We start from the raw sequence: 50,833 nt of genomic DNA, 5'->3' as shown, positions 1-50,833 counted from the left end.
CTGAGAACAGAGGGCCCCGTGGGGATCCTAAGAGCATCATTATCTTAGTCAGTGTTCTGTTGCTGTGAAGAGACACCATGCTCACAGCACCTTTTATAAAGGAAAGCATTTAATTGGGGCTCGATTACAGTTTCAGAGGTTTAATCCATTATCATCATGGCAGGAAGCGCAGTGGCAGACATGGTGCTGGAGAGGTGGCTGAGAGTTCTACATCTGGATCTGCAGGCAGCAGGAAGAGAAAGACCAGGCCAGCATGGCCTTTGGAAACCTCAAAGCATATCCCCCGGACACACACTTCCTCCAACAAGGCCGGAACTCCTAATCCTTTTAATCCTTTCAAATAGTGCCATGCCCTGGCAACTAAGCGGTCAAATATATGAGCCTTTGGGGGGGCCAATTTTATTCAACTACTCCATCTGCGGGTCTCCATCCAAAGGTACTAATGTACATTATTTCCTCTCTCCCTCTATCCTCCCCTCTTTTCTTTTCTGAAAGGGTCTATAGCCCAGGTGGTCTCTAAGGCCTCAAGTACCTAAGATGGTCTACCTGCCTTTACCTCCTGTGCATTGGGATTACAAACATTCAGCGTTGTGCCCAGTGCTGAGGATCAAACCTAGACCTTCATGCTTGTTAGGCAGCCATTCTGTGAGCTGAGCTACATCCTCAGCCCTGTACTTTAAAACTATCATCTCCTCCTCCTCCTCCTCCTCCTCCTCCTCCTCCTCCTCCTCCTCCTCCTCTTCCTCCTCTTCTTCTTGAGACAGGGCCTTAATACGAGTCCGGCTGGTCTCTGACTCAGAGATCTGCCTGCCTCTGCCTCCCGAGCAGCACAATACAAGGTGCGCCACCAAGTCCTCTCCTAAATCTGTTGCTTCTTTGCTGCTGTGGCACTGACCTTCTCAGCTGGATTCCTGCCGTCCCCGAGCTGTGTAAGCTCAGTCTGCTGGATGCTGCTGTTAGCCGTCCTCAGTGCTGGCCCTGTCGTGACTCTGAACACACTGTGTTATCGTCTGCTTGCCTCCGTTCTCTGCACAGACACTTTCAGGTGCTTCGCTTACTCAGTGTGAGTTAAGCGTCCATTGCTAGGTAGCTCCCGTCCCCCACAACTCTCCAAGTTACCTTTACAGATAGCAAGCTGACGGCATCGAGCCGCTAGTTGGCTTCTAGTGGGTCTGTCACCTCCTTTACATCTTGATGCTGCTTTTCTGTCGTCATCTCCTGTTCCATTTCACCCACAGCCCTAAGTCATAGTGCTATTCCCACACTGAATCTGTTGGGAGGTGGCTGGGTATCTTTTTGGTCACTCTCAAGGGAACACGGCCTAGCAAAGGTTCATCCGCTACAGTTAAGTCCCTATGGTCACTTCAGGATGCCCTTCCTCACCTGGCTCACTGCCAGGGGTAAGGACAGGAACTCATTTCCCTCCCTTAGTACAACCGCAGAGTTCTGACTCCTGCAAGTTCTCTCTCAGTTTCCTGGTGTTCACTGGGTTTGTGGGAGGGAGATCTCATCACACTAGTTTGGGGTTTGACTTTCTAAGCCCTTGGGTCTATTTAAAATGTGGGGGAGGAAGTGCAGGAGACTTATGGGCATGTTAGCATCTGCTGAGATCTGGGGTAGGGCTTTAACCACGGAGACAACAAGAGAAGACCCTAGACATCCTGTTCTGCTTGCATGCCGAGTCTCACTTTATCACAGGCACCCTGGGAAATTCCAGGATTTCAGACGTGTTTTCTCAAGCCTCCTCCTCAATTACCACTCTGAACCAGTGACCTTGGAAAGCAGGGAAAGGGAGGGAGGAGTGAGAGGAAGGATGAGAACGTAGAAAAAGATGATCAATGAAATGGATAATGTCCAAGCACATCAATAAAAGTGAGGCCCCAGCACGAGCCTGTCATATGTATCCATTGGACATATGTGTCAAAACCAGGGCAGTCCTGTGCAGCAGGGCAGGACAGACAGAACTCTCTCCATCATGTGCAGTCCTGTGCAGCAGGGCAGGACAGACAGATCTCTCTCCATCCTGTGCAGTCCTGTGCAGCAGGGCAGGACAGAGAGAGCTCAGAGCTCTCTCTCTCTCGATTTGCATCATTTGCTTTCTTTGCTGCCTAAGGTTGCTAGGGGAACAGTTTCCTCTGTGACCTGCAAAGTTTACATTATCCTAAGTTGCATGTTCACCAGTCTCCAGCCACAGTCACTATCACCCCTCATTCTCTACCTCACTGGAACAAGCAAACATGCATCTTTCCTTTGTTGGCAGCTGTGGCTGCTGCAGGGTCAAACTGGAGTCTATCAGACCAGTGCATCCAGATACGAAGTAGTAGGCAGGCTTGCCATTATTACTATCACTATTCAGTCTTTGGGATTTAGGAGTGGCCTCGAAGGGTTTTCACATCTGGGAAAGGAAAGAAGAGGAGGGACAATGTGTTACTCTGCGTTAAACAATTCAGAGCAACCAAACCAATGGCACAGTGGGTCAGAGGGCTGTTGTTGTCTATGCAAAATCACAGCTAGGGAGAGAGAAGCTGAGCTGTATGCTGTATTTGACTATAAAAGATGGGATAAACATTGAAGTCTTTTCCCTACTCCTACACCTCCTGACACTTAGCAGCGGATCTGAGGCGGTTGTTTCTCTAGACCCTCAGCCACTCCCCAGAAGGCACCAGCTGCTTGCCTCAAATCCTGTGTTGATGTCATTCACGTAGGGTTAGCATCAGATCCACAGGTTGAGGGTTCCAACCCACAAGACTTCCCGCTTGAGACTCCCTTCGCAAGTCCCAGACTGACCTGTGTGTGTCTCATGACTGTAAGCCAGACTTCCCACAACTTCCTTCTTACAGCTGATTAAGTCCTGGGGCAGCTTGCATTGCTCAGAGACTCATCTGTGTCACCAGCTTGTTATACAGGCTACAAATGGGGAACAGATAGAGGAGGTGCACAGGGCGCGATGTACGGGCAGAGTTCCTTGATTTCTCCCGTCTGTGAAGCTGTGGACTGAAGTTTCCACTTATCGATAGAGAACCGTGCTTCCAACCACAGCCCTCCCCAGCACACCCCGGGCTATGTTGCTCAATGTTAGTAGATGAAAGTAACTCTGTACTTACTGGGCTTTCTTCAAATAGGTATTCTAGCCGAACGACATTTATTAAACTTTAAGTTGGCAGGGCATTCCATGCCTGTGAATCCAGCCTTCTGGAGGCGGAGACAAGAAGATTGCCATAATTTTGAGGCTAACCTGGGCTACAGAGTAAATGTAAGATCAGCCTGGTCTACATAATGAGTTCCAGGCAAGCCTAGGCTATCTACTCTGAAAACCCCTCTGCCCACCCCACAACAGGCTGTTTAAATAAAACCTTCAAGTTCATGTTGGTACAACTGGCAAGTGGAAGGAAGTGACAGTGACCGAGAGGCTGAAACCGATAAGGGGATTGTTGAACATGGTCTCGAGAAAAACGATCTCCAACAGAAGGACCTCTGCCAGTGACATCTCAGCGGAGGAGAGAGCATCTGAGGTTAAAGTGGGCTTTCTGGGTCCCCCAGCCTTGAATGCTGGAGACTTAGGCAGGTGGCACTTTTGCTTCGGGAAATGGTGCCGGATGGGCTGTTAGAACTAAGGAAGGCCTGCTCTGATGCCTTTAGGAGTCCGTCCGCTCTGCTGCCAGGCATGCCCTCTGGGCCTCGCGTCACTAGGACTAACAGAAGGTAGGGGATGCCGCCTGACTCGAGGGCTGCTGGGAGCCGGTGGACCACCCACAATAGTAGCCACATTTAGAGGATAAAAATGCGGTCTCATCCTTTCAGATTAAAAACTTTCTCGGAGCCGGGCAGTGGTGGCGCACGCCTTTAATCCCAGCACTCGGGAGGCAGAGGCAGGCGGATCTCTGGGAGTTCGAGGCCAGCCTGGTCTACAGAGCTAGTTCCAGGACAGGCACCAAAGCTACAGAGAAACGCTGTCTCGAAAAACCAAAAAATAAAATATAAAATAAAAAATAAAAATAAAATAAAAACTTTCTCGGCTACTTTGTGTGGACTTGGGAGAGTTATTTAGCCTGGTTCTGCCTTGATTTCCACATGCAGAGCAGAGATAGTAGCATCGCTGGTCCTGTGGATTGTATGCTTCGCCTACACACCTGTGTGACATGTGGCAAGTTCTCAGAGGAAGAGTGACAGCGGGAAACTGCTACCTAAGTGCATCTCTTTAAAAAGTGCGGCTGGCGTCTTCTTCCTGCCTGCCTGTGATAAGATGGGAGAGACAGGGAGAATTCCAGACATACCACTTTAAGCCAGTTTCTTCCATCGCGTGGGAAACTGTTTCACTCAATCCAAGGGACCCACATGTCTTTGTTTCCTGAGGGTGTCTCTTGGTTCTGCACCCCAGAGATAAGCCTGCAAGACTCACAATTTTTAGTTTAAGAACATACATTAGCCATAACATTTTAGCACCAAACTTTCATTCCAAAGCTACAGATGGTTCTCAGCACAGGCAGAGCCTTGGAGTCATTTGTGGCTTCAGCATCTTTCTATTGCGAGAAACCCCACCCTTTCCCCTGACCTTTTATCTGGACAAAAGCAGCCCAGGTCTCCGTCTGGAAAAGCAGGATTATTGCTTTAAAGCTGAAAGTTGTGACTGGGGTGTAGCTCAGTTTCACAGCCCTTGTCTAGTGTAACAGAACCAGGGTTCAATTGTCAACACTACTCTGGCTAAGAACAAAACAAAACACACAAACCCAAACCCAGAACGGGGTCTAAACCTTGTGGTGTGGTACAAAGGGCACGTGGCCTTCTTTCTCCGGCGGCCTTTAGATTGTGAGAAGTGGCTTCACTGCAGTCTTGTTACTAACTTGTCTTAGACCAAGACGGGACTTCCTCTCCTCTTCCTAGTTTAGGAAGCAGACTTAAGACCCTCAGAGCACACAGCCTAGGATGTATTTTTAGCCAGTTCCGCAAGACCCAGGAATGCTGTCCCCGGTATGTGTTCCACTTGCACAATAGCTGAGGGACTCAGAGAGCAGACAGCCCTGAGTGTTATACACAGGAGACACATAATTCCGTGGGTTAAGACATTGATGATCCTCCTGCTTCTGGGAAAGAGGAGGCGGAAGGGTTGGAGCAGAGCCCAGATTCATCTGGTCAGTTCTCGGCTGTTTCCAGATGCTGTGCTCCCTGCGCAGTCTGCCATTGCTCTTGAGGTCGACCGGCAAGAAAGGGGAACTGGGACAGTTGGAGATGGTTCATCTGTGCCTGGCTGCTGTCCTCACTTATTGTGCCTTGTTCTGGTGTGTGCGCGCGCACACACATGCTCACATGTAAGACATACAGGGCATCAGGAGTGGAGACTCCAATGTCCTACCCTCAACTTGAACTAAAGAGGAAGTTGAGGGGAGATTAGGCTCCTGAGTGTTGTAGGATGAATACCTTTGGGGCTGGGCCCCCAAATTTTATGACGTGGTCCGAGCATCCTGGAAACAAGAATGAGGAAGCTCTTAGGTACATTTGTGAGGCTGAAAGGCAATGTCTGAAGGTCAGTGGGGCTGGAGAGATGGCTGAGTGGGGACAGGAGCTTGCCACGCAGCCTGATGACCTGAGTTTGATCCCTGGGTCACAAGATGGAAGGAAAGAATTGACTCTTGCAAGGTGTCATTGCAAACTGCAGGCACATTCATGCACTCCTTTGTACGCACGTGCGCACACACACTGTGTCTAAAAGGTTAGAACCATGTTGATGTTCTAAAAGGCAGGGGTGGGAGTGAGATAGAATATCTCCAGAGGACTTATAAGAAAATGGTGACCATGGGGCCTTCTGTGCACTCTGGGAACTGGAAGTGGGGGATAGCATTCTTCACCCTACATTTTCATACACTGTAAATCTTAGAAAAGTTATTTATTTATTTACTGTGTGTCTGTGTGCGTGCACGTGTGTGCGTGTATGTGTGTGTGTGTGTGTGTGTGTGTGTGTGTGCATGTGTGTGCAGACCAAAGGTCCATGTCTGCTGATTCCCCTTTTAAGACAGGGTCTGTTGCTGAATAAGGGACTCACCAATTGCCTAGGCTGCCCCAGGGACACTTCCAGGGCAGAGCCCGTGTTCTGGGCCTAAACTGTCATGCTCTAAACACCTATTCTCTATCACTTTTTCTCGATGCTCCCTGGCAGGGCTGTAAACACACATGTCAACAGCACTCCCTTCACAGAGCCTGCCTGCTGTCAGGTCCCTGCCCTGTGACAGTGTGCATCCATGACATGACTGCTGACCTGTCAGGAGCACTGCCCTATCCTAGGCTGCAAGGAAACCCCTCCCTGTGGTCTCCACTACCCCTCGGAGTGAGGATGTCCCATGATGGGACAGATTCCATGGCTCCAGGCCCAGCGCTAGCCCTTCCACCGACAGTGTCACTGTGTCACCTCCTTTTCTACTGTTGCTTCTTTACCTGTGCACTCAGGCAGCAGGAGGTCTTTTGAGAGGTTAGAGTTCACGTTCTAACCCCAGGAGGCTGTGGAAGGCAGCACTCTGCAGAGCCACACCTGGTCTCCTCTCACCCTGTCCAGTAGGTGTGCACAGTGGTCGGCTGCACGCCGGGTGAGGCCCCAGGGATCCAAAAGTGAAAGAGTCTTCCAGCCTCCAACGGCTCGGTCTTCCCAGGGCCAAGCTTGTCCACAGAAATTCCATCCCAATGAGAGTTTTGTAACCACAGGGAGATGAAAGGCTGGCCTGCTCATCACTGACATTTCATAATGGGAAATGGGAGAGGCATGGAAAGTCATTTCCTGATTTTGTTTGGGACAGAGGAAGAACAATGTGTTTCAATGCGCCTTGGTTTAAGAAAAAAAAAAGTGTGGGAAGGGTGCTCATTTTCATTGAGAAGAAGAAACTGAAAACTCCAGAGGTTAAGCAAGTAGGAAGAGTTATGTATTTATTTATCTTATAAGTCACGGAGTCAGTTAATGATTGCTAAGTCCCACGTGGGTTGCATGTTTGGTGGGAGGCTGGACTATGTGATTCTTAAGACTCTCCTTCAGACTGGCTCCAAGACTCCAGCTCAGCGATGCCTCCTGGCCTCTGGGAGAGATGCTTCTGGCTGTGGGGACTGCTTTTCTGGCTCAGCCTTGGAAGCTCAGGTAAGCCAAAGGCTGGGGTCTGGGGTGGAATCTTATTTCTTTAACTGCTGCCTTACACAGCACTGACCTTGGAAGGTCCCCTAAAAGTCCTTGATCTCTCCAGGGGCGATTTTAGAAGAAGGGGGAAAACCCTCCCATCATAATGGGAATGGTGGCAAGATCAGTGCTTATTCGGTGACCAGAGCTGAACTTCCCCTGATCCTCTGACTCAGTTTTCTACAGCCCAAATCACAACCTGTGTCACCTTGTACAAGTCAAGGCGACTGTAACAAAATAAACTTTGATTTATTCTCAAATGCATACTTTCGTCCTTCAGCTAGCCACTGCTTCAGGGTGCAGTTAATTAAAAGTTTGCCAAATGAACTTTGGAAAACTTCAAGAACAATTTTGTCATTGAGGTTATTAGGTGTTCTAATTAGACCAACCCAACTCAGGCTTAGGTCAGCCATGTCCCTTGGTGGGCTCATGACAGGTCGTCTCTGCTAACCCCAGACACCCGGCAGAGTGCCTTCCGTCAGATGCCATTTCTATCATATCTTTCCCCTGGTGAGAGTCAGAGCATGCTTCCTACATTCTTGATATAGTAATCACACACACACACACACACACACACTCACACACGTGCACACATGCACACAGATACATACACTCACACATATACATACACATATGCACATGCACGCACGCACACACGCGTGCGTGCACACACACACACACACAGACACACAGAGGGGAGCAGCACTCTCAGAAGGGGCCCCTCCCTCCACCGCCCACCAATTGACTTCTTTTCTGTCCTCTCTTAAGCTGTTTCTCATCTCCCAGCTTCTGAACTTCCACCCGAGCTGTGGAGCTGCTCGGACTTTGGGGCTGTTGCTAGTCTTCCCCTCTTGCAAGGGGTCTTTCCTACTCCCCTGCTCCCTTGCAGCAATCTGCTGCCCTGCACGGCACTCCTTCCCTGCTCCAAGTCCAGCTCATGTGGATCTATTCTGTCCTTGCAGCCTGGGTGCATTTTCAAGGTGCTGCTTGGCTGCGCATTTTTGGGTTTTTTTTTTTCCCCTCTTCATTTGTTTGTTCCCACAAGGGGGGAATGTTTGGGGCTGCAGTCTCTTGCATACACTTAGCTCAGTGAGTGGTACTGCATTGCTACCCAACAGGCACCAAGGCAATGAACAGAGGGAGCAGGCCTGAGTAGGCAGACATTGACTGGATGCGGGCGTTGTGTCTTGGTGGCTGCGAGGCTTTGAGGAAGTGGCTTTTCTTTCTGTCTGTCCTTGGTGACTATTCGTCCCAAACTGGGATGCTGTAAAGGACTGCATGCAGTTTTGTGCAAATCTCACCTCTGACAGTTTCTCCTGTTCAGGTGATTTCATTATTACTGAATAGTTGATGGGAGAAAGGGAAACAGAACTGCTACAAGTCATTTTGGAAAAAAGATGGGAGGCATCTCTGATGCTCCCAGGAGAGCTGTGGGTGCTGCTGTGGGAAGGGGACTCAGCAGGCTCCTTGGCTGCTACACAGCTGCTCCTAGCTCTGTTGAGGGGCAGGAGGCAGTTACTCTGGGGCCAGGCTTTGAAATCTGAGCACAGGTAGATATATTTCCTTTGCAACCTTATCTCTCAGCAAGCCCAGAGTCTCAGACACAGACAGAAGGAGATCAGAGGTCCTAAGCCAGGTTCCTGGTTGGGGTGAAGGCAACAAGGAATCCAATTCTAAGTGTGGGGAGGATTCCAGGTGCCGGTGCAAGGAGGGGGTGGGCAACAGTTGCCAGCAAGATCTCAGGAGTCTTTACCATCTGGCTTGCCTGGGCCTGCTGCCCTTTCTTCACACAGCATGGCTGTTTTGAGACCACCCACAGGAAGAAGAGGGAGAGGAAAGGGGAATTAAAGGAGACAGAGGTCAAGGCAAAGGAGAGGAAGAGCATGAACGAAGGAGATAGCAATGTCCCTATTGACCGCTATGACCCCTTCTGTCACCCACCTTGATGTTTTTCTTGGCTGGGTACTTGCACAATTCTTCATGGCCACCCAGGTCATGGCCTCAAGGGTTTCCTTTCTTTAAATTTCATTAGTTGATTGTATGTGAGTATGAATGTGTTCGTGCTTGTGCACATGCGTGTGCATAGATCACAGTGATCATGAAGTTAGAGGGCAACTTGGACATCAGCAGAAATTATGTGGATTTCAGGGATCCATCGCAGGTATCAGCCTTAAGAGCTGAGCCATCATGGTCCCTGAGCATTTCCTCAAGTCACCCCCAGCCTGAGTCAAACAGCATCCCAGGGGTTCTGCCAGCACCACATTTTCTAGCCACAGGTCCCATGATCCAGCTTCCCACAAGGTTTCAGGTTTATTTCCACTTTCTCACTAAAACTTTGGAGCTTTTGAGAAGAGACGTGCCTTGTCTTTTATCCTTGAGTCCTTCTAGCCTGGAGTTGAGGTTGCTCAGGAGGAAACAGCTGGGTGTGGGCCTCATTTCCATTTGCTGACCTTTATGTAAGGGTCCCTAGGGTGGCCCACATTGCTTACTGCTGACAAAGTGACCCACAGACCAGTTAAGAGCACAGCTGTGTCCTCTGGGGACCAGAAAGCCCAGGGCCTCTTAGTGTTGCACAGGGACAGAGGCAACTGAAGAGAAGCAGCCGGTAACGCCTGTGATACCCACCCCTCAACAGCCAGCTGAAGATGATGCCGTCCCCTGCACATCTGGCAGGAGCCCACCTTCCATTCAGCTATGGTGGGGAGTCTCCACCCTTCTCCCATTTTTTTTTTTTTTTTTTGGTTTTTTTGGTTTTTCGAGACAGGGTTTCTCTGTGGTTTTGGAGTCTGTCCTGGAACTAGCTCTGTAGACCAGGCTGGTCTCGAACTCACAGAGATCCACCTGCCTCTGCCTCCTGAGTGCTGGGATTAAAGGCGTGCGCCACCATCGCCTGGCCCTTCTCCCATTTTGCAGTATCTGCAGAGCAATGTGATGGAGGGAGCTCACTACTTGGAACACGGGAGTCTTCTGCCAGCTCCACACTGGGACAGCCAATATTTAAGTCCACAACTTCCTCCCTATTGCTTACAAATCTGTTACCAGCTGGCATGATGCAAAAATAAAGACAACCAAGTAAAGTGGAAAACCACAATTTCTAAGATTTAAACTGTAATAAAGTATGAAATTATATTCTAATTATAAAAACATACCTCTAAAGTGTGATCCCATGACAAATACTTTATGTGTGAGCAGAAAAAAATAACGACATCTTGAATTTTGCAGGAAAATGGATGGAGCTAGAAAATATTTTGAGTGAGGTAACCCAGACACAGAAAGACAGTTATCACATGGACTCACTCATAGGTGGTTTTTAAACATAAAGCAAAGAAAGCCAGCCTACAAACCACAATCCCAGAGAACTTAGACAACAATGCGGACACTAAGAGAGACTTACATAGATCTAATCTACATAGGAAGTAGAAAGTAGAAAAAGCCAAGATCTCCTGAGTAAATTGGGAGCATGGGAACCTTGGGGGAGGATTGAAGCGGGGAGGGGAGAGGCAGGGAGGGGAGCAGAGATGAATGTAGAGCTCAAAAAAAAAAAAAAACACAAAACTTTATGTGTGTAAATAAAATACTTTTATTTATGTAAAACATTTATTCTGTGCCTGTGTGTGAAATCCTTCCGGTGGATTTAACTCACGGTAGAGCTCTTGCCTAGCATGTGTGAGATCCTTGGTTTAATTTAAGCCAAATTAATTATTCATTCACCTTAACCCAAAAGCAGGATATGGTGGTCTTGGGACCATGACCTTTTTATATCTTCTAAACAGAGAGGATGCTTTTGTGTATAGGTAGGGCATCTAGGATGACGAGGAAAGATTTTCAATTTCAATTTCATCAACTATCAGTCTAGATTCTTCAAACCCTCAGGCCACACGCTGGCCTGGTTTGTCCGACCTCCCCAAACCCTGATTCCCATGGCCCTGATCCCAGAAGCCCATCTGCTATCCTGACCTTGACACGTACTCTAACCCATCTATCTGCCAAGCCCTGCTCTTCCCTTGGACAAGAGTCTTTCAGTCTCGGGCTCACACCCTCTCACCGGATCCACACGAATGCTGACGTGACCATTTCCCATCAGAGTGTGCTCTCAGTGAAGGCATCACTTCATGGCGGCAGAGCTAGTCAAACAGCAAGGTTCCGGAGCCTTCCTGACATCCACTCCCCCTGAGAACTGGCTGGTGGTGAGCTTGGGAGGAAATGCAGCCACCCATTAGAACTGAACACAACTCCCTATTTTGGCTAAGAAGAAGCTCCAGTGGACTTTAGAGGGTGATGACCGGAACAGCCATGAAGCACAGTTTTGACCTGAAACACTCCACTAACCAAAGCCGAGGAGGCTGGAGCTGGGGTGGACTGTGCAGAAGAGCAAGCTTGGAGTTCAGCGGGGGGTAGCTTCTATCTTGTGTGCCTGACCCGAGAAGCTCTGTGTGAACGTGAGGAGGAGGGAGAGAGTGTGTCCTCCCCCCAGCCAAGGAGTTTGGCGACTTGACTTTCATCCTTGCCACCTGCCACATCTGTGGTCTGTGAATGTTCCAAGTTCCCTTTGACAAGGTCTAGAACTCTGCTGTTCCCAGGGTGAAGGTGACCAGCACAGTACCAGCCAAGAGCCTCTCCCAGCCTCAGAGGGACGAATGTCGTGGCTAGAGAATGGTCCTGGGTACAATCATGTCCCCTTCCCCCTGAGTGAGAGGCGGACACTGGCTCTGGCTGCATGGCTGGATGGTTGACTTCCTGATCCCTGTGCCTTTAGAAAGCCCTTGGTGTATCAGGAATTCCCGGGTCTGCTAAAAGGGAATTTTTGGCCCCCAAAGCCCCACAGTGTTGTCTGAGTTAATTCTCCCAGAGAAAAACTACGCCAGAATCAGAGAATGTAAAGGTTCAGTTCTCTTTTCCCAGGGAACCCGGACTCCATTACCTGGAACACTCCTTACCACCTCCCATTTCTTATACAGAAGACTGTCCTGGAATGGCATCTAAGGTCTTTCCTCCCATCAACCACTTCTCTTTTCTCTGAAGAGTCTTGTGTTTTGGGTTGATTGACATATTCTTCGAGGCCTAGTGCTTTTAAGTTTGCAGAATAGATTTTTTTCCCCTCTTTGGTTAAATTCTAGGTATTTTCCATTACAAAACCAATACCAAATGAATATATAAATATATACAATCTATTCCTGATCATATTTAGTTTTTCTCTGAAGGCAGAAACACGATAACAAAATAAGTACGGAAGTTACTTCTGGAGAGAGGGTATATGTAAAGAAACGTTTAAGATTTTTAATTTTATTTTTTAGGGCTGTGCAGGGATTTTCTATATTGGTTGGCAGACTATATACTACCTCCAGCACCCTTTGCACTGTTTTGAATCTTTTTTTTTTTTTTTAGGTAATAGAAGAGGCTAGAGGGATGGCTCAGTGGTTACAAGTACTGGCTGCTCTCACAAAGGACCGGGTTGAGCTCTCAGCGCCTACACGGGGGTTCACAACTGCCTATAGCTGCAGTTCCAGGGCATCTAGCAATATTTTCTTGACTTTTTGGGTTTCTGGCATGCACGTGCTACGCAGACATACATGTAAGCGCTCACACATACAATAAATAAAAACAAACAAATGTTTTAGAAAAGGGATAGAGACTCAGGACAAAAGTTAGAAAATACATAAAATTTATGGAAAACTACAATTAAGTAGTTGGGAGAACACTACCTATAGCCAATATACAGACACAGTGTTTAACCTTTTTGGCTTTCCAATGCTTCCTTCCATTTACTTTTTGATTTTTTGATTTGAATATAAGAAAATATACAAAATAACTTAAGAATATAAGAAAATTCATTTAAAAAACATTACCAACTTTCTAACCATCCAAACAAAAGAAGCAACGTGAACTTTTTACTTTGGACCCTTTTTGACTTCACATTTCAGGTTGTTAAGTGATAAACTAACACAATATTGCTTTGTTTCTCCCCAGATTTTTTTCTGCCATGCACGTTGCTACAGTGCAAAGCATTTGAGACTGATGTCTGAAAACTGAACCTCGGAGTGCAGTTAGTGCTTCCTCTGCCTTGACCACCAAGTTCTTCTCCAAAGCAGTTGGTCCATGTAATATAGAAGACCTCATTGCTTTTCTCTCTAATATTCTGGCATATTGTATTATTTAGTTATTGCTGAATTGATACCTAGTAGTGTAGATTTTTTTAATCCTTGTTCCTCACTCTGAGAATTTTGATTTGAGGAACCAAGTTTCTTTAGTTCTAATAATTACTTTATAAATATTTTTCCTCTCATTGTCTCACTGAGGTTTTTCTTGTGTGTGTGTTTTGAGACAGGGTTTCATTATGAACCCTGACTGGCATGGAACTTGCTATGTATGTAGACCAGAATAGCCTTGAACTTGCTTTGCTCTTCCTGCTTTTGCCTCCTAAGTCCATGTATACTGCTGGGGTGGCCTTGCCTTCTTTCAGAGAGCCACGACTAGGTAAGTGTTAGAGTCTCTCCCTTTTGTTTTGTTTTGTGTTTATTTTCTGGTGGGGCTGCATATTGAACTCAGGGTTTCACACATTCCAGGAAGCGTTCAACCATCGATCTACAGCCTCCAGCGTCTCCTCTCTCTCTCTCTCTCTCTCTCTCTCTCTCTCTCTCTCTCTCTCTCTGTGTGTGTGTGTGTGTACACTCTCATTGGCACTAGGAATTAAGCTAGGGCTTTGCACATGTTAAGCACACATTTACCTTCAAACCACACTCATAGCTCTTACACATTAACATTTTTAAAGTTTCTAATACTTCTGTGCTAGACTTGCAGTGTTGATTCTTTTTATTTCCATGATTGCCCTTTTCATTTTCAAATGAGACAAACTTAAAAAAAAATTCTTGCAAGAGACTTTAAGTAAATATACTGCTAATACATAGGGTTAAAAAAAAAGATAAAAATGTTACAAAATAGAAATAGGTGTAAAAACACAAAAATGTATATAGAAAAAACTGAATTGGAAAATTAAAACTGAAAATACAAAGGGTGAAAAAAATGAAGCCAGAAAATATTACAAAATAAAAATAGGCACAACAATAAGAACATATATAGAAAAAAAATCCTAGTTGGAAATTGAAACAACACCACCACCAAAAAAGGACAAAGACCACGTCATGGATAATTAGGGGTTAGTTCAAGGAATAAAGGGATTTTTAAATTATAATTTCATTTTTATTTTTGTTGCTACTGTGTTTGTGATGTGTGGGAGAGCCTTGCATGTGGAGACCAGAGCACGGCTTTGGAGCTGGACTTCTCACTCGACTTTTTTAACCTTTGGATTCAGAAATTGAACTCAGATTATCAGACTTATGCAGGAAGCACCTTTACCTGCTAAGTCATCTGGCCAGCCCTAAAAAGATTGATATTTTAAACACTAGACAATGTAGTAATATAATTCACACACAAGCAAACTAAAAGAAGAAAAATTATATGCATACCTAAAAAAATGGAAAAGCCCAAATGACAAACAATGTACTTTATGGACATTGTCTGCTAGATTGTGGCAGCAAGGACTGTGTCTTCTTCTCTCTCTTTCAATGCTCTCCTGTCCTTGATGTTTGGTTTAAGAAATGTCTGGGTGCGTGGGGAACATTGGAGCATGGCTCATTGAGCCATGTCTTATACTCTTAAGTGACTAATAGTTTTTAAAAATTAAAGAAAAATTGTGTGTGTGTGCGTGTGTGTGTGTGTGTGCGAGAGAGAGAGAGACAGAGAGAGAGAGAGAGACAGAGAGAGAGAGACAGAGAGAGAGAGAGACAGAGAGAGAGAGAGAGAGAGAGAGAGAGAGAGAGAGAGGAGAGAGAGAGAGAGAGAGAGAGAGAGAGAGAGAGAGAGAGAGAGAGAGAGAGAGGACACATGGACACGAGTTCCCTGGAGTTACAGGTGTTGGTGAATCATCTAATGTGGGTGCTGGGAACCAAAGTCAGGTTCTTGGGAAAGACAGTGCATGCTCTTAACCTCTAAGCTGTCTCTCCAGTCATGGTCAACTGTTTTATCATCTTTAAATACTGGCATTTTCCCTCTCTTCCTTGTCAGACTTTCTAATTTATTCTACTTTATTGTCTTGCTTCATTGGAAAAGATTAGGACATCCAGTAAAATACTTAACAAAGGTAACAAGTCAGAAAACCTTCTCTATTTTCAGCTGACAGGGTCTCTGTGTAATTCAACCTGGTCTAGAATTTAAGATCCTCCTGCCTCAGACTCCTGAGTCTCAGAACTATAGGCACATGCCACCACACCAACAAGAACTGATTGGTCCTCAGTTTTAAATGAAGTCACATGTATTGAGATGAACATATTATTTTTACATTAATATTACAAAGACTGCAAAAATATATTACTATTACAAACCTTTATGTTTTGTATTAAATCCTGGTTGGCCATGGTGTGTGTGTGTGTGTGTGTGTGTGTGTGTGTGTGTGTGTGTTATTAGGTTTTTGTTTTTTGTTGGGTTTCTTTGCGGGGGTGATTTTTGTTTTGGTTTGTTTTTTTGGTGTTTTGAGACAAGCTTTCTCTGTGTAACTGTCCTGGAACTTGCTCTGTAGACCAGGCTGGCCTCAAACTCACAGAGATCTGCCTGCTTCTGATCCCCAAATGCTTAGATTACAGGCATGCTCCACCCCTGCCCAGCAAACATAATACATTTCTGTGCCCTTTGTTCTTGTTATCCTTGATGGATTTTGATTTACTGGTATTTTATCTAGATTTAATAGTTCGATTATTCTCATAGAAAGAGTTTGTATTCTGTCTCCCATTTGCTGTTCTCTGGACTAATATGTGAAATTGAGAATTTCAGGGTTGGTAAAAAGCCCTCTGTAAATCTGTCTGGCATGTTAGGGTTTATGACCAATGATTTGAAAGCTACATTTCAATTCCTACATGTTATAGTTTTAAAAGAATGCTCTATTTGTGTTTGTTAGCTTGTTTTTTCTTTCCTGACTATGTTTTGGTTAGCTATGGTTTTCTAAGAAAGTATCCATTTTAGAAAAAAATACAGCTTCAGTTTCTGGCTGAGTAAAAATATGTTCTTTTATGGTTTGAAAAAATCAGTTGTGTCTGTATTGATTTCTCTTTTCTTTTCTTGATATTGTTTACCTGCAATTTCCTCCTTTTCTATTACCCTGTCTTACCAAAAGTACATCTGGTTTCTTATTCTTTTCAGAGAACCAGTTCTTGGAGTGTCTTGTGTGTGACAGGTGCTAGGCTAAGCAGAAGAGTGAAGAGAAGGGATAAAAAGCCTGGCCTTGCTTGAAAATCTATTCTAGTGGGTGGTGACACTGCCAATACTTTGGAGGCAGAGGCAGATGGACCTCTGAGTTTGAGGCCAGCCTGGTCTACAGAGTGAGTTCCAGAACAGCCAGTGCTGTTCAAGACAGAGAAACCCTGTCTTGAAAAAACAAAACAAAACAAAACACCCAAAGTCTATTCTAATGTAAGGAAATAATCAATAAACAAGTCCAACAAAAAGTGCAGAGTATATTAGAAAATGATTGTCTCTACACAACTAAAGAGATCAGGGTAAGAGAGATTGAGGGAATTTGGAGGTACAGAGGAGGAAAGAAAATGGCATCTGACAGGCAGGCTTAATGGAGCAGACGGAGGGAATTAACCATGCACATGCCTAGCAGAACGTTCCAGAAAGAGAAGACAGCCCGGAGGGAGAACCAAGGCGATTCTGGCTGGAACAGAGTGTGCAAGATAAGATAAAGGGAAGTGTGGGGGCACAGAGGTCTCTGTATTCACAGACAGGCATTAGGGCATCCCAAGGGCTGACGAAGTTTCTGTATGAATTTTCTTGTACTGGACGTTGGGTCTCTTTTCATTTTCCCTGTGAAGGGAAAATCTATACCGGGTCGTCAGAGACCCTTTGTAGTTTTAAAGGCTATCTGGATGGCCTTTGGCCAATGACTCCGATGGGAGGGGGTTAGACTTTCATATACTGTAACTGTCAGATGATTCATTAGTTGCAATGATAATATTGCTGGCATTTGTTGTAATGTGTCTCTTCCCCACACGTTGTAGGAAAGTCCTAAGGCTGCACAGTGCCAAAAGGAGAATCTTTGTCAGTTCAATATAACATGTTAGTGCTTTTTACAGAATCCTGTTGGCATCCAAAAATTTGTAAAGGCTAGTCTAGACCTTGACCATGGGGGGGGGGGGGCATTGTTCCGGAATGATCTGCCCTAGTGTCTAGAATGCCTCTAAAGGGATAGTTCTCCACGTATATGGCCAAGAAAGGACATCCATCTGCTGATAACCACCCTGTCCATAAAGATAAGGGATTAAATCCCTTGGCAGTAGATGCTGTTATCCCTCCTAAGTAACTGGATACTGCTTTCAAGTCTGGTTTATTTTTGGTTGTCTGGGTCAATCTCTCCCTTGATTTTGGGGCTGGGTGTTGCCCCTTTGGGAGTTTAAGGGGGCTTACCATCCTTGTCAAGTCTGAACTGACATCTCTTGCCCAACATTTGCACTTTCTATCATGTGCAAAGGCAAAGGCCCCAATACTAGATTTTTTTGCAGTCACTTTCCCAAAGTCCTCTATTCCTTAATTCTATGCCAGGTCTCTTTTGAAGAGGTTTTTTGTTTGTTTGTTTGTTTTTTTGAATAGCTACTGCAACATAATGTTCCAACATAATGAGATAAGTTCCCCATATCTTCAATGGCTGTACCCAGTTAGAAAAACCATCTTGCTACAGCATCTTGACTCTCTTTGGCAGGTCCAACAAATACAAGTTTTCAGATCAGGATATTTGTGACTTCCCCCTGAGCTGCTTTCTGTTGTATGGCTGTCTTCAAAGATCATTATCCTTTTGTTTTAAAGTGGCTAGAGAAGGCACAGTTTCTCCACAATCAGTAGTTTTCCAGGCTCACAGTGCACAAAGGCATACTTGGTCAAAATCCCGGGCCAAAACACTTCCCTGTACTGGAGAGTCACTGTATCGCTCTGCTCCCTGAAACATGTCCAAATTACTAGGGATGCTATTGCTAAGGCTTCTTCCCGCATGTTATCGTACTCGTCATATTATTGTGCTTTCCACATCAAGTATTATCCTGGGACTGAGGAAGTTTTACATACGTGCTTATAGTCCCAAGGAGGAACAATATCCATGTTTAAATTTTCCTACAGTATATCAGTAAATGGAGTGTGTACGCCATTGGCCAGAGACCAGTTTTCTGCAGTTCTTTAAGAACTCGAAAGCAAGTGGGCATGGTTTTTGAGAGTTTCACATCCCAGGCATTGTAAGAGCTGTCTCCATAGGGGTTTAGTCCAATCATTTTCCCGTGGGTTACGCCCCTTATCTTCTATGACTAGTCTCTTTAAAGTAAGGGAGTATATACTGAATTTCTGAGCTGGATTGGCGAGAAGGAATATTTGTTGGAAATGTATATAAATATGGTGCGTTTGAAAGGGGAGGCAGCCTGTCTAAATTGGTCTCCTTGAATGTAGGAACAGTAGTCCCCTAATGAGATGTCCTGATGAACTTCCTCTTGTGGTCCTCCTGAAGAGGGTTCCACCAATACATTATTACAGTCTCGACTGCAAAAGAATGATAGGGATTTTATCCCCCTATTCGTGGGCTCTTTTTATAATAGCTCCTATGTCTTTCCATTTGTTAACGTCAGCAGCTTGTTCAGAAAGCAAAGGACTGGATTGTAAAGTCCTTTGTACAAAGTTGCAGAGCTGTTGCTTGAGATTTATTTTTCTCCCCTGGATCTTAACAGACAGCTCAATAATTTTGTAAAATGCTTTGCCGCAAATGATGGAGAGGAACACTTGCTAGTTCACTCTCTCACCTAGGGTCATGACTCCTCGGCTGAGAGGACTGAACTCCTGGTCTCTGCTTCTATTTAAAGAAAAAAATGTCTTATCTTCTCCTAGGGTCGAGCCCCACACATCGGGTGCCAGTTGCAGGGGTCCCCGTGACCTTCACTGTCAGCTGAGAGACAAGCCACAGGAGACCGAAGGCAGCTTGGCACAACACTCCTCAGTAGTCAGGGAGTGACCCTGAGTGGTTTATTTTAGGTTTATTTAAACACACCACAACCTGGGGATAACTATTACTGTGATGGTGACTAACTCAATCCCAGAAGCACACAAAGCATACTAAATCCCTCTGAGGAACAAGATAAGCTAGATACAGATCAGACGTGACGACATCAAAACTCTGTAAAGCACACAGACACCTTCCATAAAGATGGGTTCTGCAGAATGACTGAGAAAAACAAGCGGAGAGAGGATCTGGAGGAGGGTCTCTGGCCACACAGACAGCACGAAGGTCACCAGTCTAGAAAGCATGTCTGCTCCAGCCTTCTGGGGGAAAAACAAAAACAAAAAACAATGGGTTTTGTGTTTCTTCCCCTGAGGGAGCAACCCCGTGTGCTTAACATTCCAGTTTCCCTTAGGTTCTCAACCTTCCTAACGCTGTGACCCTGCAAACAGTTCGCAAACAGTTCGTGTCGTGGTGACCCCCAACCATAGAATTATGTTTGTTGTTACTTCATAACTGTAAGTTTGCTATTGTTATGAATCATCATGCAAATATCTGTGTTTTCTGATGATCTTAGGTGATCCCCGTGAAAGGGTCGTTAGGTCCCACCGAAGGGGCCATGACCCACAGGTTGAGAATCACTGCATTAGTGCATGTCCGTGAACATAAAGAACTCTGTGCCCTCTACAGGGAACGGCTTTCAAGAGATTAGGCAAGATCCTTGAGAGCACTGCAGCCTATCTGTGGACATTAGCTTCTATTCTGAATGAAGTACCGAAGGTCACTGTGCTGCAGGAAGACCTAAGGGACCCGGAGTGCAGGCAGGAGCAGCAAGGACAAGCTAGGGCAGTAATCAAGAAATGGCCATGGCTCAGGACAAAGTAGTAGCTAGGTAGGGAGGGGTGGCTGAATTCTGAATATGCTATTCTGATGACAACTGGGGCCTTCCTGTTTCCTTCGCTATACCTGGAGTAGCTGTGTTATTCTTTCCTTAAGGACTGACTTACCTAAGCAAGCTTTGAACTCACATTGGCCTCTGCCTCCCCAACGCTGGCATTAAAGGCATGCGCCACCACGACTGCCTTGAAAGAAAAGTTTTAAAAAACGAGCAGTGTGAAGAAACTATCTGATTGGTTAAAATGGGGGTGCATCCTTAGTCAGAGGTGAGTGAGCTGCTTCCGGTTGCTGGGGCCTAAGTTTGGTTTCCAGTTCTCCACTTGTGGCATGGAGTTTCTATTTGCTAACTTGGGGACTCAAGTTGCCTTGGCATAATGGCCTCCTAGGAAGTCACGTTGACCCTGCAGGGCTGCATTAGGCCACTAGATACAGATTTTAACATGCGTTTATTTCACCACCATTCAGCTTTTGGATGTTCTTGGCTTTTCATTGTGATTATTCTTTAACGGGCATATTAAATAAACACTGCTTAGGGTTTTTATACTTCCCATGTATTTTAAAATGCATTTTTGTCATTGGTCTCTAAGTCTGCTATTCATTTAGATGCTGTTTCTGAGTGGTGTTGATCCTTTGGTGATTTCAGGGGCTGGCTCTATTAGTTGGTTTTTGTATTTCTACAACAAAATACCCGATGCAACTAACTTTCAAAAAAGTGAGTGTTCTTTAGCTCAAGATTATTTAGTTTGAGAAGTGCAAGGACAAGACCAAGCAGCTCGGCTGGGTTGTCCTCTTCTTTGAATGGTGTGCTGGGATGGAAGAGGCATAAACGGGAGGAAAACGCCAGGCATATCAGGAGTTAAGTGAAGACTCTGAGGCCCTGCCACCGCCTTCCAGGGCATATCTAGGACCTCGCCAGGCCTCACTACTTTTGGTGCTGCGGATCAAACATACGCATTGTATAAGTGTTCTGCTACCAAGCTACCTTCCCAGTCTCTGTTTCTTTCAAAGGATTTAGCTCTGCCAAATGTGGCCACACACATCTATAATCCTAGTATTCAGGAGGCTGAGGCAAGAACCTCATGAATTTGAGGCCACTGTGGAGTCCTGTAAGAAGATCCTGTCTTAAGAAGCTGTTAGGGCCAGGGCTCTGGCTCAGTGGTAGTCTACCTGCCTAACATTACCCTAGGATCAATCTTCAGTACTGCTCACAAACAGAATGAGGAGGGGGGAGGGAAAGGAAGTGCTCAAAAAAGAACATTAATGCCAAAGACTGGAAGAGGCAGATGAGGTAGAATAGACAGATATTTCTCATCTACTGTGGGAGCTCAAATCGTAGATGGAGGAGGTCACCACACTTAGAATGGGCTTGACCCCAAGAGTGCCGAGGACCCGGTTATTTGGAAGGGTTACATCAGAGGCTGGGGCTCAGACCCAGCCACGTGGTGATACTGGATGAGGGTTCTCTATGGTTGGATTTCCAAGACCCACAAACAATAGTTTCACACCCACATTCTGTGTGTGTGTCCCCTAGTTACTTCTGATAGCATATGACCATGGCAGAATCTAAAGGTGTTGCCATCACTAGAGAAGAGGTCTCCATGAGAACGAGTCTGTGATCTTTGTTCCGTAGCAGTGACTCTCGGAAGCTGCCACAGTGCCGCATATTGGGTGAGAATGCATCTTGCCTTACTCCAGTCTGTTTCTGTGAGAAGTGCTGGGGACAGGGACCACAGCTCCTCTTCACAGAGATAGGTAGACACAGGGATTGGCCACTCCAATGATAGAAGCCGTATGTTCCTTGTGGGGAAAGAGTTTATGTTGCCTTTGTTTGTTTGTTTGATGCTGTCCTTTGATGGCTTCGGCTAAAAATACCCAATATGTTGGAGTATATTGTATCTAAGGACTGCATTGTAAAGTGCTATAAGTAGGTGTGGCTTGTGAAGGGTTTTTTTTTTTTTAAAAAAAAAACACTTTTTAGTATTTATTTAACTTATTTATGTGCATTGGTGTGAAGGTGTCTGGAACTGGAGTTACAGACAGTTGTAAGCTGCCATGTGGGTGCTGGGAATTGAACCAGGGTCCTCTGGAAGACCAGCCAGTGCTCCTAACCACTGAGCCATCTCTCCAGCCTGGCCTGTGAAGGGTTTTACAGTGTTAATGGGGCAGGTTCTTTCTAGGGTTCACAGTAATCCCAGCCTGCTTTCCTTGATCTCTTCCTATGCAGTTTCCCATCATTGTTCCTCTGTTCCTGTCAAAATTTCTTTCAATAAGGACGCCAACAATATTCTATTAAGGTCTCATTGTAATTTAATAGTCATTGTAAAAGTCCCCTTGCTAAATATGGCCCCATTCTGAAGCATGTGCTGTTAGGACTTCAGTGTATGATTGGGGGCGGGGCGGGGCGGGGCGGGGAGAGCTACTTCTGTCCTCACGGCCAGAACAGGACTGACAGGAGAGTTAAGATAAGAAGGATTTGATTTGTCTGAGGGTTTAAAAAGGATACAATGCTTGGTGACAGGAAGGCACAGCAGCGGGGCATGAGGTGCTGGTCACAGGGTGGCTCTAGTCACACCGCATCCACAGGCAGGATGGAGAGCGAGATGAACACTGATGCTCATCTGGCTCCCCCCTCCCTTTCTCCTCATTATTTGGTCCTGGATCCTGTTTTGTGGGATAAAGCTACCCACATTCAGGGTGGAGCTTCCCTCCTCATCTAATCCTCTCTAAAGACGCCTTAAAGTCACACCCAGAAATTTGAAATCCAGTCAAGTTGACAAGGTTAACTTCCCAGGTCACTTCACTCGGACCCACAACAGCCCTTCCGCCATGGTCTTTAACGCCCATACTCTCCTCTGGGCTTTCACTCTGAGGCATGAAATTTAGGCACAGATTTTCGCTTACAGCACTGATGCAACTTTTGACAGACAGGTGATTCATCATTGAGCTAGCTGATTCAAAACACACCCTGTGCTCACAGTTCCTGTTCCTTTCTTCCTTCGAGGACATCGTCCTCCTAAGAAGAGATAGCCACACTCTGAATGTTCTTCTGCTTTGCTTCCCCCAGGGAACATAGCTCCTACCACCCAGCCGAAGTGCACTGACTTCCAGAATGCCAACTTCCTCGGAGGTACCAACCTCAAAGTCCAGTTTCTTCTCTTTAGCTCTTCGGACCCCAGCTGTGGGCAGCTGGTAGAAGAAAGCAGTGACATCCAAAACTCCAAGTTTAACGTCAGTCTGGGAACCAAACTAATTATTCATGGATTCAGGTGAGAGCTAATCAACCAATAGGATCTTCTCAGCAAAGAACCAGAGAGACCACAATGCCATGGGAAGATTGTGGGGAGCCTAGGGAGGCATGGATTGACTGCCCATCCCATGTTCCATCACTCATGTGAACTCTGCAACCACTGTGTGCCTCATTCCTGCGAGCACACCATTCATCCTCTACCTGGTCTTTAGGACCCTGGGAAGGCCATTCCAGTTTCCATATCTGGATTGAAGAGAAAGGTGTAGCAATAGTCTCCATGGTTCTTGGGCAAAAACCTGCGCCGTTGTCCCCAAAGTGTGGTTGGTACAGCATGATTCATCTTGGAAAACGAAGTCGTAGTTTTTACGCAGGCACTCAAGGGTAACAACATGGTACTTTCTGCCCAGGGTTTTAGTTCCTCTTTTATTCTTCACTTTTTTCTATGATTTTATAGAGAAACTTTTGCTTATGGTATAATTTCCATTCTACCAGGGGGTTAGCATTTCTCAGGAGTCTGACAGTTCTGCGGTTTCTGGTACCCTACTGTCCAATTCAGTCACAGCCCTTCCTTCAAACATCTCTTCCCCCAAAGCCCACTGACAAGACATGAAAACAGAGAAAGTTTCTGAGAAGAAAGGGACGAAGAGACTGTGGGGGCATATAAAGTTGGGGCGCCCATTGAAGAGGTGCTCCCTCTTCTTCACATCTGGCCTTTCTCCCAGCCACATCTGCCCTTAGCTGTCACTCTCCACTCTTTTTCCACAGTCGATTCTTTAGCAAGTCTTACATGCAGCCACTACCCCAGGCAGAGTCTGTGCCTCTGGCCCTGGACGGCTGATGGAACCAGAACATTCATCACGCAGCTCTGCTCTCAAGCCTCGGGGATCACTTTCCAAAGTGGAAGCCCCATCTGCAGTCCTGTCTCCTCGTGAGCATGTTGACAGTGTCCCACAACAGGAACTGGAAAGTCTTTCTACGCTGTTAGGAGAGCTCTCTGAAAGTCACTATCTTTCTAGTCTTAAACGATAGGTTCTAGACAGACAGGGACTGGTCTTTATAGGTTGGAAATCACCTAGCAAACCCTTAGACCCACAGGTACTCAATAAATGTGCTGTGAATGATGGAAGGGCACATAGATGAATGAAAAGCCTCCTCAAGGAAAGAACCTAGCATTTAAAATGAGAGTTTTAACTTAGTTAAGGCTGCATGTCTTCACTCTAAGGTGCAGAGCTCTCCCTCGAATTGTACAGAGACAGAGCAGGGCAGGCAGTCTGCAGAGTTTAGCACAGGGGCAGACTGAAGACAGGTGTGGCTGGAGTCTGCCCTGCGTTCTACATTCTTACCTGGAACAAGAGACACTTTCAGATAATTTGCATGAAAGTTCCACAATACGGCCCCGGCTGTCCTTAGTCTTGACTTTTCTAGTTTGGGGACTAATTTGAGTTTCTATCAGGTTGGCCAGCAATGTTTCTTTGTATTTTAATTGCCATCTAGGGCATTAGGAACAAAGCCTTCTTGGATTGACAAGTTTATTAGAACTCTCCTGCGAGCCACAGATGCCAATGTGATTGCAGTGGACTGGGTTTACGGCTCTACAGGCAACTACCTTTTTGCTGTGGAGAATGTGGTCAAGCTGAGCCTGGAGATCTCCCGTTTCCTCAGCAAACTTTTGGTAGGTAGGGAAGGTTCAGGTTAGTTTTGTACAGGTTGGAGTATCCACAAAGAAAAGGACCCCCCTTGAGGTCAGAAGCAGTAGCAGAGTCACTCAGGAAGCTGGTGGGTTTTCAGCTTAAATCTGGGGCTTCATTCTTGGGGTATTGACAGGCAGGGCACGGAACCTCCCCAAGGTCCCCAGGCCCTAGTAAAACATGTCATTGCACAATAAATAGTGAATGCAAAATTTAGTAGTCCCTCCCAAGAAGTGACATGGTCATTATATACTTTGTAGTGAGGGAAACTGGGGGTGCAGAGTCCAAAAGAGAGAGAGAGAGAGAGAGAGAGAGAGAGAGAGAGAGAGAGAGAGGAAAAAAGAAAACGACCAGCGATCGATAGATGAGAGGTCTTTCCTTGTTCTGAAGCATGTGGGTAGAAACCAAGGCCTTTGGTTTCTGGAGCCTCAGGAAAGTCACTGTGGATCAAGTGGAACCCACTGTTCATTCCAGGAGCTGGGTGTGTCGGAGTCCTCAATCCACATCATTGGTGTCAGTCTTGGGGCTCACGTTGGAGGCATGGTGGGTCATTTCTACAAAGGCCAGTTGGGACGGATCACAGGTGAAAAATTTTCCTCTCTACCTCTCCTTTCGGTGAATACAGAGAGAAATCACTTCAGAGACGCCCGTGAAGGGAGCAGAGGGGATGCTGAGCCCACATCCTTAAGCTGCTAAAATGGAACTATTGTTTGCATAAAATGGTGTCACTGTTTCATGATCTCCAGTATCACTATGAGAGCACACGCATTTATTTCCAAACCACAGTGCACACACTTATAAAATGGGTTGTAATAAGCCGTAATTGGGATTTGATGTGAAAAATCTCCCCAGACAGTGTTTACCTTCAAAGACAGAGGGGTTTATAATTCAGTCGTCACTCTCAGTCAGTAAGGATGGGGGCTGTCTGGTAGATACCCTACCTTCTGTGTCCTTCAGTTGGATATCTGAATCCTAACTCATAGAATCATCCAGAGAGGCCCTATGAGATGAAACCAGTAGGCAGTGGTTTTACCAAATTGATGGTATTGTTATGTTCATTTTAGAGCCAGAAAACTGAGCCACAACAGAAAACAGACAACATAGCATGAGGTTTCCTGGCTAAAACGGTCCTGGACTGCGTCTTCCCACCCTTGGTTCTGGTTGAATGATTCTATGAGCTGCACTAGAGGGACTGCTAGGGAAGGCAAAGTGTAGGTCCATGGTGTTTCTCGGAGTTGAGAGGGAAAAGGGTCCTAACAGCAGTCTGTGTTTATAGGTCTAGATCCTGCTGGACCAGAGTACACCAGAGCCAGCCTAGAAGAACGCTTGGATGCTGGGGATGCCCGCTTTGTGGAAGCCATTCATACAGACACTGACTGTGAGCTGGGCGATGTGCCTGGGATGAGGGAGAGCACACGGGATGGGGCTATGATGCTCGCATCTAGTGGGTGGCCCTGGCCAGAGAGCCCTGCTCCTGGTAGAATTTCTGTTTAATAATGAGGAATATATCAGGATGATTTTGAAGGGCTCCTCCAGCTCCAAGATCATTCTTTGGCTGCCATTGTCATTGTCATTGTGACCATGGCGACTAGTAGTTTTATTTTAAGCTCCCAGTGGGCAGGAAGACTCTCTCACTCACAGACTAAAATTATTTGTTTAGTAATCTCACCGATTCAGCACCAAACCCTGTGCCGATGGGGCATTGCGTCTGGATGACAGATGGGAAAATCATGCTGCTTTTTTAGGTTGTCTGTGACTGGTCCCTGAGGATGGGGTGGGGGCATTCCAGACTCACAGGCAGGTCAGGATTTCCCTTTTCCCCAGAGGATAAGCCTAGTCCTAAGTCAGGAGAGAGAATCTCCCTTCCCGTAGTTACACACACAGGGAAGTTCACCTCCACTCAGTCCAACTTGTCTTTCTGACCACCTGGGAAAGGAGGGAGACAACCACCCTCATTTCTACCAGAAATCAGGTGTCCCTAGGGTATACTCTGTGCTCAGTACTATTGCAGTGAACAAGAGAAACAATGTTAGTTCTTGGCCAAAAGTGCTTACAATTTAAGGGAGAGAGATGTCTGCGTCTCATCCCTTTAGCTCAAGACTTCTAGCATCCAAAGCACACAGGCATAAAGAAGCCCATGCAGTGATATTGTCCAATCCCTGTTCTAACCTTCACTGCACAGATATACACCAAGAGCTGCAAGCCTGGCTTTGTTGGGTTAACTTATCTTGCTCATCACTAAGGTAAAGTCCTTTGCTTAAGGGGAGTTAAATTCATGGAGACAGAAACACAATGACGGTTGACAGAGAATGGGGGAGGAGAAATGAGGAGTTGGCCCTTAATATAAAATTTCAGTTTGGGACAGTGATGTTTAAGCAATATAAGGAGGCGATAACTTCTCAATATAGAAGTAGACAATCAGTAAATGCACGGAGCTGTCTACTTAAAAATTAAGATGGCACCTTTTTGCTATGTGTATGTTATCATGATTAACAATGAACCCATTGTTTTCACAAAAACAATTAAAAAAATAAAGGAGAACTCTTCCATCCCCAAGCTTACTAAATATGTTTCATGTTAGATTCATAGTTCCCTGGTTTAGGCCTCTCTGACCTTTTGACCTTGGAGTCTTTTCTGTATGGGATTAAAAATAAGAATTCTGCTTATTCAATCAATATTTACTGAGATAGGTAGCCAGTCCTGAGAATCAACAATGAGCAAGGATATGAAGTTAGGCATCTGCTCATTTATTCGTCCAATAACTATTTATTAGCCACTCATTGTGACGAGGTATTGTGGTAGGTAACAAGGACTCAGAAGAAAGACAGCACATTCTTATCACATGCGTGTGGTCATTACATGTGTGTAAGGAAGCGTGTTGACAGAGGGAACTGCTTCAACAGGATTACTGAGCAGCATCTGTGCAGCAGGCAAGGCTCAGTGGGGGAGAATGAATCAGCCTGGGGAAGAGCTAGGAGAAGATTCTAGGTGGAGAAGAGGGATGAAGTAATTCCTGGATGTGGATTGTGGATTAACTAGTTCTAGAAACAGGAAAGAGAACCATGTGGTTAAATGTGATGTGCGTTGATTTTATTGGGCAAACCTGGGTATCCTATAAACTGGCTCCAGTGTGCTTCCTCTCAGCACGGTTTGCCTTGTGACGTTGCACAACCCATCGGAGTGAGAAGGACACTGACTCCCAACAGCCCTGATGCGGAACCAGGAAAGTATGTCTGAAGCATGAGACTAAGAGGGTTCTGCCCCTTTCAGATTTGGGTATCCGGATTCCTGTGGGACACGTGGACTACTTCGTCAATGGAGGTCAAGACCAGCCTGGATGTCCCACGTTTTTTCACGCAGGTCAGCAAGCCAGGGAGAATTAGTATTTACGTGCTCCACAAGCTGAAATTCACCATGCTTCACCCTGATCAGCCAAGGGTGTGTCACATGGGGTCTTTCTGATGATGCCCTTTGTGTTCTACAGTGTGGGCCACATGGGGTCTTTCTGATGATGTCCTTATGTTCTACAGAGTCTTGCAATTTATTAGTTGTCGTTGGAGCCCACTGATTCTGGAGAGTTGTCTCTAATACTGGAAGATGAGCTCATGTTTGTGCGTCATCCCATTTTATGTTACACTCTGCCAATAACATCTATTCCTTCCCAAGATGTCATCTGTGGCAAGGCCCACAGGAGCTGCACCCTCTCTAGAATGGAGCTGTGGCCAAATAAGACATCGGAGCAGAGTTTCATGACTAAGACTCACTTTGCCCAACACCGTACAGTTCTTTTTTCTTTTCTTGTCTTTCTTCTTTCCTTGTCTTTTCTCTCCTCTTCTTTTCTCTCCTCTCCTCTTCTCTCCTTTCCTTTCTTGTTTGTTTGTTTTGAGACAGGGTCTCTTTTCGTAGTCCTTACTGTCCTGGGACTCACTCTGTAGACCAAGCTGGCCTTGGAACTCACACAGATCCAGCTGCCTCTGCCTCCCGTGTGGTGGAATTAAAGGTATGCACTACTATACCCAACCTCCAAAATTATCTTAAAGATAATTTTTTAAAAACATATTGTCACCTAAATATGTTCTTTTGGAATTCTCTTTTTGAAAATATTTAGCATATGTTTTAAATTATAAGTACATTTAAATAATAAATATATTTAATATCTGTTTTAAATAATACTAGATCTATCAAAAGCTAAGCAACAAAGATTGCTCAGCCTTATATTTTTCTTAAGATTAAAATCGATATATTGGCATTTTGTTTGGAAATATTAAATGTTGATTTCTGTATGTTTGTAGTAGTCTCTTATTTCACCAAATTCTTAATATTTTAAGGATTCTTTTGTTTGGTTTTGAGGCAATATCTCATTCAATGTCTCATAGTCCAAGCTGATTTCAAACTCCCAGCTGTCCTCCTGCCTCAGCCTCCTGCGTTATCATACCTGGCTCCATTTTAAGGATTCTTTTGACAGTTTTTTTTATCAAATAAATACTTATTTGTGCCATATTTACTGATCTTTCAAAAATGTGCCTCTTAGAAAACTTTATAACACTTCAGCGCTTCTGGTTAGGAAGTGGTTTGGTTTAAATGATTTTAGAAGCTCTTAGTGGCATTTTAAATTGTTTATGATGCAGTTTGAGAAGGGGCTAGCTAGCCTGTCTCAGTTCCCTGGTAATGCTACAAGGAGCTTGGTGTAGAAAACATCCAGACCATAGGAGAAAGGAATGTGAACAGTTTATCCTTAATTGTCAGTACAAAAGAGAATCCCTTGGTGCAGGGGGAGCCAAATGACCCTAAGATCCTATAGCTGTGGCTTACTCCTTACCTTTTAGCTCCAGACTTATGTAGACTGCAGCATGCTTGCACGTGCACGCGCGTGTGTGCGTGTGTTGCATACACAAGAGTGGTTGCAACTTTTAAATCATAAATAACCAAGACTGGGGATATGGTTCAGTGGTTAAAAGCACTGGCTGCTCTTCCAAAGGATCCAGGTTCAGTTCCCAGCACCCACATGGCAGCTTACAACTGTCTGTAACTCCGAGATCTGACACCCTCACACAGAGATACATGCAGGCAAAACACATAAAATAAAGAAACATCAATGCACATAAAATAAAAATAAATAAAAGAATAGTAAATAACCACAATAAAATCAAGTTGGGATAACTGGGTTACTTGGAAAGTTCTTTGGATCAGTTTCTGGGCCAGGTGAGTTACATACAGCACATATACTTTAAAAGGCTAACCATGAATGGCTGCTGACTCTAGGCCAGGGGTTCTCAACACGTAGGTTGCAGACCCCTTGGGAGTTGAACAACCCTTTCATAGGGGTCAGAAATATCAGATGTTTACATTATAATTCAAAACTATGGTTATGAAGTAAGCAACAAAAATAATTTTATGAATGGGGGTCATCACATCATAAGGAACTGTATTAAAGGGTCACAGCGTGAGGAAGACTGAGTACCACTGCTCTCAATTATCTCTTTGCTGGTTAGGAAAACTGGTTTATGGGTGTTGATGATGAAGATAGACAGGCAGAGAGGCAACTATCTAAGCTGTAGGAGTGGTACCCCCAGCTCTGTGTGCTCTCATTTTTCCAGAGAGTTTGCCTAATCATGTAAGAATCAATCTCAAATCAAGCAATTGTCTTGGCAGGCTATGTTTCTCAGGAAAGTTAAAAGTGAAAGAGAGATTGAGGTAATTATGTCCATTAATGTCTCTAAAGTGTGGCTCAGAGGGCAGCCCATCTAGTCACAGGCCTCTGTGCTCTAAAATCCAGTAGAGGGATAGTAAGTGGTGGGGAAGAAGTTTCCACTGGTCTGAAACTTTGTTGTGGTTGCTGTCTCCTCTCAGGTTACAGTTACCTGATCTGTGATCACATGAGAGCCGTGCATCTCTATATCAGTGCTCTGGAGAACACCTGCCCCCTGATGGCCTTTCCCTGTGCCAGCTACAAGGCCTTCCTGGCTGGAGACTGTCTGGATTGCTTTAACCCATTCCTGCTCTCCTGTCCGAGGATTGGTAAGATCTCATCCCCTTGGCTTCCCTTGGCAATGTAGGGGAATTCAAGGACTATCCATTTGCCACCTCTTTTGGTTTTAAATAGTTTAAATAAAAAAAAACTATTATTTTTTTCTAGCATTTTATATATGAGTGCCATATTGACATTGTCATTTCTTCTTCTCCTTGCTCCAATGACTCCTGCTCTCCCTCCTTCTGAAATTCAAGACCTCTGGTTCTATAATCACACACATACACTCACACACTCCACACACACACACACTCACATACACTCACTCTCTCTCTCTCTCTCACACTCACACACTCACACACACACACACAAATTCATTAGTGCTACTCTTATGGGCATGTGCTTAGGCCCGACTACTTGTGTTGTAGGAAGCCGCTTACTCGTTCCCAGCTGCCCAGACCATGAAATAATCACACAAAAACTGTACTAATAAAATCAAGTCTTGGCCTATTAGCTCTAGCTTCTTATTGGCTAGCTCTTACATCTTAATTTAACCCATTTCTAGTAATCTGTGTATTGCCTCGTGGCTGTGGCTTACCAGCAAGGTTCCGTCCAGTATCTGTCTCTGGCGAGGCTACATGGCTTCTCTCTGACTCTGCCTTCTTCTTCCCAGTATTCAGTTCAGTCTTCCCCGCCTAGCTCGATTCTACCCTATCACAGGCCAAAACAGCTTCGGGATGTCGACAGGTGCTGTTACTGTGCATGCCCTGTTTAGACAACCACATTGTCAGAGCACCTCTGACCTAAGGCCAAGAGTCTACCCATTTGGGAAAAGAACTAACCATGAGGTGCTCAGCCTGTTCTCACCTGGAAGATGGCAATTTTTGTTTGTTGTCCCCATACCCTCTTAAGTGATCCCTGATGTCATGCTGCTCTGTGTGTGTGCCTGGTATGGATTCCCAGAGCTGCACAAGGTCATCTTTAGAAGTGGGAGATTGTGGTGGCCACGGGACATCTGGGAAAGGGGTGGTGACTAATTGCGGGGCAGCTCAAGTGTGTTTCTGTGTGATCCAGACCAGACTAGGGGAAAGACACTAAGAAAGCTGAGGAATGAGGCCTCTATCCACTCCTGTGGAGACCACTGAACCTCATATCCAAGGGGGTAAAACTCTAGGGAAAATACAGCTCTTTCCTGTTTCCACAGTTTTCCACTCCCTACCATCGCTGGCTGCCACTCAGAACACAGCAACTTGTCACTGCTCATACGGTGACATGGTAGTAGCTTGGAAAATTGTGAAAGGCAGACAGTGATGTGGGATTTCCCTCTGTATGCTGTGAATATGTTTTATTACTATTAGTCTATAAAGAAGCTGCTTTGGCCTATAGCAGGGCAGGATATAGCAAGACAGGAAATCCAAGCAGAGATAGAGGAGGAAGGAAGGTGGAGTCAGGGAGATGCCATGTAGTTGCTGAAGGAGAAAGATGCTGGAACCATACCAGTAGGCCACAGCCTCATAGATGAATAGAAATGGGTTAATTTAAGATATAAGAGCTAGCTAGAAAGACACCTAAGCTGTTGGTCAAACAGTGTTGTAATTAACATAGTTTTGTGTGATTATTCGGGTATGGGCAACCAGGAAACGAATGAGCAGCCTTCACTTACAAAATAGTGTGCTCTAACAACACACACCAGCATTGTTTCCTCCCCCACGGACAAATGTCTGGCCTCCCTTCTGAGATGATGGGCCAAGTGGTTTAACAGCTGCTTCCCACTGCCCAGCTTTTCTCTCTGTTCTCCCTCACACTGAACCTCAGAGATGCTGGACACATACCCTTCCAAGTGTATTATCCAAGGTTCTTCACCCTGCAGGTCCTCGCCCTAAGTTTGATCTCATTCCTGAGCACGCTCTATCCAACTGTCCTCTTCCAGTTTTTGGAACAACAGGATCCAGGTGCCGTTAAAGCAGCTATGATATGAACTGGTTTTTAAGTTAGACACAAAAAACATTACATTTCTTACAATTACCTGCCAAGAATGAGTCAGATGAGGGCAATGAGGTCTCACAGCAGCCAGACTCTTACCATCAAACCTGAAAACCTGAATCCCACCCCCAGGATCCACATGGCAGAATGAGAGAATTGGCTACCTAACCTACCATAAGCTGTTCCCTGACCTTCACATGTGTGTCGTAGCATGCAAGTGTCCCCTGACTCCCCCGACACCCCCACAGACAAATAAATAATTTTAAAAGAAAATAAATGAATGTGTGGAACAACCTGGAGAACCCACTCCCTGTTGATGTTTGAGTTTACACCCCATTGGACTTTGTTTGGCTCTTGGGGATCATCACGCAGTGTGAGACAGAACACGGGAGACAGAACACACGTGCAGTCGAGTATCTGCAGAACATGGGCAGTGTGAGTGAGTCCACACCTGCCTGGAGACTGTGGGTCCTGGAAATGGCCTTCTCACAGCTATGCCGTCTTTGCTTCTTTATTTCCAGGACTGGTGGAACAAGGTGGTGTCAAGATCGAACCACTCCCCAAGGAAGTGAGAGTGTATCTCATGACTACATCCAGGGCCCCATACTGTGGTGAGCAGGGAGGAACAAGGAATACTTGTGCTAGAGGGAGGTTGGGAAAGTCCAGGCTTCCCATGTGGGTTGCATGTAGCCCAGTATAGGAGACCAGATGGGAGGTGATGGGTTTGGGAAGAAATATCCTAGGAGGTAGTCTCAGGCAGAACCAGAACTGTGAGAATGAATCCAAGCAATGCCACAGCGATGAGGACTTAGGACTCAAGAGCATCTCTCTGATTGTGTTTTCTCTCTCCTTCCTCTCCCCATTGAAATATGTGCCCAACTGGTTATGATAGTGCACACTTTTAATCCCGGCACCCAGAATGCAGAAACAGGAGGATCTCTGAGTATGAGGCCAGCCTGGTCTACAGAGTGAGTTCCAGGACAGCCAGGGCTATGCAGAGAAAGCTTGTCTCAAAATGAAAGAAAGGAAGGAAGGGAGAGCGAGATGAAAAAAGGGAGGGAGGGAGGAAAGAGGGAGGGAAGAAGGAGGAAAGAAAGAAGGAAGAAGAGAGGAAGGAAGGAAGGAAGGAAGGAAGGAAGGAAGGAAGGAAGGAAGGAAGATATTTACTTCTTTCCTAGGGGTACCCTGACTCTGGGATACCAACTCGTGCCATCCTCTGTACATCTTTCCCCCTCCTGGTGCCCGCACTACACACCTCTCACTCTAGCGAACGTCCTGGGTCAGAACCCCTGAGGAGTTCATGACCTCTGCCCCCTTCACCTTCATATACACAATCCAGCTGATCACAAATACTGCTTGCTGCTTTCCTTTGAAGCAAAGATGCCAATGATTACAAAAAGTGCAAACTTAAAGTAAAAGTTAGTCTTGGAATCAATGAAATACATAGACGCTAAGCCAGGGCTCTTCCCATGCTATTTGTAGCTTCATGGGGGTGACTACATTTCCCAGTTGGTGCTCATTGTCTTGGGGCCCTCCTGCCTGTTCCACGGTGTGTACAGGACAAAAGTATGCTAATTTGGATGATAAATTATATAGTCACCTTAATTTGAGCTGATTTTCTCATTAACCTGCGTTGCATTGTTGGAGAGACCTGTGTGACGACAGCCTTCCATTTACCAGAAAGGCCCATTGTCATGGGATTTGCAACTCAAAGCTCAGACTCTGTGGCCACACAGGCCTGGACTTGAATCACAGCTTCTCTGCTTTCCAGTTGAGTAACTAGGAGCGAGTTACTTCACCTTTCTGAAACCCAATATCCTGCTGTGGAAAATGGGAACAATCACAGGACCCACACGCAAGAGTCAACTGTGAGAGTAAACTAGGGTGGAGGAACTCAGTGGCACAGTGACTCAGAGCCAGGCACCTAATCCTTCCCTTCCCTCAGGCAGGGAATCTGAGAACTACATGATGATGTTTTGAGCTCCACAGATATAGCTATGTCTGAGGAGCCTAGCGGTCTCCGCCAGGTTTCCATGACAGGAGGTTCTGAGAGGCAGTACCTGAGGCACACAGCCGGGTGAGGAAATCAGGATTCAACACCACGTCTTATGACCTGGTGACATGGAAAGCCATGCCACCTCACGCCACCACCCTCGGTTCCTTGTTCCTCCTTTTTGTCACTCTCCTGGCAGCAGTGCCATCAGAGGCCAACAGGAAGGCTGTGGTGTGTAGTGGCAATGCTTCTGAGACCAGATGACCTGGCTTCTCATTCCGGTCAGGGCAAGTTGGGAGCAATGTGAACAGGCTCCTCTGTCTGTATAGCTAAGAATACACTGGGTAGGGAAGCCTGAGGAATCTTGGGGGTTCTGGGCTTCTTAAAGGTCCCCACTGAGGCCATCACAGACCCTGTACATTTCTGGTTTTGTGTTGTTGCAAACCCCCAGCAGCACAGTCCTATCTGTTCAAACACCACAGAGGGACGCAGGCAGGAAACCAGCCAGTGTGGACACCTACTTGCTTCCAAACTTTGAACCTTTTTCTAAGGACAGACTCAGGGTACCACCCTTGCTCCAGGCCAAGCAAGTCTGTACCACTTAACTAGGCTTCAGTGGGGCCACGGGCCAGCTCCAGCTCTCCAGACACTCTCAGGCCATCACGGCGCGGGGCTCCCATGCGCTGGGCTCCCACACTCAGCCTGCGTCCGCCTCAGCAGTGCTGTTCAGAATGGTTGCCACTCCTCCCCTCTTGATTTCTGCCGGGCATGTGCCCAGCAAGGTCTGATCTTCTACCCAATCATGGTTTTAAAAACAGTATTAGTTTTCCCTTGTGGAACAGCTTTTCAGTCCGTTGCCTCTTTACCATTGTAAGGCAATGGAGGGACAAAGAGCTTCCGTGTTTAGACAAGATGGCACAGCTTGCCAGCATCAGGGCCTGGCCTTAGGTTTCTACTCTCTGACCACCCACTCAGGGCTCAGTGTGCTACTCTCTGAGTCATCTTCCTGTACCAGTTCCTATTCACCCAGCAACAGTCCAGGCCCTCCTTGGGTTTCTAGGGCACTGCGGAGAAGAGAGAAACAGAACCGAAAGAACACGTCTTGGCAAACATAGAAAGAGATGGCATACACTTCATGTTAAATTTGACCCCCTGAAGTTTTCATAAGTCAGCTAACTTTTTCTACACCACAAATATCCGGCCCTATTCAGAAATCTTACCCATTCCATAGCAATTCACACAGAACTGACAGAAGTCATGCGACTGTCTCTTTGAAGGGGACAGGATCACAGGATTTTGTCTCATGAGTTCTTAGTATGTTGGCATTTGTCAATGAGTCTGTTCCTAAGCCCCCTGGGCTCAGATGGATACCATGGCTTCTCTAACTTAAGCCTCGGTAGCTGTGCCCATTGGCTCTTTCTCCAACGGTCAGATGAGAGAGCACAGGTCAGGAAGGGTGAAGGATTACATCTCTAACTATCTTCCCATCATGGAAGGAGCCAGGACAAACAATGGAGACCAAAGTGACTGCAAAATGCTCCCAGGTGCCCCTTAATAAAGAGAATGTGTTAGTAGCATTGCAGTCCGTCTTTACCCTCCCCTCCTTATCAGACAGATTATTTCACGTCACCATGAGTCAAGATGCTCACCTAGTCTATGTTGATGATACCCGCCTTGGGAGCCCTAGCACCTACACTACTCAAGGGAGGGTCAAAGCAACAGCCACCAACACTGTGCGCGGGAGGGGGAGAGGGTGCTGCATCTTGTTAAATGAGTTGTTTATTTAGCATATGTCCTTGTCTGAGCTATTATAACAAAATATCCGCACCTGGGAGGTTTACGGAGAACAGAAATCTACTTTCTCAGCTTCTGGAGACCAGGAAGGCCAAGGTCAAGATGTTGATATTTGGTGTCTGAGGACTGTTCTCTTTGCTTCTAGGATGGAATCTTGCTGCTGTCCCTCGGTCTTTACATAATAGAGTGCAGAAGGGCCAAAAGGTCCCTAGATAAGTCCTTCCATCCCTTTTATGGGGTACTGATCTACTCAGGAAGGCTCTGGGGCTCTCGTTGAACCTGATTGGCTAACAGCACACTAGAAAGATATGGGAATCTGCCTGTCCCACCCCTACCAACCCCATAGCAGTGGGGTTTCTGGCAACTGCTGCCACACCCAGCCTTTTGCATGGTTGTTGGGGCTCCAAATATAGGTCCTCATGCTTTCACAACACTTGACCGTCTCCCCAGGGATGACGTTTAAATGTGATTTTGGGGGGTGCCGACATTCAAACAATAGCAGTATATGAAGATTTCTCTTGGATAGTCTCAAGATCCATTACTGCCATCAAGATGGGTTAGCAGGTAAATGTGACTCTTGACAAGCTTCCTGACTAAGTTATTCCCTGAAGTCCAGATGGAGGAGGGGAGAACCAATTATTGCAAGTTGTGTTCTAATTTCCACAGGCACCACATGGCACACACACACACACACTAAGTAAATTCAAATGCAATTTTATAAACGTCACTGCAATAAGGTCACCAAACAGGGAGGTGTGAATCACTCTTGCTTGACAAGCAATAATTAAAAACTAACACTTCCTACATGTCCCCTAGGCGCGAACACTGTCCTGAGGACTTTGCATACACGGATTCACCCCGTCCTCACTCAGGCCTGTAGGATAACTACTTACTCTTTAGAAACTTTGCCTTTGAGGGAGCGGAGGATCCATGATAACTAGCAACCTGTGCCTCCCACATGCCTTGGAGCTAGAGAATCCCACCCGTGCCCTGCTCTGTGGGTCTTTTCCCTCTGACAGCTGTGCTGTCTGCCAAGCCTTTGCCATGCTTTGGTTTCCTAGTGCATCACAGTCTCGTGGAGTTTCATTTGAAGGAGAAGAGAAAAAAGGACACCAGCATCGAGGTCACCTTTCTTAGCATCGGTACTACTTCCTCAGTCAAGATCACCATGTACGTAAGTGTCCCATACAGCTGAACCCCTCTTTCCTGTGTGTTTACACCCAAGCCAGGCACAGTGTGATGGGGACAGTGGCCACCATAGATCTACTCACAGATACAAGCTGTGGGTTGGGACTGGCACCCCCGCCCCAGCACAGTGTATTTCAGATGCTGAGAAGCATGGCTAGTGGGCAAAGGTGATGAGCAAGCAGTAATACAGCTCTGAACAGGAAACAGTAGGATCCAGGTGGAACTGTTTTAGGGACAGCAACAGGAAGGACAGGTCAGCCACAATCCCTTGCAGGTGTCACCGGAATCTGAAGAGCCTCTCCATGGAAGGAGGAGCAGGACTGGGTCAGTTGCCAGAATGGAACCTAAGGCCAGTTAAGTATGAGGTTAGCATCCGAAGGGGTGGTTTCAGTGAATGGAACCAGATCCGATCATTTCCATTCCTCTGGGGGGCAGATTTGGGTCCTGGAAGGTGGTGGGACCAGACTTGGATCCAGAGAACAAAACCCGACAAATTCAGGATGCTACAAGCTTGGCAGGGGATGGGAATTCGGTAACAAGGGTCTATATTTCTTTAAAAAGCAACTGGGTTAAGTTATTCACAAGCCAGCAGCAAGCTGTCTATCATATATCACTGGTTCTGTCAGGGTCCAGTCAGAAAAGCAGAGCTGACGCAGAGGAGACTCCAAAAAGGATGTGACAGAGGAAACTAATCACAACCGCACTGGGAAAGCTGAGGGAGATGGGAGGCAGGAGAGCCAGGGGAGAGATGACCACAGTAGGGGCAATTTGGCAAAGCCAGAGGACTGCCTCCCATGGAGCCTTATCACAGCGGAGGCTGCTGGGAAGGACTGGAGCTCCGCAGTCCTAAGGGTCGCCCTTCCACAAGTCCTGCCCAACCCAGAGGCCCTCAGAGGCCTATGCCCACCTCCCAGGGTCAGCCCTGGCCAGAATCTGCTGAGTAAGTAACAGCAGATAAAGGTTTGCAGAGTGAACTCAACGCAAACAGGGAAACGATTCGTGAACACACTTTTAAACATTCCCTGGTCCCCTGTATGGAAGCTCTTGAGAACACAGACAGAGCCCAAGTGGGTTTGAGGGTGTCACAAGAGGAACGAAGGATGTGCAGCAGTGAGCTGGACAGAGGGTTAGTGAGAACCTGACATGCAGGTGTGCCTGGAAGAGAAAGCCAAGGCGTGGTGTCTGAGACAAGAGAAGGCTGGAGAGACAAATCAGGTTGGAAGGACAAATCAGAGATGGGGGTTTCTGTCCCGAGAGGAGCTCGGGGAGCCCTAGCACACAGGAGAGTAACCGACGTCAGCTCTGGGTGGGGAAACATTCTCTGGCTGCCCTGCTGAACTGTGCTATCAGAGAAGATAAGTTCCACCAGGAGAGATCATTTCTCCTGAGCTCCCAGACATCCAGCCAACCGGGCCGAGTACTATCTGCAAACACTGCCCTTCCGGGCCACACGGCCACATGAATCTGCAGGTACTCGCAGCAGCTTGTGAATTGCGGTGGGACCAGAGAGCCGAGAACTTTCCACTGTATCTCTTCAAAGCTGCTTCCAGAATGGCTTTCCTCTGTCTCTCTAGGCAGTTGGTAGATCAGTGGATACTAGCCGAATTGTGGCACAGACTCGCTGGGTCTTCGGGAGAGACTTAAAAACACTGCTTGCTCCCACGGGTCACCGGAGAGCCTCCGGGCACACCACAGCTGAGCCTCTGAGCCGGGCTCAGTGGACGTCTCTAGTGTTCAGCCTTCACTCCCAAAGGAAGCTACCTGCCTCTTGAAGAAAGACACTTTTTTAAAAAAATAAAATATCAGAAATAAGAAAGATGCCTGCCGGGAAGAAGTGTGTTCTTTCTCTACTTTCTATTGCTTTGTAAAGCCCCAAGATTTCCTTTCAGTTGGAGAATTTACCCAGGCCAAGCCGCCCACACGAAGCATCTTTCTTATTCCTTATAATTTGTAAGGCTTTTGATATAAGCAGTTTCTTAAAGGGAGCCACCCGCTTTTCTCTGACATATTTTAAAACACTTCTGATCAGGGTAGCTTTTCTACTTAGAGTCTTCCTGCAAAATGAGGAAAATAGTTGTAGCTAATTCTGGATGAGAAGAAAAACAAAGAAGACACCGCCACTCTGAAAACAGAAAAAAGAAGGAAACTGGACTGGCCTATATCACCTGCTGCGATACAGAGAAGCAACTGTACCCCATTCCACTCCCTTTTTCTCAGAGCCCCCACTGCCTCCCAGGCCAGGAAGAAGAACACAGTCCACTGCCCAGGCCCCAGGCGACCAGCTTTTCCCATACCACAACCCAGGGAAGCATCTCTCTTTGAGAAGGGACTGTCTCAGGAGTCTTGAACCCGAGTGACCTCAATGGACAGCAAAGGGATCACGTGTGAAATCCCTTAAATAAAAATTTATTGACTTTCCAATAATTAAAAAAAAAAGTAACAAGTATTTCTTGGGTTGTGTTCAAAACTGTTAGTCTGTGGGCAGAGGGGCCAATGAGGGTTACACAAAATGTCTCCCTCTTCGAGGAGCCAGTGCCCTTGCATGACAGCCACCCAGGTTTACCAGCAGGGCCCCTTGGATCAAAGGGGAAGTAAAGTTCAGGGGTTCAGTGCCTCATCCCCTTCCCCTTTTTCTTCCAGACCCAGAGAGCAGCTTGAAGGGAGAGGAGTCATTGCCCATCCCGACCCGCAGTGCCAGATAAACCAAGTGAAACTCAAGCTCCAAGTTCCCAGCCGGGTTTGGAAAAAAGACAGGACTGCTATCGTTGGAACTTTCTGCACTGCCCCTCTGCCCGTCAATGACAGGTGAGTCACAGGGCCCCACCCCCAGGCATTCCCACAGCCACACCGAGTACAGTTCTGGACACTAAGGGTGTTGTTTGATGAAGCTCAACGTCGCATTAGTGATAGCCATCTTAGAAGAGGGATTGACTAAGAGCCTGGGCTTTCGTGAATCTTCTGTAGGGTCATATTGAGTTGAGAGTTCTAGGGAGGAATCTTTAATTCTCCTCCCTACTTTAATACATGAAACTTTCACATCTGCTTTATGCAATTGGTTTCAGTTAAGAGTTTATTAGAACATTTATCATGGTGCATTTCTCCTCTCTCGGCCTCTACTTGAAGTGTGTCATTGGTGACACTCTTCCGTGTGGGGTCTAGAATCTAAGAGCAGGCATTTCCATGATTAGCTTTCCCACCTTATGATTAGCATCCAGAGGACAGGACTAGTCTTTATTGTAGGCAGATGTAGACTTCTTTCACTAGACATGGGGGGCAGGAAAATCCATACAACTTCTAGCTCTTTCTCCCTGTAACCAAGGACCTGCCTTCTGTTGCTCTTCACGTACAGCAAGAAGACAGTCTGCATATCTGAGCCAGTGAGTCTGCAAGCAAACACGCCTGTTTTTCAGGACCTGAAAATAGCCTGTGCGTAGCCCAAACCTACACAGGAGGCAGTGACCTGGAGCTTTAGAGGGCAGTGTGGCAAGAGCTATGCTTGTGGGCACCTTATCCCATTCCTCTCCTACCAAGGGGGAAGGCCAAGTTCGTGGTGGTTTCCCCCATAAGCAGTTGCTGTGGAGGGGACAGATGACTCACCTTACAGAATTTGATCTCCATCCACGGCTTACACGGTTTTGCATAGACACCATTTCAGCTTTCCTGTTCCTACACAACTGCAATTGTCTCACATCCTTAGGTATTTATACTTAGGATTCAATGGAAAACATACGCAGAGAAATGTTTTAAATGAACTATATGGAATATCTGAATCACTTTGGTTATTTTGTTGAAATGTAATTCTACTACTACTATTACAACACAGTTATTTACAGGGCCACGGAGATGACTCATTCATGTGAATGCATACTCACACATACACACTCACACACACCACACACTCACTCACATGTGTACTCACACACACGCCACACACTCACACACACTCACATGTGCACTCACACCACACACACTCACACACCACACACACACTCACATGTGCACTCACACCACACACACACACACACCACACACACACTCACATGTGCACTCACACCACACACACACCACACACATTCTCACACACACACCACACACATTCCACACACACAACCCACACTCACACTCACACACACTCACACACACCACACACACCACATACACACACCACATATCCCACATACACACGACACACACCACACACACCACATATCCCACATACACACGACACACACCACACACACACTCACACACACTCACACACACTCACATACACACATACCACACACACTCACACAGACACCGAGTATCTAAGCAAATAAATGCTTTTAAAAATGAAGTGTCGTGCAGAGGATCTGCAGTTCACCTTGGGAGAAAACGTTCATTTTGTAATGGACAGCAGATCACAGAGACTGGTGACCTGCTGAACTCCTAGGGGAAAGCGAGGGTCACTGTAGCATTTGGTCACGATACTTAGCCAGAGATGGAGGAAAACAATTGAAAATCTAGGCTCCGAGTACATCACAGAAGAGGAGCAGAAAGAATGTAAGAGTGGGCGGAAGGGGATGAATGTTGTGTGACCATTTCCTCTGAACTGAAAGTTTCCCTCTAAGGAGGAGGAAAGAGGCTTGGGGACTCAGGAAGGAAACACGTGCCACAAGTCCTGGAAAGAAGAAACTTAGGAGAGCCTCAAGACCCCTCCTCACAATCACATAGCGAGGAAAGGCATCCACGAAGAAGAGACAGAGAGCCCCAGGGATGCAGCTTTTGAGCATCTTCCCCCAGGCTGGGCTCAGCTTGTTGGTGATGCAGCTGCCTTTAAGTTGTTCATGCTCCTGTAAGCAATCTCTCATGATCCTATAAGGAAGCCCTAGTGCACTCATTGGTTAGTCAAGTTAGATTTCTGTGGAGTTGTTACTATGGTCAGCTACTGGCTTCTGATCTGGGGTGAGGAAATGCATGTATGGATCCTTCCAGGACATCCCGACACCAGCACACTCCCCATATGGCCTGTAATATAGAGACCTTTTGAAGAAAGTTGTACCAACCATACTAGTATGAAATATTCCTCTTACATCGTCTTCTGTGACATTTATTAATATTACTTGTCCAAGGCAACTTATAAAAGAAAGCTTTTAAGTTGGGACTCACAGTGGCAGAGGGTCAGTCCACTGTCATAGCTGGGAGCCTGGCAGCAGGAGGACAGACATGGCGCTGGAGCAGTAACTCAGAGCTTACTTTTTATCTGCAAGGAGGAGGCAGAGAGAGCTAGCTTCCAATGAAGTGGCCTTCTGAAATCTCAAAGGCTACCCCACGGTGGCACACTTCCTCCCACAAGGCCACACCTCCTAATCCTTCCCAAACACTTCCACCAGGTGGGGACCAAGCACTCAAATATATAAGCCTACAGAAGCTATTCTCCTTCAAACCACATTCCTATATTGATTTTTGTCACATTATGGAAATGACTTCTAAAGTCATATTCTCTTTAATTCTATTTGATAAGGCCATCCTTAGCAGCCTTGGGCAGAGTAGAAAATGAATTCCGGCAATAACCAGGCTGAACTTGGAAATGGAAACTTTCCTATTAAAGCATCATGGGCCAGGCATGGTGGCAATCATCTTTTTTTCCCCCCAAACTTAGGAGACTGAGGAAGGTGGACCTCTGTGAGCTCCAGGCCATACAGGGACACACAATAAGAGCTTGTCCCAGAAACAAAACAAAATAACATTCAACAGCTGCCAGGATGGATGAAACCTTCTAGAACATCCTGCCTGAAAGACACAAATTTATTGTTTAAGCTCTTATTTTTTGATATCTGTTACATAACATATAAAAAAAATACAGATTTGATACCCAAGAGTGTTTCCCTTTTAAAAAGGAAACCTACAGTCCAAGAGGAAGGAGACAGCAGTTATCAAATTCTCAGCTCTGCAATGGGTCCTCCCAGGTGACAGATTTGGAGGACGAGAGAGCCCTTGGGGAATCTCATCTTCCAAGAAACCTATAGGAGCCACAGCTCAGCAAAAATCAGATGGTAGCCTCAAACTGGGTAAGTTGAAGAGAATTTAACAGTATTTTAGCTAGGCTGGTGGCCCACTCCTCTGAAACCTAAACACTTGGGAGGTAAATGCAAGAGGAGTGAGATCTTAGGGTCATCCTCAGCTGTGAGGGGCCAACCTGGACTACTTGGGACACTCTCAAACAAACTCTTTTAAAAAAAGAAGACCGTTTACAGTAATCCTTTGGGTGAAATCCCAAGGTACCACATAGTTTTCTGTGGCTAGTGGAATAGGAGCCGCTATGACCCTGAAGATTCAAAGAGAGGCTGGGGGCTGTGGACCTGCTGTCAGGAGCAAAGGGAAGAGGCAGCCACACAGCCCTCCCACCTCACTCTTCTTCCTTCCTCCTGCTCATGACCCTGAGTGACCCCAGCAGAAGCAGCAGGAGGAAGTCATCAACTTGGTGCATAGAGGTCCAGGGCATACAGCAGGGCAGAGAAGGACAGAATGCTTAGGAACAAACAGACTGCATTCACCCTCATTACTTGCCCTCCTAGATAAGTCTCTTTAAAGAAAAAAAAAAACCTCAAAGAAATGTGCTTAGAAGGAAACTGCTGACTTTTGGTTCACCCTGTAACCAAGGCAGGAAGAACGATGTAAACCATAGGGTGTGCGTTCATCATCTGGGCTGGGTCATACAGGGTCGGAAGCCATGGCATCAGCCTTCCAGATGTAAGCCATAGGGTGGTGTGGTTTCGTCATCTGGACCAGGCCACACAGGGTGCGGAAGCCATGGCGTCAGCCTTCCAGATCTAAACCATAGGGTGGTGTGCTTTTGTCATCTGCAGGAGCCATGTGACAGTGCAAACCACTGGACTAGTGACACAATGTCCACCCGTGAGCTTCATTCTCTAGCTGCCACAGCCCATAGGAAAACATCATGGGAAGAACCCATGTATTCTCCAGTAAGCAGGCGTGCAATTTTGCTCCTTTTTAGAGCCCCAAGCCACCTTTTCCTTTACACCCTCTTGTAACACCCAGCATTTCATGGATTTTCCCGGGGGTGACCTCAGTTGGCTTGGGTTTTATCAAGCTGAGCTTCCTGGGATTATAACGGGGAAGGGTTGGCTATCCTGGGAGGCACTACTTCGCCATATTTCTTCTTTAGTTTTCCTTTATGCCTGCTGCTCTTTTTCCGAGTATGGATAAATCATATTATACTTCTGTGATAAAATTCTATATATCATATGCTGCTGCTGCTGCTCTGGCTACGCTTTGCTCTGTCTCTGGGGGAGCAGCCTGTGTTCCTTCAATAATGTCGTCTTGTCTTAAAGCATCGTTCAATGTACCCACGTGTTATTGTGCGTCCCATCAGAAACGTTAGATCATTGCCTTAAATGGGAAACTAGTTTCCCTTATCAGAGACTAATCCTAGAAATAAATACAACGAGAACATAGCAATGTTTGAAATTCCAAGCAGATGCTGTGGCCTGCTGGCCCCTGAGATGCGGGCCTTCTTTCTCCCTAACCGAAAACAAACGTTAGCAACTTATGAGAAAAGTTTTCAAAACCCATCTTCAGGGCTAGCAAGACGGCTTGGTGGGGAAAGGTGCTTGATCCCAAGCCTAAATTCTTGAGTTCAAACCCAGGGCCCATACTGTGGAAGGGAAGATTTGACTCCAGGTTTTCCTTTGACCTCCACACATGTGCTGTGATGCTCTCTCTCTCTGTCTCTCTGTCTCTCTCTCTCTCTGTCTCTCTCTCTCTCTGTCTCTGTCTCTCTCTCTCTGTCTCTCTCTCTCTCTCTCTCACACACACACACACACACACGAGTGTGTGTAAAAATATCCACACCTCCTACTAATAATACATATAATCAGTGGACTGGAAGACATGTAAAGCTTCCGTACTATGAGATTCCATACCACACAATGGTAGAAGTGGGCGCCTTCTAAAAGCATCCTGTCCGGACACATAGCCTTCTCTTTGGGAAATGGGCTTTACTAGGCTGGGAAGTGTGTGGAGGTAGGGAAAAGGGAGGACTAGCATGGTGTGATGCTTGACAATAGGACAAGGTCAGGGCTGGGAACCCCTTCACCTCCACATCACTCAGGGAGCTCTGCCGAGATCTTTAAGATTGTGACTTAACTCAGGGGTCAGATTCCTCACCAAGCCAACACACCTGATGGAAGATTAAAGCTACTTAATCCTGGAACGAGGACGCAACAGAACCAGCTAGCGCTGCGCAGCAGCTTCCTGTGGTCCAGACGTCATCTGAGTTTTGTCTCGTGTCTTACCATGTTTTGTCCTCTCATCACGCCAGTGAGACACACGCAGCGATCACCCCAGGTCACACAATGAAGCGTATTCAAGATCACAGGACTGGTATGCAAAGGAGCCAGGACTCACATGCCAGCAGTTTGGTCCCAGCGCAGGGCGCTAACCGGAACCGTCATTAGTCTCTATGTATAAAGCGTTTACCGGGCGGTGGTGGCGCACACCTTTAATCCCAGCACTCGGGAGGCAGAGGCAGGCGGATCTCTGTGAGTTCGAGACCAGCCTGGTCTACAAGAGCTAGTCCCAGGACAGGCTCCAAAACCACAGAGAAACCCTGTCTCGAAAATCCAAAAAAAAAAAAAAAAAAAAAGAAAAAAAGAAAAAAAAAAAGCGTTTAAAACCATGGCCGAGTAAATTCCCCTCAAAGACCCACAGTGAAGCCCCCAAGATTGGCTACAGAACTTTTGAAGTCTAGATGAAACTAAGATATGGATGCATCATTTAAAAAAAGTTATTTAAAATTTCAAGATAGTGATGCAGAGCAGGAAACAGAACTGCAGGTCACGTGTCCTGGCAGCCAGCCCTGCAGCCAAGTGAGCCACCCTCACTGGGAAATCCTAGCCAAGCTGGCATAGTCAGCTGATGGGGAACTCAGACCGTCAGCTGGTGAGTTCTTTTAGGAGAACAGGGCTGGTCCATCAATACAGTGTGGACAGAGATGGGAGCAGGGAGACAGCGAAGGGGGGAGACATGAGGATGACTGGAGATCTCTGTCCTCAGAGAGACAGCGGAGCACACAGCCCTCTCTGGAGCCCTTCTATGAGGCATCACACTTCAGTGGCTTCCGGGGGCTCCCAGACTCTGCCTTGGCTATGAATCTCTCCCGGGAAAAAGCAATCCTTTGCCCTATCTATCGTAACACCAGCAGCTAGCACACTGGTATGGTACAGCCCCACTACTTATTAGATGCGTGGTTCCCTGGATATGTTCTCTTCAATGACCTATTATGCTAGCATTGGTTTTCTGTGGGTTCTTTTCTTCTTTCTAATTCGATCTCTTCGCTTGATAGAGAATTGCTCTGATTTTTTTTTCTCTTGAGTCAGTGTCTGCAGTTCAGACATTTCTAGGAATCTGTCCATTTTACCTGCTCTCTAGTTTGTTGGTGTACCGTCTCCACAGTATTCTCGAATACACGCTTATTTCTGTGAGGTCAGTAGTGATGTCTCTCATTCTTGATTTTAGAAACTAAACCTCACAATTTTGCTAGTAAGACCTGCTAAAGATGTATCAGCTTTATTGACCCCTTTCAAAAAATAACTGGTATTCCACTCTCCATTTTGTTAATTGTCACTAATTATTATTTTCTCCCTTGACTGGACATTTTTCAATATTATTTTTTAGTAGAAAATATCAAACATTTGACTTTGTTTTTGTGTTTTCCTTCTGCACTGCCAGTCTTTCCGAGATCACAGAATTTTTGTTGGCTACCTACCTCAAACAAGCAGGGTCATGGGGTTACAGTTCCTGAGGAAACTTTGGGTATTTTGGCAAGGCATTATTCTGCTACATGTCTTTTAGTTATTTTCATGCCTGGCTACAAATCTCAGAAGACTAATATATTTCCTTACCGTTAATTCCTCATAGAAATCTGAAGTCTGGAATATACTCACTTTTTCATTCAAATTAAAGACCTCAGAGGCTGTGTTCTGGATACCCTGAGTTTGCATTCCCAGAGGGACCACTGTCTAAACATCATATTGCTCAGATCAGAAGACATTTTCATGGGTCACTTCTCTGAGACGTGAAATGGAGGACATTGTCCTTAGCCTCACCTGAGTGGACTAGCCATGGACACCTGACTGAAGCTGGACCAGACAGATTTCATCTGAAACACTTAAACTGCAACTAAGAGATGACCGACCCTTCTCTTCCGGTGGATGGAATCGTCATGTGCAAACTTGAGCTATGAAGACAGCCTATTTCCCCATGAGAATAGAGAAACAGGGATGGCTAGTCTGTAAGGAAAGAGAAACACATTGCCTGTCTCCCGAGAGAAGCAGAAAAAGGGAGAAAGGGCCTGGGTCCCTGATGACTTTCTGTTTCTCTGATCCAGCGCTATTTTGAAACCTAGCAGTAGTCTTGACATTAATTCCATAAGGTCACCCTGTACTCTTACGATAAATTTCCCTTTGCCCCGTCAATAGCATTGTCAATGAAAATGAAACTCCCACAGCACATAATGTGCTGGGTAGGACTCTAATCACACTGCACAGTTTATCATCCATAAACCTCCCAATAATTCCATGAGTTATCTTATTTTACATGTGAAAGCACTAAGGGACAAGGTAAATTCTACATATATAATTATTTTATTACATATTGTATTATCATATAAGTTATATAATCTGTAATACAAATTATATATTATTTAAATTAGTAATTATAGATTATATAAATTATATATAAATACATATGTATATGTATAATTTGCCCACCCTGGTACATCTAACTGTTGTGGAATATTAGTTTAAGGTGTGTTACATTTATGTATGCTGTGGAATATTTGTTTAATGATGCAAAGAGGTATTGCATTCTTTTATGTTGCATTTGTTTAACTCTGTGGAGCTGTGTGACTTTGCCTGCCCTAAAACACCTGATTGGTCTAATAAAGAACTGAATGAGCAATAGCTAGGCAGAAGAAAGAAACAGGTGGGTCTGGCAGGCAGAGAATAAATAGGAGGAGAAATCTAGGGAGTGAGAAGAAAGAGCAAGAAAAGGAGGAGAGAATGATGCCAGGGGCCAGGCACCCAGCCACACAGCCAGCCATGGAGTAGGAAGAAAGATATAGAAAATAAAGAAAAGTAAAAGCCATGTAGTTAAAGAAACAGTATAGAAAAAAATTGGCTAGAAACACGCCAAGCTAAGATTGGATATTCATAACTAAGAATAAGTCTCTGTGTGTTTGGGAGCTGGATGACATGCCCCCAAACAGTAAAAACAAACAAAAACTAAATTTAGTGGGTGGACTCATGATTCATATCAATGCCAGTTGGCCTCAGAATCTGGGCTCTATCCACTGTTACATGGCTCCTGCTTAGTGGCTTCTGGTCCTTAAGACCCAAATGTCTATGTACAGAGAGCTCTACGCTACCAAGTGTCATTCTGACTGACCAAACATTATCTGCCATCTTCCCCAGTGTGCCAAAGCTGATTGTCCCCTGAAACATCCTACGAGCGGTTCCAACTCCATGCCTCTGCTCCTAAACCTTCAGTCCTCCCTTGGGTTCCACCAGCCATTGGTAGCCACTTCTCATTCTGTGTCCTCCAGGAAACCTGACCCCACATGCCATTTGAGTCGTTGTCTACAGAGCCTTACAATGGTATTCAGCAGCTTACAGCACGTGTATCAGACTTCTATGACCGCCAAGACTTAGGTTCGTAAAAACAAGGACTTTGCTTTCTCTTTCTTTGTGTCCCCCCCCACAGTATAATTCATTGGAAAGACAAGGAAAGCTCAAATCAAATTAAAGACAGCAAACTTAAAGTTTCAGAAAAGAGGAGAGGAACAGCTTGCTGTCTTTTCCTAGGTGTCCGGCATATTTTTCATTTATGGGTTTTGTTGGAGAATTTACCAATGCCACAGTTTAACATTTCAAATCTCTGGAAGAAGTAATGGTTGCATCCAGAAGACATGTCACTGGAATAGAAATCTTCCTTCCCTACCCACTGAATCTTCGCCTGCCCTTCTCCTTATCCTGGCATTTATTCTGAAAGTGACGAGCTGCTCACCCAGCCTCCTACATACCCCTGCCCTCACTCTTAGGCATACTTGCATCGCAACCCCTACCTCCACCTCAGGAGAGACAGGCTGCTTCTGCTTTGTGAAGAGTCTGGAGGTGATAAGGAAACCCAGGCCTTGTATTTGAAGTTTCCTCTGATTCTCAGCACACACCACCACACAGACAGACAGACAGACACACACACACACATGCACACACACATGCACACACCACCACACAGACAGACAGACAGACAGACAGACACACACACACACCTGTTTATGAACCATGACGTATAGCTGGTATCCTGTCCACAGCCCACTCATTCCATGCAAAGCCAGATCAGTGTTTTGGCCCAGCTATTTGTCCTCTTCTACGATAACAGCCGCCATGATAATTCAGCTGTCTAGTCTTGAAGTTTGAGTCATCTTTGACTCAGAACATGACAACACTAAAAATAAAAGCTGTCTCTCTCCTCCCTGTTTCATGTTCACACAACGGCTCTTGAGTTCTTCAAGTCTGGGATCTGTTCCCTCCTGCCTAGGCTCTCTTAAGAGCCCTGGATTTTGACACCAGCATCTACACTGGCCTCTTTTCTTTCAGTTCTTCCAGTACCAGCCAGATAATTCTGTCCAAAACCTCTTGAAACCCATTCGCCTGCTCCCCAATTTTCAAGGAATTTTCCTGATGTCATTGGAAGAGCCTGGATTTCAGGACCTTCCCTGGTTAAGTCATTATACCCTTTCTCTTGATTCTCATTTACCTTTTCCTGAAAGCAGTTCTTAGTCCCTGGTGCACTGAGAGGTGGAAGGGAAATTAGGTGAATCTCCTGCAAAGGGCAACCCAGCGG

The 50,833-nt window shown here is 46.0% G+C and overlaps 1 protein-coding gene across 5 annotated transcripts; it reads left to right on the top strand.

The window, feature by feature from the left end:
* The first annotated feature begins 6,841 nt into the window (after nt 1-6,841).
* On the top strand, nt 6,842-41,771 carry Pla1a (phospholipase A1 member A). Of its 5 annotated transcripts, none has more exons than XM_057764964.1 (11): nt 6,842-7,114; nt 23,131-23,332; nt 24,808-24,985; nt 25,392-25,584; nt 26,278-26,379; nt 28,272-28,361; nt 30,852-31,019; nt 33,474-33,563; nt 37,801-37,909; nt 40,568-40,732; nt 41,277-41,771. In XM_057764964.1, the coding sequence occupies exons 1-11, from the start codon at nt 7,042-7,044 to the stop codon at nt 41,359-41,361; spliced, it is 1,455 nt and encodes a 484-aa protein (XP_057620947.1). In that variant the 5' UTR covers nt 6,842-7,041; the 3' UTR covers nt 41,362-41,771. The 5 variants fall into 5 exon arrangements, with proteins under 5 accessions (XP_057620947.1, XP_057620949.1, XP_057620950.1 ...); XM_057764966.1 differs by lacking the exon at nt 41,277-41,771 and adding an exon at nt 38,202-38,292 and having other exon boundaries at nt 40,568-40,726; XM_057764967.1 differs by lacking the exon at nt 41,277-41,771 and adding an exon at nt 38,202-38,292 and having other exon boundaries at nt 37,801-37,913; nt 40,568-40,662.
* The last annotated feature ends 9,062 nt before the right edge of the window (nt 41,772-50,833 follow it).

The sequence above is a fragment of the Chionomys nivalis genome, chromosome 3, assembly GCF_950005125.1.
Source record: "Chionomys nivalis chromosome 3, mChiNiv1.1, whole genome shotgun sequence".
Classification (NCBI taxonomy): Eukaryota; Metazoa; Chordata; class Mammalia; order Rodentia; family Cricetidae; genus Chionomys; species Chionomys nivalis.
Note: the sequence above shows the minus strand (reverse complement) of the source record. Positions and strands in the feature narration are given on the sequence as shown.

Coding starts and splice junctions, on each gene's coding strand:
- Pla1a (XM_057764964.1), top strand. CDS start 7,042: ATGCCTCCTGGCCTCTGGGAGAGATGCTTCTGGCTGTGGGGACTGCTT. Junction 25,585..26,277: donor CCAGTTGGGACGGATCACAG/GTGAAAAATTTT, acceptor CTGTGTTTATAG/GTCTAGATCCTGCTGGACCA. Junction 40,733..41,276: donor CCTCTGCCCGTCAATGACAG/GTGAGTCACAGG, acceptor CTTCACGTACAG/CAAGAAGACAGTCTGCATAT.